The sequence below is a fragment of the Uranotaenia lowii genome, chromosome 2 (genome assembly GCF_029784155.1).
Source record: "Uranotaenia lowii strain MFRU-FL chromosome 2, ASM2978415v1, whole genome shotgun sequence".
In the NCBI taxonomy this organism is placed as follows: Eukaryota; Metazoa; Arthropoda; class Insecta; order Diptera; family Culicidae; genus Uranotaenia; species Uranotaenia lowii.
This window is the reverse complement of record NC_073692.1, coordinates 424,219,016-424,287,104: the sequence shown is the minus strand read 5'-3', so window position 1 is coordinate 424,287,104 and position 68,089 is coordinate 424,219,016. Positions and strand designations below refer to the sequence as shown.

Sequence of the window (68,089 nt, the reverse complement as noted above, 5' to 3'; positions counted from 1 at the left end):
CAGGTTCATTTGTCATTTTTGTCATTTTTGTCATTTTTGTCATTTTTGTCATTTTTGTCATTTTTGTCATTTTTGTCATTTTTGTCATTTTTGTCATTTTTGTCATTTTTGTCATTTTTGTCATTTTTGTCATTTTTGTCATTTTTGTCATTTTTGTCATTTTTTGTCATTTTTGTCATTTTTGTCATTTTTGTCATTTTTTGTCATTTTTGTCATTTTTGTCATTTTTGTCATTTTTGTCATTTTTGGCATTTTTGTCATTTTTGTATTTTTTTCATTTTGGCATTCATGTCATTTTTGTCATTTTTGTCATTTTTGTCATTTTTGTCATTTTTGTTCATTTTGTCATTTTTGTCATTTTTTGTCATTTTTGTCATTTTTGTCATTTTTGTCATTTTTGTCATTTTTGTCATTTTTGTCATTTTTGTCATTTTTGTCATTTTTGTCATTTTTGTCATTTTTGTCATTTTTGTCATTTTTGTCATTTTTGTCATTTTTGTCATTTTTTGTCATTTTTGTCATTTTTGTCATTTTTGTCATTTTTGTCATTTTTGTCATTTTTGTCATTTTTGGTCATTTTTGTCATTTGTCATTTTTGTCATTTTGTCATTTTTGTCATTTTTGTCATTTTTGTCATTTTTGTCATTTTTGTCATTTTTGTCATTTTTGTCATTTTTGTCATTTTTGTCATTTTTGTCATTTTTTGTCATTTTTGTCATTTTTGTCATTTTTGTCATTTTTGTCATTTTTGTCATTTTTGTCATTTTTGTCATTTTTGTCATTTTTGTCATTTTTGTCATTTTTGTCATTTTTTGTCATTTTTGTCATTTTTGTCATTTTTGTCATTTTTGTCATTTTGTCATTTTTGTCATTTTTGTCATTTTTGTCATTTTTGTCATTTTTTGTCATTTTTGTCATTTTTGTCATTTTTGTCATTTTTGTCATTTTTGTCATTTTTGTCATTTTTGTCATTTTTGTCATTTTTGTCATTTTTGTCATTTTTGTCATTTTTGTCATTTTGTCATTTTTGTCATTTTTGTCATTTTTGTCATTTTTGTCATTTTTGTCATTTTTGTCATTTTTGTCATTTTTGTCATTTTTGTCATTTTTGTCATTTTTGTCATTTTTGTCATTTTTGTCATTTTTGTCATTTTTGTCATTTTTGTCATTTTTGTCATTTTTGTCATTTTTGTCATTTTTGTCATTTTTGTCATTTTTGTCATTTTTGTCATTTTTGTCATTTTTGTCATTTTTGTCATTTTTGTCATTTTTGTCATTTTTGTCATTTTTGTCATTTTTGTCATTTTTGTCATTTTTGTCATTTTTGTCATTTTTGTCATTTTTGTCATTTTTGTCATTTTTGTCATTTTTGTCATTTTTTGTCATTTTTGTCATTTTTGTCATTTTTGTCATTTTTGTCATTTTTGTCATTTTTGTCATTTTTGTCATTTTTGTCATTTTTGTCATTTTTGTCATTTTTGTCATTTTTGTCATTTTTGTCATTTTTGTCATTTTTGTCATTTTTGTCATTTTTGTCATTTTTGTCATTTTTGTCATTTTTGTCATTTTTGTCATTTTTGTCATTTTTGTCATTTTTGTCATTTTTGTCATTTTTGTCATTTTTGTCATTTTTGTCATTTTTGTCATTTTTGTCATTTTTGTCATTTTTGTCATTTTTGTCATTTTTGTCATTTTTGTCATCATTTTTGTCATTTTTGTCATTTTTGTCATTTTTGTCATTTTTGTCATTTTTGTTTGTCATTTTTGTCATTTTTGTCATTTTTGTCATTTTGTCATTTTTGTCATTTTTGTCATTTTTGTCATTTTTGTCATTTTTGTCATTTTTGTCATTTTTGTCATTTTTGTCATTTTTGTCATTTTTGTCATTTTTGTCATTTTTGTCATTTTTGTCATTTTTGTCATTTTTGTCATTTTTGTCATTTTTTCATTTTGGCATTTATGTCATTTTTGTCATTTTTGTCATTTTTGTCATTTTGTCATTTTGTCATTTTTGTCATTTTTGTCATTTTTTGTTTTCTTTTGTCATTTTTGTCATTTTTGTCATTTTTGTCATTTTGTCATTTTTGTCATTTTTGTCATTTTTGTCATTTTTGTCATTTTTGTCATTTTTGTCATTTTTGTCATTTTTGTCATTTTTGTCATTTTTGTCATTTTTGTCATTTTTGTCATTTTTGTCATTTTTGTCATTTTTGTCATTTTTGTCATTTTTGTCATTTTTGTCATTTTTGTCATTTTTGTCATTTTTGTCATTTTTGTCATTTTTGTCATTTTTGTCATTTTTGTCATTTTTGTCATTTTTGTCATTTTTGTCATTTTTGTCATTTTGTCATTTTTGTCATTTTTGTCATTTTTGTCATTTTTGTCATTTTTGTCATTTTTGTCATTTTTGTCATTTTTGTCATTTTTGTCATTTTTGTCATTTTTGTCATTTTTGTCATTTTTGTCATTTTTGTCATTTTTGTCATTTTTGTCATTTTTGTCATTTTTGTCATTTTGGTCATTTTTGTCATTTTTTAAGTTGATTATTTCTTCAACCCGAAAGCATCGACTAATTACTTTCCCCTCTCGAGTTTGATCCAGTGACCTAGAGAATGGCAAATGGCAACTTGTGGTGCAGCTGTGTTGACATCGTGAACCACTTTTTCTGGGTCCGGATTAAATTCACGTTGCTGCACACAGTCACAACATGCATCTTTGCTCCAAAAGCTCAGCGAGCTCAGATGTCAGAACACGACACGATATTGACAAAAAGGCAACCACACCGTGGTCCCTCCACTTGAAAAGGAAAGGGAACAGCACGTCGTCGAAGGGGAGCCATCCAATGGGAGATTCCAAGCTAACAACACAAGAACCAAAACAACATCAACAACATCAGAGGGGGCCCAAAAGGCAAAGCTCTTAGAGCCAAAACTCGCCGGAGGGTGAGTGTGTGTGACAATTTGATATAAAAACATAAAGTACATGGATTGTTCATTAGTTTCAGTTTGTTATGCTGTTTTAATAATGGGGTGCACGTTTTGCAGTCAGCAACTAGCTCGCTAGCTAATGGCAGCCTTTGGACTGAACTCAACTAAACCCGAAAGCCATTCGAAGGAACGACGGAGCCTGTAGTGTGCAGTAGTAAAATGTGTGAACGTGAGAACTTCTCAGAGTCCACCGTGCTAAAAGCATCTCCTAGCAGCAGCTGAGTAGCAGCGTGTAGGAACTTTTATACTTTCATATTGGCCCTCGTTCCAACAACAACAACAGGAAGTGTATTTGTGGAGCATCGAATTGTTGGGCGGCCGAAAATGGAACCAACTATGAGTGGCCTAACATTTCAGGGTGCAGGAAGGGCCATAAATAAAAGCGTAAGTATCACCGGGCATGCAAAATGCCATCGAAAGTGTTTACTGGAAGGGATGAAATAGAAAAAAAAAATGTTATAGCTAGTTGCTTGCTGGTAGGGTAACGGACCAATTTTGGACCGCTTTGGGAAGTGGCTATGCTATTTTCTGAATTAAAAAAGTACATGTTACAATTTTTGACTGCTTTATCCGTTCATTACGAAGATCAAGGCTTTTTCTATCGAAACATATCGTAGTTTGTTGCAATATTACAAGATTTAAGCCTTAAAACTCGTTTTTTCGATCATTACTGTGGTCGGTATTTTGGACCACCCTCCTGACCTATTTTGGACCACCCTTAAACCAAATGATTTTTTTTTTTCAATAATTTTGCTTTATTTACGGCAGCTATTAATGCGCAATCATGCGAATAATTCTGTTAATATTTTTCTTTATTATTTTTGTAGTCAAGTTTGGATTGTTCACGTTAATTCATTCCTGAACTAACTTTCTTCAACTTCTCCCCGACCTCTGTTTAGGTACACTTGTTTATTGAATATTTCTTACTATAGCCTTTTTTAAAACTTCTAATGCTTTAAAACAATAATTTTCGAAAAGATTAGAGTAAATACAGACAAACTCCTCTGTTATATAGTGTGTTTCAAATGCTTTGAAAATTCCGACAGCACACTACAATCTCGACGAAATTTGTTCTGCAGTGTTGAATACTGGCCAGTTGGCTTATCTTTAGGATCAATTTTTAGAACGCAATCTCCTTCAGGCGACCCAATAATAAGTTAAGACAGTCTGACATCATCAACTCCGTGACATCAATTGATCTACTTTGACTTCCAAAACCTTTGTGGATTTGGTTTGGCTTCAGTTCTGTAGAACACATAGATTTAAAAAAAATGTGCGAGAATTATTCGATCTTTTTAACCATCGGAAAGCTATATTTTTTCGCGGAAAAATTCACAAAAGCTCAGTTTTATCTTTGAAACAACTTTTGAACAACTTTTTGAAAAAAAAAATTTTTCTTCTAAAATTGCATAACCACAGGGGCTAAAAACTAGATTTTTAGTACTTTTTCGCTTGTAATTTTTACACATCTTAATAATTTTTTGCTAGGTTTTGAAACATATTAATACCATCTCATAATTTTTGATAAAATTGTTCTACTATTAATTGAAATATTTCAACTGTTACAAAAATTAAACTCGTTACATATTTGCCAATTTGTTGTCGTTTTTCCCAACCCCTCCTTTAGACGGGGATTATGTTTCGTCTCTTCTACCAAACCAAGTTTTTTTTTCTCAAAAATCAACCCTGAATGATTGTTGCTTTTAGACCAATAGTGTCAATAATTTTTCATGAAGTATAAAAAATAATGACTTAATGAAAATTTTTGCATGTCCACAATTTTCATGTTATAAGCTTCCTTAAGCTGTAGTTTTTAGAAAACTGCTTATCAAACAGTTGCCATTAATGTGAATTGTTAGATTAACGTTGTTTAAAGCATAGTGCACAAAAAGTAAGATAAAACAATGATTGGCTGGGTTTTTTGCCGATTTAAGTGAACCCCGTCTAAAGGCGGGTTTGGGCTATAGCGAATTGATTAAATACAATTAAGCCAAAATTCCTAATGTTATTTATATTAAGCGTTTGAAATAGTGTGCAGAATTCTTTTCATATCGTCGTACAACGTCTTAATATTTAGGTGCATGAACATTAAACAGCGAGTATAATACCCAGGTTATGTTAAGTGGTCCAAAAAAGGTCCTTAAGGAATAAAGTAGGACCTATTTGTCGTAACCGGTGCTCTCGCTGCATCACATTCGCCTAATTCACAAACTATTTTCGATGCATTTCCGGAATGTACATCCGTTCTCTAAAGCAATCTAGTTAAAACTGAATTTCATAACCTTGTTCTTTTGGTCCAGATTTTGTTCCTCTCCGACAACTCATTCAATCTTTCTCTTTTTCTCTCTATTCTTACATTCTCGCTATTTATAGTTGTCATTTTTTTTTTCAGTCTCTCATAACTTTTTTTTTTTTACTGGTGTTCGTTCTTTTTTTTCTCCACTGATATTAATTGCCAATTTGTTTCTATTCTACAAGTCAGATTAATATTTCTTTTTCGTTTATTTTATATCTAATATTTATTTCTTCTATTCACTACATTCACCTTCACCTCTACTCTTCCTATTTGCTGTTATTGCTTCTCAAATTACCTTTTCAAGTTATGATTATTACGACAACATATCAGTCATATTTGAAATAAATATTTTTCAATGTTCACAATCAATTAATCCAGTGGTTTAATAATGAAAAAAATTTTTTTTTTTCGATGTTTCCACACAATCCATTTTATTCCATGGATTAGTTCTGTTACCATGCTCACATACAAGAAAAATCAATACATGTTATAAATAAGTTTTTTTTTTAAGTAGTTTCTCCGAAACTTACCACAAGAAACATTTAAATCGTATTATGTTTTGCTTAAAGAAGGGCTACCTCAATACACATGTACTTCATCTGTGTTTGAACTGAATAAATAAAATTTATAACCAAAAGCAGTAAACAATATACTGAATTTCAAATACGTTTATGAATTCTACCAACACGTATCGTTATTTCTTCTTTTATCGAAAATTTAAAGTTTTTTTTTGTTTAAGATTCAACACGTTAAACTTTAACAAATTCTTTTACTTTTCCTTATCTTTATTGTTATCTGAATTACAGTTAAAATTAAATAATACTCAATGCATATTTAGCGTGTAAATAAATTCACTATGTCGTTTATTTAGCTAATCGTGCATTTGCAAGAGTAACGTACATAACGCTAGTAACGTATTTACTTCCAAAAGAGTACGTGAAAAATTATTTTTCTTCTTTTTTTCAGTTCCAATCCATAGCCGAAAATAGCTGGTTCATTATTTCAGTCTTGCAGTTTTAATAGTTTGCCTTGCGAAAGCTGAAAAATACACTAACGATCAGATGTTATTGAATCCGGATAGCACAACCGAGAAGGGAAGTTATGGGCCCTATTTGAAATTCAAGATGCACTCAAGTCAGGCCACTACATCCGTTGCTGGGTACCAGAATGTCTGTTAAATCATATAAGCACCAACATCGCTTGGCTCCAACACATCAACATCGAGATGCAATACACTACGATAATTTATAGGAAACTTCCAGAAATCTCTATATTCAGTCGAAATCACCTAGCATAACTGATGGGCAACCGAAACAACGATTCCATTCCACTCACTATTGCAATATACTAGAACATATCGCAAGCTTTAAGTTTTGTGCTTTATTGCTGTTGATGAAACCATTGAGCAGAACAACCAATTTGAAAAACAAACGCCGAATAATGAAGGACATGATCAGCCGGTTTAGTATTCAAGAGAAGCTATAAATAACTACAAACTACTAGGTATCATTCTCGCAGCGAAATTATTATTCTAACAGGGCGATTACTATCACCCTTACAAGGCGAATACTAATATCCTCACAGACGCGCTACTATCATCCTCATATAAAGTTTTCTATTATTGTGACTGGAAGATATCTATCATTCTCATATGCCAATTAACATTTAGTTCTTTTTTTTAAGGTAATAACTCATCCTCACCGGAGAAATAACATCATCCTCAGAGGTATAAACAATAATCATCATGAAAGAAATACTGTCATCCTCACAGGACGATTACTATCATTCTAACGAGGCGATTACCAGGGGATTGAATATCATCTTCAAAGCAGAACTATTATCATCCTTACAAGAGAATCACTATCATCCACGTGAAATAACATAATCTTCACAAGGGAACTACAATCATCATCACCAGAAAAAAAATGTCTTCCTCACAGGCGATTACTATAATCTCACAGAGCAACTACTGTCATCCTCACGAGGGAATAACTATCATGATTTCTCACCGGAGGAATATTATAATTCTCACGAAGCATACTGACATCCTCACAAGACGATTCTTATCACCGTCACAGGTTATTTATTATCACGATTACTGTGGTGTCCCGAATGATCGTGTATCCTCACAGGGGCTACTATTATCACATTAAGGAGACTACTATTATCCCCTAAAAGTAACTATTTTCATCATCATAAGGAGGTTACTATCATCCACTCGAAAGAATAACATACTAACATCCTTGCAGGACGATAACTATCGTCACAGGGGAACTACTATCATGATAAGGAGATTACAATCCTCCTCTCAGAAGAACTACTAATATCCTCTCAGGGAAATTGCTATCATCAGCATAAAAAATGCTATCATCCTCTCAAAGGATTATTAAACATCCTCACAGGGGGATTACCATCATCATCATAAGGCAAATACCATCATCATCCCAAAGTAACTACCAACATCCTCACAGGATCAGGGTAACTTTCAACCAAATATTGCTATCATCATCATTAGCCAACTACAGTATAAAAACAGTGGACTTACTATCATCATCATAAAAAGATTTTTATCATCCTCTCAAGGGACAATTAACCATCCTCACAGTAGGATTCATATCATCATTAGGCGAATGCTATCATCCTCACGAATCGGGATTACTATCATCATCATTAGTTGTATACTATCATTCTCTCAAAGGAACTGCTAATCTCCTCACAGGGGAATTACTGCAACTTAAAAGGATGATCACTATCATCATTGTTCAGCAATTACTATCATCCTGTCAGAGGAACTACTTACATCCACACAGAAGGATTCAATTCAATATTTTTTAAAAAATTATATCATCCTCTCAAATGATCTTATAACATCCCCACAGGGGGATTACTATCATCATCATAAGGCAAACACTATCATCAAGGGAACTTCTAACATCCAGAAGGAGGATTACTATCATAAAAGATTTTTATCATCCTCTTAAAAGATCATTTATATCCTCACAGAGGGATTACTGTCATACTCAAGTGAGGTTTACTATCATCATTGGGACAATTCTATCGTCCTATTAATAGAACTACTTACATCCTCAAAGGGGAGATTGTTATCGTCATCATAAAGATTACTATCATCCTCTCAAGGGATCATTGGACATCTTCACAGGGGGATGACTATCATCCTCAAAGGGAGATTACCATCATAATCATTTGGAGAAGCTATCACGCTCTCAAGCAACTACTAACATCCTCCCAGGGGAATTACTATCATCTTCAAATGAAGATCACTATTACATCATTAGGAGAATACTTCCATACGCTTAAAGGAGCTATTAACATCCTCAAAGGGGGATTATTATCATTCTCAAAGGGAGATTACTATCATCCTCATAAAGAAACCACTAACATCCTCAAAGAGGGATTACTATCGTCATCATAACAAGATTTGAATCATCCTCTCAATGGATGATAAACATCCTCACAAGGGGATTGCTGTCATTATCTCAAAGAATCATTGATATTCTAATAGAAGGATTACTATGATCCTCAAAGGAGGTTAACTATCATCATTAGGTAAATTCTATCATCCTCTCAAAGGAGCTACTAACATCCTCATAGGGGGATTAATATCATCATCATTAGGCAAATGCCCTCATCTTTTCAAAGCGTGATTACTATCATCATTAGTAATATACTATCATCCTCTCAAAGCAACTACTAACATCACCAAAGGCGGATTACTATCATCTTCGAGGGAGATTACTTTCATCATTTTTTTCATAGGCAAATACTATCGTTCTCTCAAGGAACTTCTAACATCCTCACAGGGGGATTACTATCATCGTCATTAGCGAAATACTATCATCCACTCAAGGAACTACTAACCTCCTCACAAGAGAATTACTATCATTCTCAAAGGGAGATAACTTTTAACCATCATAGAAGGATTTTAATCATTCTCTCAAGGGATCACAAATATCCTCGCAGGAGAGATTGCTGTCATCATAATAAAAAAATTACCACCATCCTCTCAAAAGATCATTAATATCATAACAGAGGGATTGATATAATCCTCAAGTGAGGTTTAATATCATCATTAGGCAAATTCTATCATCCTCTCAAAGGAGCTACTAACACCCTCATATCGGCATTATAAAGATTACTATCATCCTCCCAAAGGATCATTCAACATCATCATAGGGGAATTACTATCATCCTCAAGTGGTGGTGACTATCACCAATAGGCAATTACTATTTTCTTCACAAAGAACTACTAAAAACATCACTGGGCATTACTATTGTGTGAAATAATCCTTGATGGAGATTACTATCATAATCATGCTCTCAGTACAACTACTAACATCCTCACAGGAGGATTACTTTCATCCTCAAAGGAAGATTACTATCATCGTCATTATATGTCATCATATGCTCAAGGAAATTCTAACATCCACACTGGGGGATTACAATCATCTTCAAATGAAGATTACTATTACATCATTAGAAGAATACTTTCATACTCATAAAGAAACTGCTAACATCCGCAAAGGAAGATTACTATCATCAACTATCATCCTCTTAAAAGATCATTAAACATATTCACAGAGAGATTACTGTCATCCTCAAGTGAGGTTTACTATCAACATTATTTAAATACAATCATCTTTCCAAATGAACTACTAACATCCTCACAATGGGATCGCTTTCAATTCTAAAGGATAATTACTGTCATCATCATTAGGCAGTAGTATCATCTCTCAAAGGAACTACTAACATCCTAACAGGAGGGGACATCACTATCAACCTCTCAGGAGAGGATTACTCTCGTCATCCATGGAGACGACTATATTCCTCTTAAATTATCATTAAACATTCTCAAAGAGGGAATACTGCAAATACTAGCATCCTCTCAGAGGAAATACTAACATCCTCACATTGGGATCATTTTAAGGCGGTTACTATCATCCTCTCAAGGGGACGAATATCATCACAAAAAAATATTGTCATCAGCACAAGACTATTACTATCACCGGGCGACTACTATCCTCGCAGGGGGATTAATATCATTCTTATTGAAGGAATACTACAATCCTCACAGGGGAGTTTTCATCGTCATTGCAAAAATAGTGTCATTCCACAAGTCTTTTACTACTATCCTATCAAGTATTCCTCTTAACAGGTATTACTATTATCCTCACAGGGATAACTATTCTCCTCACAGGGATTACTGTTATCCTCACAGGGATTACTATTATCCTCACAGGGATTACTATTATCCTCACAGGGATTACTATTATCCTCACAGGGATTACTATTATCCTCACAGGGATTACTATTATCCTCACAGGGATTACTATTATCCTCACAGGGATTACTATTATCCTCACAGGGATTACTATTATCCTCACAGGGATTACTATTATCCTCACAGGGATTACTATTATCCTCACAGGGATTACTATTATTCTCACAGGGATTACTATTATCCTCACAGGGATTACTATTATCCTCACAGGGATTACTATTATCCTCACAGGGATTACTATTATCCTCACAGGGATTACAATTATCCTCACAGGGAATGCTATTATCCTCACAGGGATGAATATTACCCTCGCGGGGATTTTTATTATCCTCACAGGGAAGAAAATAATCCTCACGGGGACTTTTATTATCCTCTCAGGGAATACTAGTATTCTCGAAGAGATTGATTTCATCCTCATAAGAATTACATTTATTCATTCTGTCGTTTAAAGGAATACAAGAACCACAAAAACTTTCAGTCCTCACCGAGCTTCTGGATGGGTTTCCGAAGCCTTCCCTTTTTAATAAAACTATTTTCAAAGAAACACCATATCACAACATTTTGTCAAAACAATTTCCGTACTTCTGCCATTCCAGTTATGCAGAAGATCCATTTCTCAATGGACTCTATAATTTACACAAATTTTCGCAACTACCCGTCATTCGCAAATGGCGTCCTTTTCAGCCATTTTTTTTTAAAATCAATCTAAAAAATCTTTGGCAAAATTGCTTTCAAATTTTCATTTACCTTCTTTCCCTTATTTGAGAGCTTAAACCGCGCCATTTTGTTTCTATTCTACAAGTCAGATTAATATTTCTTTTTCGTTTATTTTATATCTAATATTTATTTCTTCTATTCACTACACAAATTGGCAATTATTCTACTACAGCTTAATGAGAGAGCTGGAAGAGGAGAAAATGCTTAACGCATCCCTTAGGAGTGAGCTGAGGATGGCACGCGGTGGGAACAAAACGTCCCGAAATTTGTCTGGCTGGATCGAGGAGGATTTGGACGGAGAAGACAATAACTTTTTCGGCCAGCGGAATTCTACGATGAGAAGCGCAGACGAGTCGACTATGCTGACATCGATGACGCTAGCATCCCTTCAAATAGGCGAATGCAGACCGTTGGAGGGCGAGGATGAGATTGACAAGAAGTCGTTTGAGCAGTGGCGGAACATTTTCGAGTCGGCCTTGAAGATCGCCGGAATTGTTGACGAATCGACAAAAATCAGCATCTTTAAGATGAAAGCGGGTGCAAAATTGATTGACGTTCTGGAAAGTACGCCCAACGTCGAGAGCCCGGACGAAGAGACATCGCCTTACTCAAATGTAATGTGCCGCTTGCAGGAATACTATGGATCTCGAGACTATACACTCTTGCAACGCCAGAAACTGAGATCCATGCCCCAGGCATCAGGCGAATCCGACTTCAAATACATGAAACGTGTCGTGGCTGTGGCAAAACTGTGTGATTACAACGCCGATCAGTTGGTCGAGACAGTGGCCGACGTCGTTCAAGCTCATGCCGTGAACCAAAAAGCTCGTGAAGCCGCCCGGAAGGTCATGCGTAAAGGAGGCTCACTGCAAGATCTGATGAACAAGGTGCGTGCTGCAGAGATCGAGAAGCAGAACGAGGAAATATTTGCAAGGAACCACCAACCAAGTTCAATGGCAGAAATTGCCGCAGTGTCGTACTCACGCTCATCTCAAAACTTCAGAGGAAGGTTTGCATCAGCGCATCGAGGCAGAGGAAGTTATTCACGAGGCCGTGGATTTTCTGGCGGTACTGGGACCACCTTCGTTCGCACGGCTTGTTGGAGATGTACCGGACACTTCCACCGTCCTCATGAATGTCACGCAATTGACAAGGAGTGTCGTCGCTGCCATGTCATGGGCCACATTGAGCGTGCTTGCGGCGAAGCGATCGGCTCAAAGCGTCGAGCAAGTGATGATATTGAACAGGCAAATTGATAGGCACAATTTTCCCGTATGTTTGGATAACGTGCCGCTATTAAGCCTACCCCTATTCTGAAGGTTAACAATTATTTATAACTTTGTATTTTTTTTTTTTTTTTTTTTGAGTGAGAGTCAGTAAACTGAGAGGAACGACAAATTGGTTCCTTGCAAATATTTCCTCGTTCTGCTTCTCGATCTCTGCAGCACGCACCTTGTTCATCAGATCTTGCAGTGAGCCTCCTTTACGCATGACCTTCCGGGCGGCTTCACGAGCTTTTTGGTTCACGGCATGAGCTTGAACGACGTCGGCCACTGTCTCGACCAACTGATCGGCGTTGTAATCACACAGTTTTGCCACAGCCACGACACGTTTCATGTATTTGAAGTCGGATTCGCCTGATGCCTGGGGCATGGATCTCAGTTTCTGGCGTTGCAAGAGTGTATAGTCTCGAGATCCATAGTATTCCTGCAAGCGGCACATTACATTTGAGTAAGGCGATGTCTCTTCGTCCGGGCTCTCGACGTTGGGCGTACTTTCCAGAACGTCAATCAATTTTGCACCCGCTTTCATCTTAAAGATGCTGATTTTTGTCGATTCGTCAACAATTCCGGCGATCTTCAAGGCCGACTCGAAAATGTTCCGCCACTGCTCAAACGACTTCTTGTCAATCTCATCCTCGCCCTCCAACGGTCTGCATTCGCCTATTTGAAGGGATGCTAGCGTCATCGATGTCAGCATAGTCGACTCGTCTGCGCTTCTCATCGTAGAATTCCGCTGGCCGAAAAAGTTATTGTCTTCTCCGTCCAAATCCTCCTCGATCCAGCCAGACAAATTTCGGGACGTTTTGTTCCCACCGCGTGCCATCCTCAGCTCACTCCTAAGGGATGCGTTAAGCATTTTCTCCTCTTCCAGCTCTCTCATTAAGCGCTTCATGTCATTCGTCGAGTTTTCTCTAAAATAGTCAACAATGATACGAAACTAAACTTTAATACAGACCCACATATTTACAGGCTGCAGTACAAAATCGTTTGCATAAAAAAATCAACACTGTTGTTTGTTTTGACTACAGATCCACCGATGTTCCCACTACGATTATGCTTTCATGCTACTCACCCACTCGATCTCGAATTGTTCCTTTTAGCCATAATCAATCGAATTTAGAATAGGACTCAATACTCCAAACAACCGTTTGCAACGAATAGAGAAAAATAACTGTAAGCAGCAAAGGCACGCTGAAAACTTACTGCCAATTTGATACCAGTATCACACGCACACATTTTTTCCGACCATTCCGACCAGAGTGCCTACAGCTACGGGTGGAGGCATATCAAGAAAAAGTAGGCAAGAGGTACCGATTATATTTACACACCCGAAGCGAAGACTCACCCTGATTCAAACCGTTCGCTATAGGCTGGTGGTTGTGAAAGATCTTCCACACTATGTTCGCATGTCACACGCACCCATGTCTATACATATCTCTCAGAGCGTTCGCTATTGAATGGTGGTGGTGAGAAATCTACTCACCCTGATTCAAACCGTTCGCTATAGGCTGGTGTTTGTGAAAGATCTTCCACACCATGTTCGCATGTCACACGCACCTATGTCTATACATACCTCTCAGAGCGTTCGCTATTGAATGGTGGTGGTGAGAAATCTTCCACATCATATTCCCATGCATGTCTTCATCTCGTATAAAAACATACAGGTTTGTTCATCACCTGAATCTCGAGAAGTTAAGTGTTCACTCACACCACGTTCAATATATATAATTCTGAGTCGAAGCCAAACTACATACGCACACAACGTTCAATATTTATTATATTGAATGCAGTGCAATCAAAACCACAGTCGGTGGAAAATGAAATACGATTACACGCATACAACTAAGTATTCTGCTAGGGAGCTTGTCACTGGCAAACGTAAATGATTGCAATTTTGTCGATTTAAAATTGCTTTGAAATTTTGCTCGCAAGGAGCCATAAAGCAAATCTTTTGTGAAATTTCTTTTCTGTGGGTACAGAAACACCCTCTCAAGGGAATTAATTGATTCCTCACGGGGAATAAAAGCTTCGTTTCCTCACAAGGAAATATCATTGAAAGCCCTCGCAGGGGAATTAATTGATTCCTCACGGGGAATTATATGGTAACCTCTCGGGGTTAAAAACTTTGTTTCCTCACAGGGAAATATCATGACAAACCCTCACAGGGGAATTAATTGATTCCTCACGGGGAATTATATGTTAACCTCTCGGGGTTTTAACTTCCTCACAGGGAAATATCATGTCGAGCCCTCACAAGGGAATGCACTAATTCCTCACGGGGAATTGCTGCGATTTCTTCGCCAGGAAAATTTCGGACACTACCCTCCCAGGGGACTAAGGTCACTAAATCACTAAATCACACACAACATTAGTAGACTTATTCCGGATCCCTCTGATTTCTTAAAATTTTCTGATTCGTGCTTATCTTCTTAACACTGCCAACATAACCAGTGACTCTAGGTTCCAACTTACCGGACTGTGCCATTGTCGTGTCCCGGCCGTCGTGGCATAGCCATTTTGTATCTTTTTTGTTTAAATGAATTATGCTGCCGTCTGTCCTTGTCAAAGCTGTGGTCGTAACCGGTCGACTGGACACCAAAACTACATCCTCTAACCCGTTCACAATCATCCAACTAGCCTCGATACAACTCGTTTTTCTTACAACTTTCTTCAAACTGATTTTTCTGTTCGATTTCCAATCCAAGTGCTCGTGCGTAACTCACCCTCACTCTCATATATTCTTTTTCACTCTCTCCCGATTACAATTCCTACATTTTTGCTGTTGCTCCTCTCTATCACCTAAACACTGATAGAAATTATCAGGTTATTATTTCTATTTTTGACTGGAATCATATTTTTATACAAAGGATTTAGATTTACATTTATTCATTCATTCATTATATTTATATTACTATCTTTATTCACTACATTCACCCTCACCTCTACTCCTGAACATATCATTATTTGTTGTATTTGTCGTTACGAATCTATAACTTTGCTAAAATACTTAAGTATCGTTCTTCAATCAATTTTTTTAGTTCTTGGACTTAACTTGCTGATTTCGTATTGAGATGTATGTTTCAAACATATGTAATTATTTTGTATTTTTTGCTGTGTATTGCATTTATGACAAGTTCGTTATGACCAAAGGTAGTTCACATAGAGGGAAAAGCGATTGTTCTCAGTAAACTATGATAAATAGAATAACCACAAAAATAATTAAGAGTAGCAAAAACTGACTCATCTTCTTAAAGTCTAAGTCATACTAAAGTCAATTATTACACTAGTTCGGACATTTTGCGTTTTTTTATTTTGTTTCCAAAGTATATTTTTATCTATTTTTTTTATGTGATATTCTTAAATTCATAAGTTTCATATAAATCAGCACCTTCAATGGAAATTTTGTTGACTTTTCCATCTTTTGACCAACTTTTAGAAAAACAAAATTTAAAATTTCTTTAAATTTTTACCCTTGTCAATAATTAATTAACGTTCAGATTTTTCTCTTTTTTTTCTTAGCTTAGAATCAAGATCCATTGTTTAGATCACTCTTTTATAAATCTAATGTATAACAAATAAAAGCAACACAAAAATAAATATGTAAGCGGTTATATTGCTTTCAATTTGATTAAGTAAAAGTTTCCTCAAATCAACGAAAAAATATCTTTCTTTTTTTTTTTTTTTATACGCACCAAATAAACCAAAAACATATTTTTGTGTAGAAATATAAATTATCAGTGCACCTGGCACCCCTGGTGTAGTATAACGTATAGTAACGCATGGGATATAAACAAGATTGTCTGTCAAAGTTCGGCAAGATGGGATTTTTTTTAAGGCAATCAAACAAAATTATCGGAATTCTCTCTATACAATCGAAGTTTGAATCTTAAGAGGACGACGCGAACGGAAACAGTGCTTTAAATAGTATCATGCTAGAAATGCAATCATCGTTTAGCTTTAGTGGCAATGCTACAAAAATCTTTCATCAACTCGGTTCAATGAGTATAACTTTATCAGCCAATTTCGCTTTAAACAATCTTTTATTTTCATTTCAGGTGTCTTTATTTCAGAATTACCAAGAAGCTCGGTTAAGATTTCTATTTCGCTACCTATATTTGAAGATAAATCCCTATTTTCAAATTGCTATCGAACCCAGTAAATTCACACAACATCAAGGATACAGATGAACATAAGTCTTCGATTGTTTATTGTTGATGAGATTGTTAGTTTGTAAATTTAGAACTTCAAGCCAAGGACCTGAACTTAGACACATCTGAACTTATGGCTTTTTATGTCACAGGTTCAAAATTCAACTCCTTATTCAGTTCTTTTCACGAAATTTTTCAAGTTCTCTGTATTTTTTTTTTTTTTTTAACAATTGGACTAATACGTTCAGCAAACAAGATTTTGGTTCACTTGCAAATTTTATTCCATTGTGATTCTTCTCATCGCATTTCTTAGCTTTAAACTTGGTATTTTTAATCTCGAACTCTCATTTAAAACTCAACCTAGCCTCATGCTTCTTACGCATAGAATTTTCAGATTGAGGCGTACGATCTAGATTCGTAAACTTCCACGACTGTCACTCAGATACCTTTATCGCATTGAATTCAAAGAACACAAATGATTGAAGTCTTCGCTGAACAGATTCGAATATGAACGAGAAAGGCTCAAACATAAACGGTGATTTACCTAGCAATACCCATAAAATGCAATCATCACTTGGTCTTTAACATACATTGAAAGGCATCTTTAGCGGCGATGTTGCTTAAATCCCTCGTTGACAACTCTGTTCAATGAGTATCACGTTATTAGACAACTTCGCATCTTCTAACATTTGTTATCCATATTTCAGGTGTACTAATTGACTAAGTTCATATTGATCAATTTAGTCTATGTTTTATGATGAAACCCAACTATTCAATTGCTACTAAAGCCAGTTTCTGCAGATTATATCAAGGCTGCATATATGCATACATAAGTCTTTGATTGTTATTGATGAGAGTCAAGATACTATGGTTTGCAAATCAAGAATTTCAGACTAAGGACCTTAATCAAGGCACATCTGAGCTTCCAACGTGTTATGCCAGGTTCAAAATTCTACTCAGCTCCTTCCATAACTTTTTTTAAATAGCGTTCTGCATGTTAACATTTTTCAACAATTGCAGACTGATCATACTGATACATCTAGCCTGCAGGATTTTAATTCAGTTCCAAAATTTATTATTGAGCTTTCATTTCCTGATTCCTCAACATACGCTTCAGACTTCTTCAACAGATTATATTTTCGGGCGATTGAGGCACACGATCTAGATATGTGAACGTGAACTGACATTCATCTTTCTGACTTTCATTGAAATTTTCTGTTATTATTCAGATTTTTGAGAAAAATAATCAATCTAAAATTTAAGAAATCATACTACCTACGACTTAACCTTAAGATCCAAATGCACATAACATTTTAAATTTACAACCAGGTGGTCATGACTGATCCTTGGCTCAGACTACGACTATTGGTTACATTTTTCTAGACGATATTTTTCCATCTACCAAATTACGGAGTCATAATCAAAATTGGTTTCCGCCGATTGAATTCTAAATAGATATTAAAAAATATGTTCCTGACTTATATAAAAATCCATGACATATCCTACTTCAATTATAGATTTATATTGAATTGGCATATTCGAAATATGAAAATCATATCGAATTCAAAATTCTTCAGACTTCACACTTTTATAAAATCAGTGACTCATTCGAGATTCTGATTCTTATTACGATCGCAGGCTCGGATCACAGATATTTCAGCCAATACTCTTGTCCTTAATAACATGTTACACGTTAATCTTTTTTTTTTTTGGATTTAAAACTTCTTTTGTATTCTTAACGTATTTCATTATTTTGTATTTATATTGCATTTGAAACTCGAATTACGAAGCCCATTCATATCAACTTCTAATCACAGTATCAAGTACACTCCTGTCCATAGTTGGGTACGTCGACAGATCCGACTGACTGTAGCTATTCTAAGCCATTTGTACTTGAGTAAAATTTATTTCAATATCATCATTTTAGACAATCCGGTTTGCGTTTACTTGAGGAGCAAGACCATTCTACTACATTGTTCATCAAATTATGTTGGCCTTTCATCGACTATTTCAATTGATGTTGTTTAGCAAAAATATAATTTTTAAATAAGTTCATTAACAGTCTTGATTTCAAAACAAGTTCTATTTAGTTTTTTTTTTGTTTCTTAAAACTTGTCCCTTGCTGGACAGTACTTCGTAATAACGGTCAACTTTTCAGAGTTGGTTTTATGTTTTCCTTTTAATTTTAGAGCGCATTAAAAACCAAGTTATCATTGTATTTTTTATTGTAAATCCATTCGGATCGACTTCAAGAGCTTCTGATAATGATAAGTTTTATCAATTTGATCCATTTCTCCTTAGGGAATGTCCTTACTAGAATATTCATTAGAGTTCCTCACAGGGAATGACAATATCAATAATGAACTTTTTGATTCGTTTTTTTTAGGTCACTTCTGTTAAGAAATGAAATATTTTTATTGAAAATCAACCTAAAGCTTAATTCTTTTAGATTTTGGAATGATGTTTTATCAGTTTCGCTTATTCCATGGTAGTTCCTCACAGGGACACAAAGGTCGATATTATTGGAAACGTTTCTTACAAGAAACTTATTTGCGGCTAAATGTCTAATCAAGAATGAGACGGGCAGGTTCCTCTCATGGGGAAGTTCCTCTCAGGGAATGTCTTACCACTAGGTTTCCATAAAGGCAAGAAAATAATGGGAAAATCCAAGAGACTCAAATTTTTTAACATAAGTTCAATTTATCTTTTTCTGTTCTTGAAATAGTATGAAAATCCAAGAGACTCAAATTTTTTAACATAAGTTCAATTTATCTTTTTCTGTTCTTTAAGAATGGTTATTGAAATATTTCCGAATAAGTTTTTTAGATCTTATTTAAATAATGAATATTTAAATTAATTTTTTTAAGCACATATAAGCAATGTTATGTTCTGGAAATCGATTCATAACGCGTTTAGAGCTTTGATAATGTTTTATCAGTTTTGTTCATTTCATGGAAGTTCCTCTTAGGGAATGACATTGTAGAAAATATTCTCAGAAAGCTTCGTCAGCTGTATTGTCCAGGAATTAGTACTTCCCTTTTTTTTTTAAATGTCCACAAGGAGCAGCTCTACGCAGCATATGTCCTATCTGAAGTTCCTATCAAGGACGATTCTCTAGTTTCCTTTTAAAAAAATCTTTAAAAAAAAGTTCTTAACTGGAAAATACTTTGTTTTTAAGAACGTTTGGTAAGGATACAGGGTTCTTTTTCTTTATCTCAAGCCCCCTTCCAGGGATGTCTTATCACAAAGGTTCCTCATTGCAATATCACCATTCAGTAATATTGAAATATTCCTCCCAGGGAATGCCCTCACAGAGTAGTTCCTAACGGGGAAAGTCATCAAAGTACTCCTCTCAGCAAACGTCCATAAAGAGAGGTTCCTCACAGGGCATTTCTTACGGCGAAGTTTCTCTCGGGAATGTAATCTCAGGAATGTTCGTCAAAGGCATGATGATCACGGAACTGTTCCTCTTAGGGAATGCACATACAATGTCCTCGCGGGGATGTTTCTCATAGGAGACGTCATACTAAAGTTTGCGCATTCCTCTCAAGGAATGTCATTACGAAAATTCGCTCAATTCCTTTTTAAAAAAATTCTGAAAAACTTCTTAATAGGAAATTTCTTTTTGTTTAGAACGTTCGGCAAGGCTCTTCACAGGGTTTTTTTTTCGGGAGTTTACTTTCAGGAATGTCTTATCACGAAGGTTCCTCATGGCAATATCACCATGAGAAAGTTCACCTCAGTCATATTGAAGAAGTTCAATAGTAGTTCTTCACAGAGAAGGCCATCAAAGTATTCCTTTCAGGGAATGTCCATACAGGGAGGTTCCTCACGGGAATTTCTTCCGGCGAAGTTCCTCTCGGGGAATATAATCTCAAGAATGTTCGTCAGAGGCAAGATAAACACGGCAAAGTTCCTCTCAGGGAACGCACATAAAATGTCTTCGCGGGGATGTTTCTCACAGGAAACAACATACTGAAGTTTGCGCATTCCTCTCAAGGAATCAAAACGAAAAGTTCCTCACAGGGAACATCATAATACAAACTCCTCTCGGGGAATTGGGTCACTAGAAAGTTCTTTGATAAAAAATTCCTCCCAGGGAATGTCCTCACAGGGAAATGCCGGTAATCTACCACGGAAACTGTCCTCACAGGGACTTTCTCACCGAAAAGTTCCTCTCAGGGAACGCACATACAATGCCTTCGCGGCGATGTTTCTCACAGGAAACGTCATACTGAAGTTTGCGCATTCTTCTCAAGGAATCAAAACGAAAAGTTCCTCACAGGGAACATCAGAGAAGAACTCCTCTCGGGGAATTGGGTCTCTAGAAAGTTCTTTGACAAACAAAATTCCTCCCAGGGAATGTCCTCACAGGGAAATGCCGGTAATCTACCACGGAAACTGTCCTCACAGGGACTTTCTCACCGAAAAGTTCCTCTCGGGGAACGCACATACAATGCCTTCGCGGCGATGTTTCTCACAGGAAACGTCATACTGAAGTTTGCGCATTCCTCTCAAGGAATCAAAACGAAAAATTCCTCACAGGGAACATCAGAGAAGAACTCCTCTCGGGGAATTGGGTCTCTAGAAAGTTCTTTGACTAACAAAATTCCTCCCAGGGAATGTCCTCACAGGGAAATGCCGGTAATCTACAACGGAAACTGTCCTCACAGGAACTTTTTCACGAAAAGGTTTCTTTCGGGGAAAGCACATCCAGATTTCTCGCGGGGATGTTTCTCACAGGAACATCATACTGCAGTTTGACACATCCCTCTCAAGAAATGTCATTAATAAAATTCTTCACAGGGAACATCATCGAAGAATTTCCCTCGGGTCATGGCGTCATTAGAAGGTTCTTTGATAAAAAATTCCTCCCAGGGGATGTCCTCACAAGAAAACTCATGTTATCTCATACGGAAACTTTCCTCACAGGGAATTTTGTCATGGAAAATCTTATCTTCACACTATCCGCATAATTAACCTCCCAAAGGGGTTTAATCAAATTGTAAGGTATTCAGGACCTAATTTTATGCACACAATGCCTCCATTTTGTTTTATTCAAATATGTCCCCTCAAAAATTATGCTAGACTTCTTTCTGTTTTCTTAAAAAAAAAAACTCTCACCAAACGTATTCCGTACATTTTCATAGTTACCATTGCAGGAGTATCGACTGCGCCAAAATTTTGTCGTAACCGGTCGACTGGACACCAAAACTACATCCTCTAACCCGTTCACAATCATCCAACTAGCCTCGATACAACTCGTTTTTCTTACAACGCCTGAATTAGGCTATGGTTGTCAGGCGTGTTTCGCTGCAGTTTACGGTGAGTGAAGTGGTGAAGATGCGGAAGGTCTGTATTCTGAGACCGTCGGTTACGACAAAAATGGCGCGGTTTGAGCTCCCATGCTTTAAAAACGAAATAGGATAGATTCGGAATAAAAGTTTGAGTTAAAACAAAAAAATTAAGGAACTAGTCCGATTTGAAAAATGTAAAATGGCGGAACATGATGAACGCTTGCGAAAGTCGAATACGCCATCTTGAAACTTGGGAGGCTGAAATTGAATGTTTTAGTTGTGATTGTATGATGGGCTCTGAGAAGCCATTAGTGTTCCTTGTTTACTTGATAGATTCTTGTGAGGGTGTTGGGCTCCGAGTGTTTGTAGTCATGATGGAAGGCTCCGTGAGGCCATTGGGTTATCTTGTGAGGATTGGCAGCCCCACCCCTTTTGGTCCCTGTGAGGATCACAAGCCTGAGAAGCAAACATGTAGTTAAAATGAAAGGCTCTGTGAAGCCATTTGTTTTCCTTGTGAGGATTGGCTGCTCCGAGATCCCTTTGAGGATCAAAAGCTCGAAACTTGTTCCCTGTGAGGACCAAAACCTCTGAGAGGCAATCTTGTTCCCTGTGAGGACCTTGTTGTAGTCAAATTGAAAGGCTCTGTGAAGCCAATAGTTATCCTTGTGAGGATTGGCAGCTCCGAGAAGCTCATATGGATCCCTGTGAGGATCAAAAGCTCGAAACTTGTTCCCTGTGAGGACCAAAAGCTCCGAGAAGCAATCTTGTTCCCTGTGAGGACCTTGTAGTCAATTTGAAAGGCTCTGTGAGGCCATTAGTTATCCTTGTGAGATTGGCAGCTCCGAGAAGCAACTATGGATCCCTGTGAGGATCAGCTCGAAACTTGTTCCCTGTGAGGACCAAAAGCTCTGAGAAGCAATCTTTCCCTGTGAGGACCTTGTTGTATTAAAAATGGAAGGCTCTGTGAAGCCATTAGTTTTCCTTTTGAGGATGAGAAGCTCCAAGATTCTCCTATGGATCCCTGTGAGGACTAAAACCTTTGAGAAGCAACCTTTTTCCCTGTGAGGATGATAGGCACCAATGAGACGTTAATTATCTCTGTAAGGATGATGAAGCGCTTATAATTATGGTAAGCCCCTTGAGGTGAAGAGACCCCAAAAAAAAATTTGCAGTTATCCCCAAGAGAATAAGAAGCTAGAAGTTTTTGAGATTTGCGACAGAAGCTTTTGAGATTTGCGACAGAAGCTTTTGAGATTTGCGATAGAAGCTTTTGAGATTTGCGACAGAAGCGATCCACAGTCCCTGGGAGAATGGTGAAGATTCCTGCAGGATAAACACATCCTAGCTGATTTGAAATAGTCGTAGAATAGTCAGATGATGTCACATTAGGTCAGTTTTTTTATTCTGAAATGAAACTGAATAACAAGTTTGGAGATGCGAATCGTAAGTCTTGTATTGCGAAAATTTTATTTTAGATGGTACACATGATTAAGATTCTAGGCAAAGTTTTTTTAACCATAAAGATCAAAATGTTTTATCTGAATTTGAATCTTCATTTTCAATTAAAAATGACCGTGAAGTTAAATCTGTAACGCAATTCCTATTTTGAGAATTAAATTTCAATGTTATATCAAGTAACGAATGATTATACTGTTACTATCTGAAGTGATTGTTATGATTCCTATGATATGTATAAACCAGGTTGGCTGATAATCATAATCCCTTCAAAAGCTGAGAAGCAATCTTGTGGCCTGAGAGAATGTTAGGCTTAAATGGAATGTATATTATACATTATACATGAATCTGAAACTTTTTAATAACCCCATTGACATAAAGAAGCTCCGAGAAGCTATCAGCAAACCCCAAAAGGATAAAATGTTCTGAGAAGCTTTTGAGATTTACGACAGAAGTGATCCAAAGTCTCTGTGAGGAAGGTTTCTGCGGGATGAACAAACCTAACCGATTTAAAACAGTTCGTAGGAAAGCTATAACTATTTGCTTGATAGATGAAGGCAACTCTATAACAAGTTTGGAGATGCGAGAATGCGAAAGTTTGGAGATGCGGAAATCTTGATTACTAAATTTTAAGTTTTTATATGGTTGACATGATTAAGATCCTATTCTGAGTTCTAGAACACAAAGAATAAAATCTCTCAGCTGACTTTGAATCTTTAATTCGGACTTCAAAAATCGTGTAAATAAATATTTTACGCAAGCCCTTGCTAAAAATGAAATTTCATCTGACTATAAGGTCTGAAACAGCAATCTAAGCTGAACCTTGGAACCTATGTTTGAAATAAAAATAAAAAGAAAATACAAGTATTGCCCATCCGTTAAAGTCTATGAGTCATGTGTTATATCAAACAATGTTATGATCATTGATAATAACGACTAAAGGCGATTTCGATCCCTGTGGGGTTGGATCTGATTCCTATGAGATGTATAAATTCGGATGGTTGATAATAACTCATAGTAAGGATAAAATATACAGGGCCGATGATCCCTGTGAACAAAGATTTGGAAGACTCATTACATTTCTGTGAAAATATAAAAAATATGTGGCAAGGTGAAGTTATGAAGTGGAGACGTATATGAAAAAAATATTTTTTTCAGTGAAGATTTTAGGCTACGAGAAACCATTTGTAATTCTTGTGAGGATAAAATGCTTTTCGAAGCTTATTGATCCCTGTGACGATACAAACATAGCTCTGAAAAGCACCATTAGTTTCTGTGTGAATTACACTGATACGTAAATAATCCTTGGGAGGATGAATATTCCAAGTAATTTTAAAATTCCCCGTGAAGATAACAAGCTCCGTGAAGCATATTGCATTCAACTGTAATTAATCCCTGTGAGGATCGAAGAAAAGTAATCGTTCCCGAGATAATAAGCGCTCCGAGAAGCTGTTGATTTCAGCATGATTCCTATGAGGATGATTAAATCAATGTGAGGATAATTCTTACCCCTGTGAGGATGGTCGCAATCATGAGGAAGCTGGAATAAAATTATATTGAAATTGAGATCACTGCTACAAAGATATTAGCGAACATCTTATAAGACTTCACAGGACTTATTATTTTCTTTGAAGGATTACAATCCCCCATTTGGTAAATCGGAAATATGATTAATAGCACTTCTGAGATAATGAAGCTCTGCAATGCATTCAGAATTTGCGACTAAAAGCGATACAAGGTGATGGTGATGTGTTCTTACGGGATGATCAAACCCCTTCATAGATAAAATAATGCGTTTGATTAGACATATTTAATATTATTGATAACTTATGTGAATTGTATAAACACGACTATATGAGTATTGTATAAGATTACTCGAAAAGCATTTGTGCTTATCTTTATCAAGAAAATCTAGTATTTCAGACCAAGCAGAGGATGAAAATTTTGCCTGTAAATCAATTCTTTGATTCGGAAAAAGGACTTTATGAGAAACATAAGTTTTGAATTTCATAACTTCAAGTTTTGACTGGTGTAACATAATTAAGATTCTAGACTGAGTTTTTAGAACATCAAGACTTACCTGAGTTTTAATCTTCAATTTGCATTTAGAGAAGATTGTGAGATTCAATCTTTAACTAGGAGGTTTGAGACTGCAATCTTAGATTCAATCATAAAATCTATGCCTAAAATCCAAAAATGGACATGATGTCATGTAATGTATGAGTACGTTTATTTTAAAGACTAAAAGAACTCATTTTAGGAAAATTATACTTCCAACGGCAGTATAAACCTGGCAAGTGGATAATTCCTCATAATAAGTATAAAACCTCCACAATATTGTTGATGATCCCCGTAAGCTTTGGGAACGAATTCTAATGAATAAAAACATTAGAAAGACTGAAAGAATAGAAAATTATGTGGTAGACAAAAACGGGCAGAAAATGTTTGACCAACTTGCCTTAGTCGAGAAAAATGAGTTTAATTAACAAAATTTGACACTTCACATGTTAAACTTTCAATATCTATATATAAAAATAAATGTTACTTCTATGATCGATGACGAAATTTGAATATTTGGTAGTCTGGCTGGAGAAGTTTGAATTTGAAACTACATATGAACATATGTTAGATTAAACAGTACAATTTTCTACATCTAATGAAAAACACCTGAATTAGAAAAAGTTTACACAATTGTCCACCTTAATATTTGGATTTAGCATTCAATGATGTGGAAACTTGATTTTATTAAGGTGTGATTATGCTGAACAAGAGACATCGATGAAACAGTTTTACGTGGTATACGAAACACAAGTGTAAATGTTAAGAATACAATGCGAGTGTAACTATTCGGTTGTTATGAACAAAATGTAGGACTTATTCAAATGAGTTGATAAGTTTGAGAATTGAATTAGAAGACGTTCGACAGATGTTACAGGTTTGAGGACATAAAAGAATGTGATTTTTACGTTAACGTTCAGACTTAATGCTTTTTTGATGGTTACGAAATCCGACAGATGTGCTACAACTAAGTCTGCTAAATAATCGCCTTGAAAAACGAAAGGTAATCATTTGCTCAAAGATGAACACATCCAGGATGGCAGAAGTGATCCTATCGGTGTTGCCTCATTGGTCATTGATTAGTTCAGTTTCGAAATTGCAGATGACTACTGAGGATACATTTTTAGAGCTTGCTGGGAAACTAGGTAGTAGACAATAAAGCGTCTTGATAATGATTCCTGAAATTAAAAAAAATGTTTTGTACCTATAGTACTTAAAATATTATCTAATTCGGATATCAAATAAGAGTAGTAGTTAGTGAAAGATATAAATTAGATGAGTCAGCACGTTTTCTAAGTCTAATTGTAATGTCAACACTGTAATATGGTTTTTATTCTCTTTGTAAATTACGTTGTGGAAACTCGTTGTACATGCAAAGAATGTTAGCTGACCTGATTTCGAGAGTAGCGAGTTGGAACAAACAGATTGAGTCACACATCAATCAAAAAGATTCCCCGTTGATTTGAACGATCCATTTTTTGAGGCAGCATACAGCAATTTTGTCAGCAGCAGCAGTAATGTATGAAGACATGTTCAGTTTATTCCACGCCTTCGAAAAAATTCTATGTTTCGTCCAGAGAAGATTGGCAATCTTAAAAACGTTGCGAGAAGGTTCGAATGTCCTCTTATCAAACATCGATTGGAACTGAAGATGACACCTCACCATCTGGATAGCTGGTTTCGGAAGCCGCTGCATTTTGAAGTTTTGGCTGATGTCTTTAGCTCAAGGGACCAAGAATCTAGTAGTGATTTACCGGATGTCCAGCCGCTCGACTAATTGAATCGGGTTAAGTTAGATGAGTAACGAATTCCGATAAAATTGGGATGAAGGAGTTTAACTTGGTATACGGTGAATTCTAACGAGTTGATAAACAGACAAAATTAGTTTTCAGATGTAAATACGTTACAATCGTTATTTGCGTTACACATGGAAATACACGATCCGTTAGACTGTGCAACTAAATAAATAAAATTTAACCAGTCATTGGATTATTCAGTTTTTAGCTCTGTTCAATCCATAGTAGTGCGAATCATGAACGAAATTCTGAAAATTATTTTTAATAGATTTTCTTAACGAGCTGTAAAAAAAAAATGTCGAATGATATAGAAACTAAAGTGGCGAATAAAGTATGATACGTTTAGCTTAGTTTAGAGAATAACTATGTTAAAAAAAAAAAATTGTTATGAAATATAAAAATCTGTTGATTATAACTTCCCTATGTCTTAATGTGATACGTTTACCGGCTTTGATTTGGCTTTATTGAAAACGGTATTGGCTAGCCCATTACATATGTGTATTTTAGCTTACATAAGGAGTAGAGGAGGAGGTGAATGTAGTGAATAATAGTAATAAATGAATTATATTGAAAAAAATAGAAATGATGTTCAACATAGAATCTACTTGGTAATTTGTATCAGTGTACAGAATGGAGAAATGCTAGTTGCAAAAGAGAAATAGCAAGTTGCACGTTATTCGAGAGAGAAATAGTATACATACGAGTATATAAAATGGGAGAAAGAGAAAGAATGTTGAACGGAGTATAATGTTATGAAAAGATGTTTCCTTCTTCAGTTTGAACAAGATTGAATTAGGCTATGGTTGTCAGGCGTGTTTCGCTGCAGTTTACGGTGAGTGAAGTGGTGAAGATGCGGAAGGTCTGTATTCTGAGACCGTCGGTTACGACAAAAATGGCCGTAACCGACGGTCTCACTGCCTATCTTTCAAACCATTCCATTACGCTTTCCTCCAACTACCAAGGAACACATTCAACAACCGTGCTCTAATTCAATCTTTTTCAAACTGATTTTCTGATCTCGTTTTTACAGACTTGTACCTATTTGACACTCTTTCTCTCTTTTTCTCCTTCATTCAAATACTCATAATTTATAATCATTCATTTTCTTTCTCTCTTTCTCTCCACATGAGTACTCATCTTTTTATCACTGGTATTTTTTTTTGCACTGATATAAACTATCATTTCCTTTTTACCATACACATCAGATTTATTTGTCTATCCTATATATTCTTTTCATTTATTATTTATTACTTCTATTCACTACATTCACCTTCTCCTCTACTCCTTATATTGCACTCTACCACAAAGTTTGATCTGCAAAATCAGTGTCAATTATGTACAGGCCTACGTGTTGACCGGATATTCATCCACAGAACGTCCATCAAGTTTCCTCGAAGCCGCTTCCATGGATTTTTTTTTTTTTTACAATCTCCCTATCAACCATGGAATTGAAATCATGAGAGAATTCTTTGCATTTGGAATGGTAATGATTAAAATTCCACAACTGCTTCTAACATTTCAACAATTTGCAACAATTAGCATATTTTTACTGTTTCTGAGTACTGGTTTCTCTCATTTGAACTCAAACCTTCTAATTTTTCTAACGAATTGCCAAAAATTACCACACATTCAATCATTGGCTTCACAATTTGGGTGATCATTGACTAATTTTCTCTCTTCATTTTATTAAAATTTTTGTATCATTTTTTTTTTTTTTTTTTTTGGCAAAGTTGCTTTCTACATCGATATAGGTTATATCTCACAATGTATAGTATAGATACAATATTTTAGATATTGTCATACAATTTTACAATATATACAGCGCCAACTTCTGTTTGATTTAATTTTGTGCGCATAGCTGTGACTCTAAAGCATTAACAACTAAGTTGTAGGTTACAACTTTTATTTTTTAATTAGGTCCATACGTTTCATTTGCAACGGATCATAAGTCGTTTTACAAGTAATTTTTTTCTTGGACATCTGTAAAAGAATTTGTGCTTATGTTAGTTTTCTTCTATCGCTGAGTTTATGGTAATGAGAACGACTCAATTCGTCCTGAATCATGCAAAAATCGCAGTTTAGAAAGTTACTAAATATTGCATAATTTTATTCTATCGTTACTTCTGAATCTTACTATTACACGTTTCTTATTTTCTTCTCTCATTTGAACTGCAAATCCTAGTGCAACAACTAAAATAAAGTGTGTTCTAAGTTATTTGTTACTAGACATTTTTACTTTTTTTATGTAAATCGAATTTTTCGTGATTATTGCACAACGAAAAAAAAAATTCTAGAACCCCACCTAAATCTTATTATTTCACGGTTCTTATTTCCTCAACTCATATCGAAAAATATTCGATTTCCCACATATTTCCGTAAGCCATCCACCAAGAATACGAAAAAAGAGATCGATCTTGCTTAACTTCTTTTGAATCTACTAGAGAAATAAATTGTATTCATTGTTATTTTTGAATAATTTTAGTTTTTTCAAGTCATCTCTCTGAATGTTATACATGTGTAATTAACGAAAGTCGAAGAATACTATTTTCAGTCATAATATTCCATAACTCACTTTCATGATTGTCATTACCCATTTTGAAAAGTAGAAAACTAACCATCACCACCGCGTAAATATTAACGGTGCTTGAGTGTATTTAAACTATCGTGCATTCTCAAGTATAACATGCGTAACGTGTGTAACGTATTTACATAAATATTGGATCTGTCAAGTTCCGCGCAAGTTTCTAAAAAAATAGAATTTCCCCCTACAAATAATTTATTCCGTAATAGAACCCTCAGCTTCAGATGCAACAAACAGGTTAGTCTTTGGTTTGTCTAGTTGCTAGTGGAATCGCATGTTACCATTTTCGCGTACCATATTTTCAAAAACAAATCTCATTAAAGGAACTCAGTTGCAATAATTCTTTTAAAAGCACCACTTCATAAGCCTTCAACAACTCGCATGATGCCGCACACGAATAACAAACTACAACATATTGCAACGAATCGTCGTTTCCCAAAGTCTGCTGAACTCGCGACCCGAGTCATATGGAATTCATATGATAATGTGGAATCTACAACACCATGTGACTCCATTTATGTACAAGCTTCGAGTGTCCAGATTCTGCAATTGTAAGAAATGTGAAAAGGAAAATGTACTTTGCCATGCCATTGAATCTATCGGTAAAGTTCTGCTACTGGTGCTGGTTATAGGGAACCGAATTGCTATAACTTGATGGATTTTATAGTCAACTAAATAATACCTTTCATTCATAATCCGTTCATTGGTTTGATCTACCATTCTACAAATTCCGGAAACAAGGTCAGTTTTTTAAAACAAAACTATTTCAAATAATAGAAACAAATATTTAATTATGACCCGCTTCTCTTTCAGTTCATCGTAAATTAAGGCAATTATTATACTTGTCTCCCAATGAGCCATCTATGCATATAACAGCAAAAAATGAAAACCAACAGCCGGTCACCCTTTCTGAGTATTCCTGCATGCTACCTACATATTTAAAACTGTTTCATCTAAAGGACCTACATTTTCTTCGCTATCAAACTTGGCTCAGAGTTGCCAAGACCTCTGTTCTCTAGGTCATTTGCATCATGCAACTGAACGAATCAATTGTTGGACGAATAGTTTCAAGTCGTGTAGATTGGTCAAACCACGGTGTGGCCGTTACTAGCAACGGGCTTCCTTACATCCTCAACATTATTTTTGGAAGCTGCTACAATCGTTCCACTCAAAGTTTATAAGTAAACCCTCGCTGGAGCGACGGTTTGTTTCAACTCTAACTCAATTCTAGCGGAATAAACCGTGCTACATTAAGCATCAGAAAAGATTTCGGTCAATGTCATTGCTATTAAGTACCATGACCGAGCAGTACAATCTATTTCCATTGATTCTTGTAGAACTATTTGATACATGGCTTCAAAATGTTGCTGATTTGAATGGTTTGCTTTTGCCTTCAAATTTATATACACATCTCTAATAACAAAAAAAGACTCACTTCGATTTGGCAAAACTGGATTTTGTCAAACTGCACATTTGTCAACAACGATCTTATGAAATCATCGATAGAAGTATTATTTGTCTGCAGTCTGCGTATCAAGTTTGGTACAGCACATCATAAACGAGACATTCACCCAAAAGCTTTTGATAGAACGAATAAGGTCGGAGATGAACCTTTGGTATCGTGAATTTCGTTCATGATTCGCACTACTATGGATTGAACAGAGCTAAAAACTGAATAATCCAATGACTGGTTAAATTTTATTTATTTAGTTGCACAGTCTAACGGATCGTGTATTTCCATGTGTAACGCAAATAACGATTGTAACGTATTTACATCTGAAAACTAATTTTGTCTGTTTATCAACTCGTTAGAATTCACCGTATACCAAGTTAAACTCCTTCATCCCAATTTTATCGGAATTCGTTACTCATCTAACTTAACCCGATTCAATTAGTCGAGCGGCTGGACATCCGGTAAATCACTACTAGATTCTTGGTCCCTTGAGCTAAAGACATCAGCCAAAACTTCAAAATGCAGCGGCTTCCGAAACCAGCTATCCAGATGGTGAGGTGTCATCTTCAGTTCCAATCGATGTTTGATAAGAGGACATTCGAACCTTCTCGCAACGTTTTTAAGATTGCCAATCTTCTCTGGACGAAACATAGAATTTTTTCGAAGGCGTGGAATAAACTGAACATGTCTTCATACATTACTGCTGCTGCTGACAAAATTGCTGTATGCTGCCTCAAAAAATGGATCGTTCAAATCAACGGGGAATCTTTTTGATTGATGTGTGACTCAATCTGTTTGTTCCAACTCGCTACTCTCGAAATCAGGTCAGCTAACATTCTTTGCATGTACAACGAGTTTCCACAACGTAATTTACAAAGAGAATAAAAACCATATTACAGTGTTGACATTACAATTAGACTTAGAAAACGTGCTGACTCATCTAATTTATATCTTTCACTAACTACTACTCTTATTTGATATCCGAATTAGATAATATTTTAAGTACTATAGGTACAAAACATTTTTTTTAATTTCAGGAATCATTATCAAGACGCTTTATTGTCTACTACCTAGTTTCCCAGCAAGCTCTAAAAATGTATCCTCAGTAGTCATCTGCAATTTCGAAACTGAACTAATCAATGACCAATGAGGCAACACCGATAGGATCACTTCTGCCATCCTGGATGTGTTCATCTTTGAGCAAATGATTACCTTTCGTTTTTCAAGGCGATTATTTAGCAGACTTAGTTGTAGCACATCTGTCGGATTTCGTAACCATCAAAAAAGCATTAAGTCTGAACGTTAACGTAAAAATCACATTCTTTTATGTCCTCAAACCTGTAACATCTGTCGAACGTCTTCTAATTCAATTCTCAAACTTATCAACTCATTTGAATAAGTCCTACATTTTGTTCATAACAACCGAATAGTTACACTCGCATTGTATTCTTAACATTTACACTTGTGTTTCGTATACCACGTAAAACTGTTTCATCGATGTCTCTTGTTCAGCATAATCACACCTTAATAAAATCAAGTTTCCACATCATTGAATGCTAAATCCAAATATTAAGGTGGACAATTGTGTAAACTTTTTCTAATTCAGGTGTTTTTCATTAGATGTAGAAAATTGTACTGTTTAATCTAACATATGTTCATATGTAGTTTCAAATTCAAACTTCTCCAGCCAGACTACCAAATATTCAAATTTCGTCATCGATCATAGAAGTAACATTTATTTTTATATATAGATATTGAAAGTTTAACATGTGAAGTGTCAAATTTTGTTAATTAAACTCATTTTTCTCGACTAAGGCAAGTTGGTCAAACATTTTCTGCCCGTTTTTGTCTACCACATAATTTTCTATTCTTTCAGTCTTTCTAATGTTTTTATTCATTAGAATTCGTTCCCAAAGCTTACGGGGATCATCAACAATATTGTGGAGGTTTTATACTTATTATGAGGAATTATCCACTTGCCAGGTTTATACTGCCGTTGGAAGTATAATTTTCCTAAAATGAGTTCTTTTAGTCTTTAAAATAAACGTACTCATACATTACATGACATCATGTCCATTTTTGGATTTTAGGCATAGATTTTATGATTGAATCTAAGATTGCAGTCTCAAACCTCCTAGTTAAAGATTGAATCTCACAATCTTCTCTAAATGCAAATTGAAGATTAAAACTCAGGTAAGTCTTGATGTTCTAAAAACTCAGTCTAGAATCTTAATTATGTTACACCAGTCAAAACTTGAAGTTATGAAATTCAAAACTTATGTTTCTCATAAAGTCCTTTTTCCGAATCAAAGAATTGATTTACAGGCAAAATTTTCATCCTCTGCTTGGTCTGAAATACTAGATTTTCTTGATAAAGATAAGCACAAATGCTTTTCGAGTAATCTTATACAATACTCATATAGTCGTGTTTATACAATTCACATAAGTTATCAATAATATTAAATATGTCTAATCAAACGCATTATTTTATCTATGAAGGGGTTTGATCATCCCGTAAGAACACATCACCATCACCTTGTATCGCTTTTAGTCGCAAATTCTGAATGCATTGCAGAGCTTCATTATCTCAGAAGTGCTATTAATCATATTTCCGATTTACCAAATGGGGGATTGTAATCCTTCAAAGAAAATAATAAGTCCTGTGAAGTCTTATAAGATGTTCGCTAATATCTTTGTAGCAGTGATCTCAATTTCAATATAATTTTATTCCAGCTTCCTCATGATTGCGACCATCCTCACAGGGGTAAGAATTATCCTCACATTGATTTAATCATCCTCATAGGAATCATGCTGAAATCAACAGCTTCTCGGAGCGCTTATTATCTCGGGAACGATTACTTTTCTTCGATCCTCACAGGGATTAATTACAGTTGAATGCAATATGCTTCACGGAGCTTGTTATCTTCACGGGGAATTTTAAAATTACTTGGAATATTCATCCTCCCAAGGATTATTTACGTATCAGTGTAATTCACACAGAAACTAATGGTGCTTTTCAGAGCTATGTTTGTATCGTCACAGGGATCAATAAGCTTCGAAAAGCATTTTATCCTCACAAGAATTACAAATGGTTTCTCGTAGCCTAAAATCTTCACTGAAAAAAATATTTTTTTCATATACGTCTCCACTTCATAACTTCACCTTGCCACATATTTTTTATATTTTCACAGAAATGTAATGAGTCTTCCAAATCTTTGTTCACAGGGATCATCGGCCCTGTATATTTTATCCTTACTATGAGTTATTATCAACCATCCGAATTTATACATCTCATAGGAATCAGATCCAACCCCACAGGGATCGAAATCGCCTTTAGTCGTTATTATCAATGATCATAACATTGTTTGATATAACACATGACTCATAGACTTTAACGGATGGGCAATACTTGTATTTTCTTTTTATTTTTATTTCAAACATAGGTTCCAAGGTTCAGCTTAGATTGCTGTTTCAGACCTTATAGTCAGATGAAATTTCATTTTTAGCAAGGGCTTGCGTAAAATATTTATTTACACGATTTTTGAAGTCCGAATTAAAGATTCAAAGTCAGCTGAGAGATTTTATTCTTTGTGTTCTAGAACTCAGAATAGGATCTTAATCATGTCAACCATATAAAAACTTAAAATTTAGTAATCAAGATTTCCGCATCTCCAAACTTTCGCATTCTCGCATCTCCAAACTTGTTATAGAGTTGCCTTCATCTATCAAGCAAATAGTTATAGCTTTCCTACGAACTGTTTTAAATCGGTTAGGTTTGTTCATCCCGCAGAAACCTTCCTCACAGAGACTTTGGATCACTTCTGTCGTAAATCTCAAAAGCTTCTCAGAACATTTTATCCTTTTGGGGTTTGCTGATAGCTTCTCGGAGCTTCTTTATGTCAATGGGGTTATTAAAAAGTTTCAGATTCATGTATAATGTATAATATACATTCCATTTAAGCCTAACATTCTCTCAGGCCACAAGATTGCTTCTCAGCTTTTGAAGGGATTATGATTATCAGCCAACCTGGTTTATACATATCATAGGAATCATAACAATCACTTCAGATAGTAACAGTATAATCATTCGTTACTTGATATAACATTGAAATTTAATTCTCAAAATAGGAATTGCGTTACAGATTTAACTTCACGGTCATTTTTAATTGAAAATGAAGATTCAAATTCAGATAAAACATTTTGATCTTTATGGTTAAAAAAACTTTGCCTAGAATCTTAATCATGTGTACCATCTAAAATAAAATTTTCGCAATACAAGACTTACGATTCGCATCTCCAAACTTGTTATTCAGTTTCATTTCAGAATAAAAAAACTGACCTAATGTGACATCATCTGACTATTCTACGACTATTTCAAATCAGCTAGGATGTGTTTATCCTGCAGGAATCTTCACCATTCTCCCAGGGACTGTGGATCGCTTCTGTCGCAAATCTCAAAAGCTTCTATCGCAAATCTCAAAAGCTTCTGTCGCAAATCTCAAAAGCTTCTGTCGCAAATCTCAAAAACTTCTAGCTTCTTATTCTCTTGGGGATAACTGCAAATTTTTTTTTGGGGTCTCTTCACCTCAAGGGGCTTACCATAATTATAAGCGCTTCATCATCCTTACAGAGATAATTAACGTCTCATTGGTGCCTATCATCCTCACAGGGAAAAAGGTTGCTTCTCAAAGGTTTTAGTCCTCACAGGGATCCATAGGAGAATCTTGGAGCTTCTCATCCTCAAAAGGAAAACTAATGGCTTCACAGAGCCTTCCATTTTTAATACAACAAGGTCCTCACAGGGAAAGATTGCTTCTCAGAGCTTTTGGTCCTCACAGGGAACAAGTTTCGAGCTGATCCTCACAGGGATCCATAGTTGCTTCTCGGAGCTGCCAATCTCACAAGGATAACTAATGGCCTCACAGAGCCTTTCAAATTGACTACAAGGTCCTCACAGGGAACAAGATTGCTTCTCGGAGCTTTTGGTCCTCACAGGGAACAAGTTTCGAGCTTTTGATCCTCACAGGGATCCATATGAGCTTCTCGGAGCTGCCAATCCTCACAAGGATAACTATTGGCTTCACAGAGCCTTTCAATTTGACTACAACAAGGTCCTCACAGGGAACAAGATTGCCTCTCAGAGGTTTTGGTCCTCACAGGGAACAAGTTTCGAGCTTTTGATCCTCAAAGGGATCTCGGAGCAGCCAATCCTCACAAGGAAAACAAATGGCTTCACAGAGCCTTTCATTTTAACTACATGTTTGCTTCTCAGGCTTGTGATCCTCACAGGGACCAAAAGGGGTGGGGCTGCCAATCCTCACAAGATAACCCAATGGCCTCACGGAGCCTTCCATCATGACTACAAACACTCGGAGCCCAACACCCTCACAAGAATCTATCAAGTAAACAAGGAACACTAATGGCTTCTCAGAGCCCATCATACAATCACAACTAAAACATTCAATTTCAGCCTCCCAAGTTTCAAGATGGCGTATTCGACTTTCGCAAGCGTTCATCATGTTCCGCCATTTTACATTTTTCAAATCGGACTAGTTCCTTAATTTTTTTGTTTTAACTCAAACTTTTATTCCGAATCTATCCTATTTCGTTTTTAAAGCATGGGAGCTCAAACCGCGCCATTTTTGTCGTAACCGACGGTCTCAGAATACAGACCTTCCGCATCTTCACCACTTCACTCACCGTAAACTGCAGCGAAACACGCCTGACAACCATAGCCTAATTCAATCTTGTTCAAACTCTGAAGAAGGAAACATCTTTTCATAACATTATACTCCGTTCAACATTCTTTCTCTTTCTCCCATTTTATATACTCGTATGTATACTATTTCTCTCTCGAATAACGTGCAACTTGCTATTTCTCTTTTGCAACTAGCATTTCTCCATTCTGTACACTGATACAAATTACCAAGTAGATTCTATGTTGAACATCATTTCTATTTTTTTCAATATAATTCATTTATTACTATTAATGAAAATATTTGACATGGGTCAAATTGCTATTAAAACGAGTTTTTTGGTTCTTCGAGCTTGCTAACTAGTTTTTAAGCGTTTTTTTATAGCTCTGAACATGTTTGTAGTTGTTAAATTCATCACAGCTATGCAGAAAACTTCTTGAAAGTTGACTCTAAAAATGGCACGACTTCCTGAAATGGGCTTGATTCCGCCCAACTGTGAAAATTCAAAACTTTATTTTCAATTTTCTCTCCCTTATCATCTTATTCAAATAAAATGTTAGATATGATTACAATCATAAGAAGTAGGTTTAACTATATTTGTTCAAAATTTTTATAATTAATAGGATTTATCAGGGAAATATTGGAAAAAAGCTGAAAGGCGGTCCAAAATATGTACCCGGTCCAAAATAAGTCCGTTACCCTACCTATTAGGTAGTTACTAAGCCACTAGGTCATACGTGCTATTCGGTTGTTTTGCAGAAAAGATTGGTTGTTGAACATTGCATTTATGGGCATTGTGTATCGCGTTAACATTTTTCCTCCCTGATTTGTCAACATTAACGACAACATCGATAATATAATTCCATTAAATGATTCGAAACTTATTCAAAGAATGAGTCAGTAATTTGTTTTTTCAGCGGCATTTAAGATGACATTCTGTAAGAAAATGGCCTTAATTTTTTCTTAATTATTCTTGGTGTAAATTTTTTTAAAGAGATTATCCAATTTTTCATCGTTAGCCCTATTGTGGAAAAATTGCATCCATACTTTTACCGAATCAAAAAAAAACATCAGCAAAGATTTAATCATATCCTATATCCGTTTGTTACCAAAATTATAAAAAAAAAAGATCATAATCTTCAAGACGATAGAAAAAAAAATTGATGGCATTTGTATTCTACGAATGTATGCATTAGTTCATCTCAACACTCTTAAAAATAATAATGCAGGCTAATAAGTAAAATATCCAACTCATCTTATATACACCCATAGAAGAGGTTGCAAAAATCCAATGCCTATTTAGCAAATCTCTGTGCCGATAGTGCGCTGAAATGTGCACTGTGCCGAAGATGATATGTTTGAAAAACCGTAACTGGCATAAGGACTTGGCTCCCAACTAAAATTATGCATGACCACTACATTGAAGCGGAACAAGAAAAACATTTTATGGGATTTCCTTCCTATTGGATAATTCATCCCAGAAACAAGAAAATAAAAATATAACATACAGCGCCCGTAGGGAGAGTCGAACTCAAATCACCAACTAGATCATCTTGCCAGTCCGACATCCTAACCAGTGTACTATTTGAGCTTCATACAGGACGAGGGCTCATAGGCTTTCTGCCGCCGAACAATCACAAAAAAAACGCACGACGGTGGCTTCCCGGCGTTTGGCCGCCTTTCAAGGTAGTCCTTTGTCTTGCGATGGTAACGGGAAAGGGAACGGGAGTGAAGGCAAAGGGAAACCCATTGAATGAGAACTGTGCTTTGCTTACTGCCTGCTATTACATACACACGCTACATATACACAGCTGCTAAAGCCGGGCAGCTTGGCCGGTGTTGTTTGCCGGTGAATTGAAGGAATGTTTTTGTTGTTGCTTTTGCTACATTCACACGCACAGTGCTCGGTTCGCTGGCTGCCTGATGTTGGCCGGTATTTGTTTCCATCCTTCTTCGTCTTATGATGCGATAGGGAGGAACGCGCAAACGTTTTTATTTTGTTTCTTTCAGACATACGCAATTCGGTTGACTTGGGAGGTTAATGCTGGTGGGAGCAAATCGAATCAGCACCGGTCGCGTTATCTTCTTGTACCAATGATGCTATGTAATTGATTACACGCCATTGGCACAGAGGCTGAATTTTGGGTGTACATGCATGAAGGTACAGTCGAATATGGATAAGCGCGAGTCCAGGGGACCGAACTTTTTCCCCTTTCAAAAAGGTTTCTCACTTATCCAGGATTCTTTTATGCCGGATCCAGAACAATCCATTTTCTTTATAAAGGATTTATTATATATTTTCAAAATACCTTCTCAGGCAGAACATATTTTAATCGAAAATAAGTTGACTCTACGAAGTTCTCAGCGAGAGTATAGGAAGGTAAAGTTTATGGATCTAACTTTTTAAAACTTGTCTATTCCAAAAACTTTTCCTAGATTCTTGTTTTTAATTTTCAAGGTAAATTCATTTATGAAACAATACAAAAAAAACTGGAAGTAACTGTCATATACAGTATTTTGTTCTCGCTTTTTTTAAGGAGTGTGAAAAAGGAAATGTTTGAAACCATGATTGTTGTCAAATTATGAGTAAATGTACAACACCAATGATACCATGACGTCAATTTCGCTTGATATTTGATTATCAGTTTGTTATCAGCAATCAGTTCGGTACTTGAATTTCTGTTGTTCATTTCCATAATTTGCTCAGTAAAGTTAAGAAGAAAACTCTCGCTTATAGAGGTTTTCTGTTATAAAAATGTAGGACCTGACGAGATTTCTCGCTTATCCAGTTCTCGATTATCCAGGCTCCACTGAATTTTCACTCCATTTTTCCATGACCATCTGGAAGTAACTTAGCTTTGTTATCAGTTTTGGGTGGAACCGTTTTGATTTAGCAACTGACTCAAGTTTCTCACTGTACGATTGGTTTTCTCGGTAACGATTGAAAAATTTGATATGTTTCCGTATTCCCTTAAAAGGTCTTTAGTTTGTCAGAAAAGATTTTATTATAAAAGTTGTCTAAATTTCGATGCGAGCCAAATGCGCCCATTGTATTTTGATAAAATTTCAGTTTTGCTGAAAATATTTATTTATAAGTTTCGAGTGAAAATTCATGTGCTTTAATAATTCAGGAATTAAATAAAAACTGGGGTTGCATATTATGAAATCAGTTCATCCATAAGAAAAACTTTACTGAATGTTTTTTGAAATCTTCAATTTTTATGAGATATTGATAAGAGCTTAGATTAAGAATTTAATTTATATTTATCATACAATTACCCCATTTTACTTGTTTTTAGGAATATGAGCATTTTGAAAACATGATGGAGGCATACAAAAACACTCTCTAATTCCAATGTTTAATCATTTTCAAACCTTCATAAAGGCTTAAATTTGTTGTTTTATTTATATTAAATTGAAAAAGAAACAAAAACCCACCAAAGTTTTCGTTTTGATTTTTTATTACATCAAAAGGTATCAAAATATGATATAACTCATCTAAAACTATTCCTTTCTAGTGTGCATATTTTGTTCGTATTAAAGATCGACACAAAGAGAACAGGAACCTTTGCTCTATTTGTGTCGATCTTTAACACGAACAAAATATGCACACTAGAACACAAAATCACTTATTTGAAAAGGAAACATCCCAAGTAACTCTGATTGTTTTATAAGATTCTCCAGGCCTCTTATGAAACTAAAAGTTTGTCTTGTAGCCGGTTATAAAACCTGAAATGTTGCTTGGGATGTGTCTTTATACTGCATAAATTCTATATTCGTTTTTATTCATTAATGAACGACCCTTTTGCTTGTCTCGGAAAGAACCCCTGTGTTCGAATTTTCATCTCGTTTGGATTAATAATACCGAATATATTGCAACAACAATCAACAATCAACCTGTTAATGTAAACGACCTCTTTTTCTGTCGATTGTCATTAAATTTGTTATCAAATATAGACCGACCGTTCTTTAAAACTCCCGTGAATGAATGCTCGTCTCGATCGGATGCAAAGAAACAAAATTATTGTTAAAACATTAAAAAGTTAACATGGATGACCCCTTTTAACATTTGACAGTATGAACGACCCCCTTTCTGTCGTCTGTTACAAAATTTAAAGTCAGGATTCGATTTATCGTCCTGTAAAACTCTCGTGTATAAATTTTTGTCTTAATCCGATACCCAATAACGTAGTTATTGCAAAAATATAAAGTAATCAGTATGGATCACACCTTTTGCCGATTCTTTACATTTTACACCTGACATCAATTGCTTGTGCTTTAAAAATGAGATGCATTATCACGATAATATCGCGAAAAGAGTGAACAATAAGTATGGACTACCCCATTTTCCTACCTCCAATCCAAAATATGACATCTTAAATTGACTGTCGACAAAATCTCAGTCTCAATCTGATGAATAATCATGACAATATCGAAAAAGCAGTGAAGAATTATTCTGGACACCCTTTCGCCGACTCCTTACCCAAAGTTTGACTCCTCAAATCAATTGACAGTCCCTTAAAACTCCATTTTGCACATTTTAATTTCAATCCAATGTTTATTAGCGTCAATATCGAAAAATAAACTGTGATCAGCTGATATGGACGACCCCTTTCTTCAAACAACCTTCAAACATAAGGGAGGGATATGATACACTTTCTTCAGTCGATAACCCACTGAGGATGCTAGCAAGTAGCTAGTGAAATACTAGTATTTGGGTCTTTCAAATACTGTAGCTGAATTCAAAGGAATCTTCGACTACTTTGAAATAATCAAACAACCCCTTTTGCAAGCCCATTTCATGAAATTTAATAATTGAAATCGATGGCTCGTCTCTGAAAACTTCCGTGAACCAATTTCCAAATATTTCCGCAATTCGATGTATAATAACGTCATTATTGCAAAAACAGTGAATAGTTGATATGGTCGACCCCTTTGGCCGACCCCTGGCCATGAATTTGATAAATAAAATCGATTGCTCGTTCCTCAGAACAGCATGTTTTTCATCCACAAATCAGTAATGATATTCTGGCAAAAGTTTTAACGAAAAGAAATTCCATTTTTTTTTTCATTACTGATTTCCAGAAAATGATTTTGCTGATTATTACAGCAACTGGAAGTTGGATTAAACCAAGCAAGTTTTTTTTCTGATTTACAGAAAACCGCAATTTCGTGTATCTCTATGCTTGTTTCAGGATAAGAATAAGATAAACTTTAGCTTTAGTATATTCGATAGGTTATAATACATTTATTTTAATCTTAATTTACAAGATCGTTGAAAACGCAATTGAAAAAAACGTTAATTGTAACTTGTAGTTTATGAACTATTTGGTTTGCATTTTATGAAAGGCAATTTGTGATTTCAACAAATATATTTTCTAACTTTTGTTATCACTCTCACATTTACACACATTTTTTTTTTCATGTGCCATGAATTTGAGAAATAAAAAAAAAAATTTTCTGTTTGGAACGTTTAATTTCAATGCGAAACTATGATGAAATTTTTTAAAGAGATTATCCAATTTTTCATCGTTAGCCCTATTGTGGAAAAATTGCATCCATACTTTTACCGAATCAAAAAAAAACATCAGCAAAGATTTAATCATATCCTATATCCGTTTGTTACCAAAATTATAAAAAAAAAAGATCATAATCTTCAAGACGATAGAAAAAAAAATTGATGGCATTTGTATTCTACGAATGTATGCATTAGTTCATCTCAACACTCTTAAAAATAATAATGCAGGCTAATAAGTAAAATATCCAACTCATCTTATATACACCCATAGAAGAGGTTGCAAAAATCCAATGCCTATTTAGCAAATCTCTGTGCCGATAGTGCGCTGAAATGTGCACTGTGCCGAAGATGATATGTTTGAAAAACCGTAACTGGCATAAGGACTTGGCTCCCAACTAAAATTATGCATGACCACTACATTGAAGCGGAACAAGAAAAACATTTTATGGGATTTCCTTCCTATTGGATAATTCATCCCAGAAACAAGAAAATAAAAATATAACATACAGCGCCCGTAGGGAGAGTCGAACTCAAATCACCAACTAGATCATCTTGCCAGTCCGACATCCTAACCAGTGTACTATTTGAGCTTCATACAGGACGAGGGCTCATAGGCTTTCTGCCGCCGAACAATCACAAAAAAAACGCACGACGGTGGCTTCCCGGCGTTTGGCCGCCTTTCAAGGTAGTCCTTTGTCTTGCGATGGTAACGGGAAAGGGAACGGGAGTGAAGGCAAAGGGAAACCCATTGAATGAGAACTGTGCTTTGCTTACTGCCTGCTATTACATACACACGCTACATATACACAGCTGCTAAAGCCGGGCAGCTTGGCCGGTGTTGTTTGCCGGTGAATTGAAGGAATGTTTTTGTTGTTGCTTTTGCTACATTCACACGCACAGTGCTCGGTTCGCTGGCTGCCTGATGTTGGCCGGTATTTGTTTCCATCCTTCTTCGTCTTATGATGCGATAGGGAGGAACGCGCAAACGTTTTTATTTTGTTTCTTTCAGACATACGCAATTCGGTTGACTTGGGAGGTTAATGCTGGTGGGAGCAAATCGAATCAGCACCGGTCGCGTTATCTTCTTGTACCAATGATGCTATGTAATTGATTACACGCCATTGGCACAGAGGCTGAATTTTGGGTGTACATGCATGAAGGTACAGTCGAATATGGATAAGCGCGAGTCCAGGGGACCGAACTTTTTCCCCTTTCAAAAAGGTTTCTCACTTATCCAGGATTCTTTTATGCCGGATCCAGAACAATCCATTTTCTTTATAAAGGATTTATTATATATTTTCAAAATACCTTCTCAGGCAGAACATATTTTAATCGAAAATAAGTTGACTCTACGAAGTTCTCAGCGAGAGTATAGGAAGGTAAAGTTTATGGATCTAACTTTTTAAAACTTGTCTATTCCAAAAACTTTTCCTAGATTCTTGTTTTTAATTTTCAAGGTAAATTCATTTATGAAACAATACAAAAAAAACTGGAAGTAACTGTCATATACAGTATTTTGTTCTCGCTTTTTTTAAGGAGTGTGAAAAAGGAAATGTTTGAAACCATGATTGTTGTCAAATTATGAGTAAATGTACAACACCAATGATACCATGACGTCAATTTCGCTTGATATTTGATTATCAGTTTGTTATCAGCAATCAGTTCGGTACTTGAATTTCTGTTGTTCATTTCCATAATTTGCTCAGTAAAGTTAAGAAGAAAACTCTCGCTTATAGAGGTTTTCTGTTATCAAAATGTAGGACCTGACGAGATTTCTCGCTTATCCAGTTCTCGATTATCCAGGCTCCACTGAATTTTCACTCCATTTTTCCATGACCATCTGGAAGTAACTTAGCTTTGTTATCAGTTTTGGGTGGAACCGTTTTGATTTAGCAACTGACTCAAGTTTCTCACTGTACGATTGGTTTTCTCGGTAACGATTGAAAAATTTGATATGTTTCCGTATTCCCTTAAAAGGTCTTTAGTTTGTCAGAAAAGATTTTATTATAAAAGTTGTCTAAATTTCGATGCGAGCCAAATGCGCCCATTGTATTTTGATAAAATTTCAGTTTTGCTGAAAATATTTATTTATAAGTTTCGAGTGAAAATTCATGTGCTTTAATAATTCAGGAATTAAATAAAAACTGGGGTTGCATATTATGAAATCAGTTCATCCATAAGAAAAACTTTACTGAATGTTTTTTGAAATCTTCAATTTTTATGAGATATTGATAAGAGCTTAGATTAAGAATTTAATTTATATTTATCATACAATTACCCCATTTTACTTGTTTTTAGGAATATGAGCATTTTGAAAACATGATGGAGGCATACAAAAACACTCTCTAATTCCAATGTTTAATCATTTTCAAACCTTCATAAAGGCTTAAATTTGTTGTTTTATTTATATTAAATTGAAAAAGAAACAAAAACCCACCAAAGTTTTCGTTTTGATTTTTTATTACATCAAAAGGTATCAAAATATGATATAACTCATCTAAAACTATTCCTTTCTAGTGTGCATATTTTGTTCGTATTAAAGATCGACACAAAGAGAACAGGAACCTTTGCTCTATTTGTGTCGATCTTTAACACGAACAAAATATGCACACTAGTGTGCAACTCAGATCGCTACGCAAGATCATCCACCAGGATACCGTTCGCTGCTGGACTGACTGCCGTTCCACCGGCCGACTGTTGCAGGGAAATATTTATGCCTACCCTGAGAGAATATGCTCTTGTATACATTCGTCCATAGGCGTCCCACACAACTAGAACACAAAATCACTTATTTGAAAAGGAAACATCCCAAGTAACTCTGATTGTTTTATAAGATTCTCCAGGCCTCTTATGAAACTAAAAGTTTGTCTTGTAGCCGGTTATAAAACCTGAAATGTTGCTTGGGATGTGTCTTTATACTGCATAAATTCTATATTCGTTTTTATTCATTAATGAACGACCCTTTTGCTTGTCTCGGAAAGAACCCCTGTGTTCGAATTTTCATCTCGTTTGGATTAATAATACCGAATATATTGCAACAACAATCAACAATCAACCTGTTAATGTAAACGACCTCTTTTTCTGTCGATTGTCATTAAATTTGTTATCAAATATAGACCGACCGTTCTTTAAAACTCCCGTGAATGAATGCTCGTCTCGATCGGATGCAAAGAAACAAAATTATTGTTAAAACATTAAAAAGTTAACATGGATGACCCCTTTTAACATTTGACAGTATGAACGACCCCCTTTCTGTCGTCTGTTACAAAATTTAAAGTCAGGATTCGATTTATCGTCCTGTAAAACTCTCGTGTATAAATTTTTGTCTTAATCCGATACCCAATAACGTAGTTATTGCAAAAATATAAAGTAATCAGTATGGATCACACCTTTTGCCGATTCTTTACATTTTACACCTGACATCAATTGCTTGTGCTTTAAAAATGAGATGCATTATCACGATAATATCGCGAAAAGAGTGAACAATAAGTATGGACTACCCCATTTTCCTACCTCCAATCCAAAATATGACATCTTAAATTGACTGTCGACAAAATCTCAGTCTCAATCTGATGAATAATCATGACAATATCGAAAAAGCAGTGAAGAATTATTCTGGACACCCTTTCGCCGACTCCTTACCCAAAGTTTGACTCCTCAAATCAATTGACAGTCCCTTAAAACTCCATTTTGCACATTTTAATTTCAATCCAATGTTTATTAGCGTCAATATCGAAAAATAAACTGTGATCAGCTGATATGGACGACCCCTTTCTTCAAACAACCTTCAAACATAAGGGAGGGATATGATACACTTTCTTCAGTCGATAACCCACTGAGGATGCTAGCAAGTAGCTAGTGAAATACTAGTATTTGGGTCTTTCAAATACTGTAGCTGAATTCAAAGGAATCTTCGACTACTTTGAAATAATCAAACAACCCCTTTTGCAAGCCCATTTCATGAAATTTAATAATTGAAATCGATGGCTCGTCTCTGAAAACTTCCGTGAACCAATTTCCAAATATTTCCGCAATTCGATGTATAATAACGTCATTATTGCAAAAACAGTGAATAGTTGATATGGTCGACCCCTTTGGCCGACCCCTGGCCATGAATTTGATAAATAAAATCGATTGCTCGTTCCTCAGAACAGCATGTTTTTCATCCACAAATCAGTAATGATATTCTGGCAAAAGTTTTAACGAAAAGAAATTCCATTTTTTTTTTCATTACTGATTTCCAGAAAATGATTTTGCTGATTATTACAGCAACTGGAAGTTGGATTAAACCAAGCAAGTTTTTTTTCTGATTTACAGAAAACCGCAATTTCGTGTATCTCTATGCTTGTTTCAGGATAAGAATAAGATAAACTTTAGCTTTAGTATATTCGATAGGTTATAATACATTTATTTTAATCTTAATTTACAAGATCGTTGAAAACGCAATTGAAAAAAACGTTAATTGTAACTTGTAGTTTATGAACTATTTGGTTTGCATTTTATGAAAGGCAATTTGTGATTTCAACAAATATATTTTCTAACTTTTGTTATCACTCTCACATTTACACACATTTTTTTTTTCATGTGCCATGAATTTGAGAAATAAAAAAAAAAATTTTCTGTTTGGAACGTTTAATTTCAATGCGAAACTATGATGAATGAAATCTCCAACGTTCAACGCATTTTTTAGTGATGCAGCAACATGACGATTGATGGATCGTTTCAAGAGAACATCAGTTTGTTTTTTATTTATATGTTTCTTTGTTTTTTATTGTACGGAATTTTCATCCTCTCGGATGATTCATTAAAATAGTTAATGAATAATCATTTAATATTAAAATAATAATGTGTTCCCCGTGAACCTTCTTTTACATAAAAAGGGTAAGAATGTAGGCATTTAAAGTACTGGACAAAATAAAGTACGCACTTGCTAACGAAATTTTCAAATGACTATATCTTTTTCACATAAAGAATATCAATTCAAAATATTGTTATGAACTGTTGTATTTTTGATACACTAACTACAGGTGAAAATTTTCTTTCAAATATTAAAAGCATTATTTACACTTACACTTAACACTTACACTATATACTTAATTTACACGCTGTTTTTGCATAGGTAAAATAGAGTACGCACACTAAATAACTTTAACAGATCGCTATTTCTTTGCTTAGAAAATTATTCCGGTTTCTTATAAGTTAATAAAGATTCAATTTCTTGTAAAGTCCGTTGAAATTAAGGGTTTTATTATTCGCTTATTCTTTCTGGGGTACGATTAAATCCGATAAGATTTCTCTACTGATAAGTGCTCCTGTCTCATTTTAAACGTATTTCCATGTTTAAGCTGATTGTCCTCTTTCGGAACAAAACTAACATATTTACTTTTTATCATTTCAGTTTTCGCGTAACGGCACGATTCCAGATCCAACCAAAGCAAAGTAGAAACGTGGTAGGACTTAGTGAAGTGCTATGCAGGAAAAAAGATCGCATTTGGAGGCAGTCTTCTTTGTATATTTATCCATTTATCGCGTCAATCCTTATCAAACATTGAGTGATTTGCAGCTTCAACAGATTATCAGCCTCCTCGAGTACTAGAGATTCAATTTTTCATTTTTTCCCCATGTTTTTCTTTGAAAAATAAAATCAAGACTTTTCAACGAAAAGTTTTTAAAATTAAGTCAGGCCTGTTTATAAGTCAGTTAGCTTCTGTCAATGAGCTTCTGTATTGGACGCTATCTCAAAATTTGCACGTGTTAACGTTTCAAAACTACCCAACACCAATTGTTTTGTAAGACCCTTTAAGCTTCTTATGAAACCTAATCATGGTCTAGAAGCCTGCTATTAAACTTGAAATATTACTTGGGCAGGCAGCTTCACTGAAAATTTCATCGGTTTCCATCAATGCACTCAAAAGTTATTCACAAAACAAAGTGTCGCATTTTTTTCCGAACGAACACTTTTTACAAACACCAACAAACTATTGTTTTCGAACGATAAAATATAAACGATTAAAATCTTGGCAGAATCAGCTCTGGTTCAGGTTCAGTTTTTCATCTCTCTATCAATAGTTCCAATGAAATCCAGATCTGATAGTAGCCAGTTGATATATCCCTGATCTTTTTGCTTGATCAAGTCTTTTGTTAAAATAAATAAAATTTTAGAATTAAGCGAGCTTTTTTGAAAAACTTAAAATTACGGAAGTGTTTAATGTTTAGCCTTGTTTAAAATGCCTTGTTTAAATTTTTTTTTACTTTCTATTAATAACTAAAACACCTTGACCACATATGCACCTACAAGATAGGCCTTCGAAGCCGAAAAACACTCCAACAATGCTTCAAGAATGATCCAATCCAATCCAATCCAATCCCAGAAGATGGCTTGTGCAGAGAAGATCACATCGAGTCGTCGTCGAGGATGCTGTGCATCAGGTTCGCAGGAATGTGTAATTGTTTTTGACATCTACAAATTATTTTAATTGCTTGCTCCGAGTCTAATCCTTCTCGATTTTCTCCCGAGTCAGTGTCAGTCGTAAACAACAGCGCTCATATTGGATGCGATCTGCGTTTTTGCTCGGATTGTTGTGGTTTTTTTCTTCTGTTGCTCTTTTTCGATAGGATGTGTGAGGGATCGTGAACGCGCAAACCTGTCAGGTTGGCATCGAAAGGTTTCGGCTATTTCTTTCAACCGATTTTTGCATTCGTGCCCGCGAGAAGAATTGTTTGCACTGCTGTCAAGCGACTGGCATGTGATTAAGGAGTTCAACGCCGCGGCCGGCCGCCTCGTTTTTCGTCATGCTGCTGCTGGCCAGCTTTCGTGTTGGCAGTCAAAGCTGCATTTACGTTAAACATGCGTAAAATTTGGATTAAATCGGGTGCCAAAGATTCAATTTACAAATTATAACTATCGGGAAAGTGAAGATGCTCTTGTTAAAGTGTAAAACTTTGCACTCATTTCAGACTTTCGCTCTTTCGGAAGTTAAACAAATAATCACTTTTGACAGCCTGAAATTTCCAACAGATGGAAGAAAATCTGTTGAAAGATTTCTTCTGGTAAAATTTGTAGATAGAATCGGTATTCGATGGCTAAACACGTTTGATCTAAATTCCACAAAACCAGACTTGAAGGATGCTGGCCGTAACGATTTAAGCCACACGATTACCAATCGTGATCGGTATCGTCCATTCGGTTGATTCAACTGGTTTAATTGGCAGGTCCTAAAATGGGCACCGATCGGATCGATTCGAGATTTAATTTATGAACCATCCGAATCGAAACTGTCGCTAGTATGTAGTATTGTTTTCGCGAGCTGCCTCCACTGTTCCTCAAAACCCACCATCGCGATCCAGTCCAAGGAGTCCACTTCTCAGAAAAGTACCCCCAGCGATTAATCAGAAATTATAGATAATTAAGTTTTATTTTATTATTCTCGACCGCTGCCATTGAATTCACACTCCGCAATGGGAAAATTGCCAATAAAAGAAGCTTTTGATCCAAACCGATAGCTACCAGGAGCTGGAGGGCTTCTGTATTCATGTCCTAGCTAGATGTTACTTTGTTCGAGTATTCCACCGACTTCCTTCACTCCCTCTGGAAGTAAGACGGAGCAATTAAAAGTTCTGGTCCAATTTGAATCACGATTTTCATTATCCGAGTGACTTGTTTTCCGTTTGGCACAGATTTGTATCGCCTTGATGCTGGTAGGATACTGTTGATTGTTGCTGACGATTAGAATTGACTTATTGTGTGGCGGTAGCAAATTTAATTGAAATGAAGCAACTGTGAAATCAAATGGGCGATTGTTTCAAACTAGAATCAATAAGCAAGAATTCGATGGGAGCTAGGGTATTTGTAGAATAATTGAAGGCTAAATGACTAGAAATATATTCCAAATATGAATTGTGGACTTTTCTAATTCTTGTTCTAATTTTGGAATAAGTTTGAGAACAAATACAAAGACTAATTCACTTAAGTCATGCTCTTATTCTGATATAAATTGAGCTTTTCGGGTCTTAATTCTACTTTATTCTTCAATTAATTGTTCAAGATTGAGTTATATGTAAATCCAGTTCCTGTTCATATATTTGGTTCTAGTTCTAGTTCAAGTTCAAGTACTAGTTCTAGTTCTAGTTCTAGTTCTAGTTCTAGTTCTAGTTCTAGTTCTTGTTCTAGTTCTAGTTCTAGTTCTAGTTCTAGTTCTAGTTCTTGTTCTAGTTTTAGTTCTAGTTCTAGTTCTAGTTCTAGAGCTAGTTCGAGTTCTAGTTCTAGTTCTAGTTATAGTTCTAGTTCTAGTTCTGGTTCTTGTTCTATTTCTAGTTCTAGTTCTAGTTTCAGTTCTAGTTCTAGTTCTGAATCTAGTTCTAGTTCGAGTTCTAGTTCTAGATCTAGTTCTAGTTCTAGTTCTAGTTCTAGTTCTAGTTCTAGTTCTAGTTCTGGTTCTTGTTCTATTTCTAGTTCTAGTTCTAGTTTTAGAACTAGTTCTAGTTCTAGATCTAGTTCTAGTTCAAGTTCTAGTTCTAGCACTAGTTCTAATTTTAGAACTAGTTCTAGTTCTAGTTCATGTTCTAGTTCTAGTTCTAGTTCTAGTTCTAGTTCTAGATATAGTTCTAGTTCTAGTTCTAGTTCTAGTTCTAGTTCTAGTTCTAGTTCTAGTTCTAGTTCTAGTTCTAGTTCTAGTTCTAGTTCTAGTTCTAGTTCTAGTTCTAGTTCTAGTTCTAGTTCTAGTTCTAGTTCTAGTTCTAGTTCTAGTTCTAGTTCTATTTATATTTCTATTTCTAGTTCTAGTTCTAGTTCTATTTCTAGTTCTAGTTCTAGTTCTAGTTCTAGTTCTAGTTCTAGTTCTATTTCTATTTCTATTTCTAGTTCTAGTTCTAGTTCTAGTTCTAGTTCTAGTTCTAGTTCTAGCACTAGTTCTAGTTCTAGTTATAGTTCTAGTTCTAGTTCTAGCTCTAGTTCTAGTTCTAGTTATAGTTCTTGTTCAAGTTCTTGTTCAAGTTCTAGTTCATGTTCTAGTTCTAGTTCTAGTTCTAGTTCTAGTTCTAGTTCTAGTTCTAGTTCTAGTTCTAGTTCTAGTTCTAGTTCCAGTTCTAGTTCTAGTTCTAGTTCTAGTTCTAGTTCTAGTTCTAGCTCTAGTTCTAGTTCTAGTTCTAGTTCTAGTTCTAGTTCTAGTTCTAGTTCTAGTTCTAGTTCTAGTTCTAGTTCTAGTTCTAGTTCTAGTTCTAGTTCTAGTTCTAGTTCTAGTTCTAGTTCTAGTTCTAGTTCTAGTTCTAGTTCTAGTTCTAGTTCTAGTTCTAGTTCTAGTTCTAGTTCTAGTTCTAGTTCTATTTCTATTTCTATTTCTAGTTCTAGTTCTAGTTCTAGTTCTAGTTCTAGTTCTAGTTCTAGTTCTAGTTATAGTTCTATTTCTATTTCTATTTCTAGTTCTAGTTCTAGTTCTAGTTCTAGTTCTAGTTCTAGCACTAGTTCTAGTTCTAGATATAGTTCTAGTTCTAGTTCTAGTTCTAGCTCTAGTTCTAGTTCTAGTTATAGTTCTTGTTCAAGTTCTTGTTCAAGTTCTAGTTCATGTTCTAGTTCTAGTTCTAGTTCTAGTTCTAGTTCTAGTTCTAGTTCTAGTTCTAGTTCTAGTTCTAGTTCTAGTTCTAGTTCTAGTTCTAGTTCTAGTTCTAGTTCTAGTTCTAGTTCTAGTTCTAGTTCTAGTTCTAGTTCTAGTTCTAGTTCTAGTTCTAGTTCTAGTTCTAGTTCTAGTTCTAGTTCTAGTTCTAGTTCTAGTTCTAGTTCTAGTTCTAGTTCTAGTTCTAGTTCTAGTTCTAGTTCTAGTTCTAGTTCTAGTTCTAGTTCTAGTTCTAGTTCTAGTTCTAGTTCTAGTTCTAGTTCTAGTTCTAGTTCTAGTTCTAGTTCTAGTTCTAGTTCTAGTTCTAGTTCTAGTTCTAGTTCTAGTTCTAGTTCTAGTTCTAGTTCTAGTTCTAGTTCTAGTTCTAGTTCTAGTTCTAGTTCTAGTTCTAGTTCTAGTTCTAGTTCTAGTTCTAGTTCTAGTTCTAGTTCTAGTTCTAGTTCTAGTTCTAGTTCTATTTCTAGTTCTAGTTCTAGTTTTAGTTCTAGTTCTAGTTCTAGATCTAGTTCTAGTTCTAGTTCTAGTTCGAATTCTGGTTCTAGTTCTAGTTCTAGTTCGAATTCTAGTTCTAGTTCGAATTCTAGTTCTAGTTCTAGTTCTAGTTCTTGTTCTAGTTCTATTTCTATTTCTATTTCTATTTCTATTTCTATTTCTATTTCTATTTCTATTTCTATTTCTAGTTCTAGTTCTAGTTCTATTTCTAGTTCTAGTTTTAGTTCGAATTCTAGTTCTAGTTCTAGTTTTAGTTCCAGTTCTAGTTTTAGTTCTAGTTCTAGTTCTAGTTCTAGTTCTAGTTCTAGTTCTAGTTCTAGTTCTAGTTCTAGTTCTAGTTCTAGTTCTAGTTCTAGTTCCAGTTCTAGTTCTAGTTCTATTTCTAGATCTAGTTTTAGTTTTAGTTCTAGTTCTAGTTCTAGTTCCAGTTCAAGTTCTAGTGCTAGTTCTAGCACTAGTTCTAGTTCTAGTGCTAGTTCTAGCACTAGTTCTAAATCTAGTTCTAGTTGTTGTTCTAGTTGTTGTTCTAGTTCTAGTTCTTGTTCGAGTTCTAGTTCTAGTTCTAGTTCTAGTTCTAGTTCTAGTTCTAGTTCTAGCTCTAGTTCTAGTTCTAGTTCTAGTTCTAGTTCTAGTTCTAGTTCTAGTTCTAGTTCTAGTTCTAGTTCCAGTTCTAGTTCTGGTGCTAGTTCTAGCACTAGTTCTAGCACTAGTTCTAAATCTAGTTCTAGTTGTTGTTCTAGTTCTAGTTCTAGTTCTTGTTCGAGTTCTAGTTCTAGTTCTAGTTCTAGTTCTAGTTCTAGTTCTAGTTCTAGTTCTAGTTCTAGTTCTAGTTCTAGTTATAGTTCTAGTTCTAGTTCTAGTTCCAGTTCTAGTTCTAGTTCTAGTTCTAGTTCTAGTTCTAGTTCTAGTTCTAGTTCTAGTTCTAGTTCTAGTTCTAGTTCTAGTTCTAGTTCTAGTTCTAGTTCTAGTTCTAGTTCTAGTTCTAGTTCTAGTTCTAGTTCTAGTTCTAGTTCTAGTTCTAGTTCTAGTTCTAGTTCTAGTTCTAGTTCTAGTTCTAGTTCTAGTTCTAGTTCTAGTTCTAGTTCTAGTTCTAGTTCTAGTTCTAGTTCTAGTTCTAGTTCTAGTTCTAGTTCTAGTTCTAGTTCTAGTTCTAGTTCTAGTTCTAGTTCTAGTTCTAGTTCTAGTTCTAGTTCTAGTTGATGTTCTAGTTCTAGTTCTAGTTCGAATTCTAGTTCTTGTTCAAATTCTAGTTCTAGTTCTAGTTATGGCTATAGTTCTAGTTTTTGTTATAGTTCTAGATCTAGTTCGTAATCTAGTTCTAAATCTAGTTCCAGCTAGATTTCTTGTTCTAGTTCTTATACTCGTTGTATCATTGGAAATAAACAGGTTTTTTATGCTCAAGTATTTGAGAACAATTTAAAAAACAATTTTTGATGAATTTTAGTTGTTCATATTTTTACAAGCAAAACACATATTCGCTCATTATATTCATATCAAGTGAACAAAAATTATTAAATTCATCCAATTTTGAAATTTTCTAGATTATTTTCGATCAACTGAACAAAAAGTATTGTATTGAATCGCATCACGAAACTTTTAGCATATTTTTATTATTTCTGATGCAGCTCAAAAATTCACAGCCCATCAGACTTTCGTCCATTGTATTCAGAAGAAATGTTTCGTCAACAGTTAATTAAATAATTTGTTGTCCCTACCCCGGGGTTGATGATCAGCATAAACACAGTTAATGACAAGAGAATACATAAATCTTGACCTATTTTATGGGCATTCATTTTGAATCGTAGGCATAAAACATCGGCATCGTTCTTTCCCATAATAGAGCTTTAGCGAGCAAGAACCTAATCGCAGCATTTCACTCTCGCACAGTAAAATCTGACTTCTTGAATCATTAAGGCTTGGAGGGAAAACAAAAAATAAAGCTCTGACGGTCTCATTTATATGTTACCCATAAACCACTGACGTTCACTCACTTGTTCACATTCATATATGGGACGATGAGATGGGCACAATAAAAACCAAAACTCCCTGGGTCGGTCTATGCCTTACTATATCTATGATTATGTTAAAAGCCGAACGAAACAGCCATTTGGTTTGGTTTTTAAGCATCATAGAAAACTTTTCCAGAACGCCATCACTCGGTAATGAGCAGGAAAATTGTTCTACACGGTCTAGGAAACTTTCTCTACGCGTGAGTGTATATAAAACTGCACGACGACGTAGACAGTTGGAAGCCATCTGAAAATGTTTTTTTTTTACGTTTTCAACAAAGTGGCTAAATAATGCTTTAAGATGATTATGTATACGGTATACCTCATAGAAATAAAAAATAAATTTACTTATTTAATGAAGACACCCTCACCAATCTTAACCAATTCTATTCTATTTTAATTAGTTTAAAGAGGATTTAACCTTCGTGGTCATACGCCCTCTGAACAATATTTACCATTCAGAAACAGAATCAAAATCATTTTTGCTCATTGAACCATGCGAGAAGAACAATTAGATATAATTTCTCTTGATTGACAATACAATGACAGCTTGGGTTGGTTTATGTCTAGCTGGCATTATACTTATCAAATTTTTAGACCCCCTAGGTTTTCCGATACGCAACGAGCACAATTTGTGGCGTCTTAAAATTTGATTTTGGAAATTTGTTTGTTTTTAACTGAACAGCTGTTAGATTTTCGGCAGTATTCCTAATTTTTCAAGGAATTATAGACGTGATATGAAAAAACAACATAATTATCTTTATCAATCAGGTGAAAGTGTGCAGATATTTTGAATGTTTTCGAATTCTTTGATAAAATATTCAAACAACAATCTTATAAAGCTTAGTAAAAAATAAAATTCCATTTTATTAAGTTTGTTTTCATACCACCCACTTTAAGTATCTACTCATGGGATGCATGTTGATATAGTGAGTAATTTACGGCTGGTAAATAACATGAAATTATCACATTAAAATATGTAAGCTGCCATTCCGAAACCCATATTTAAACTTCTGATCTCCCCCAACTCGTATTCGTACAGTCAATGCCGGAGCTACATATTCATTGCGTGTGGCTAGCGTAATTTTCTAGTTTGTACCGATAATAATTAATTGGACAGCATTGCAGCAGAACTGTGTATACGTGAGGTCTTTTCAAACTTCTAAAAAGAGAGGTTTGATCGAATATTCTTGTTTCCCCAGTGGAATCAACGCTTTTCAAAACTTATTGACGCTTGAATGAAGTCCGTCAATTGAGCGTTTCTAAAGTTAAGGTAAGGCTTTGACGTGAGCTGTCACAGCAATTAGACGAATTGAGTTCTGATGATTGAGGTAGCGTGGTATATCTGAGTTACATATATCATTATGAAGCTATAAATTGATTTTTTGCCTCGATTTAGAAATTCAAAATTAGTCAAAATATTATTCATATTATTAATAAATTTGGGGAATACTTTAAAATCTCGGTCGTACGGTCGGTCGGTTCCAAGTTTCTTAAACCCTGAAGCATAAAAACTTCCTTTTTGATCAAAACGAACGACATAATTTTTGCAGATTTTAATTAAATTTAGAGACTAGAGTTTTGATTTGAAATTTTGTTTAGAAATATGCAAAAACGTGTTCGGAGAATGAAACTTTTCTTTGTTTTTTCATGAATAATTTGTTCTAATGCAATGTAAATAAAATTGCAATACCTATATGTTGCCTTCTTGTAAATTATCGAGCTACAATTTTGCCGAAGTCATAAAGCGGTTAGAGTAAGCTTGCCAGATTGCCCGGTTTTATCCGGGTTTGCCCGGATATTTGATGTAAAATTTCGAGAAAGTCCGGTCCGGCCCGGTTGCCCGGATATCGTGAAAAAAGTCCGGATATTGCCCGGGTTTTTCACAGTTTTCACATAGAAACCAAAAAAAAAAGTCAAAGTTTTTGAGTAAGTTTCAGCAAAATCGATTAACGGTATGGAAATTTTCAACGGTTGTTTCAAATAATTTCGCTGATTTACTTTTATAAACCTTTAAATACTTAAGTGTTCCAAAAAGTTTTTAAAAGTCTGCAATTACATTAATAAAATATTAATTTCATTTTTTTTGCATTTTTTCTTTGTTTTTATGTATAAAAACACCTGAATTTTGCCCGGTTTTTGCCCGGTTTTTGGATTTGAAAAATTTAAATCCATGCCCGGATTTTGCCAGGTTTTTTTGAAAAAATGCCCGGAATTGCTAGGCCCGGATGGGAATGGAAAAAATTCTGGCAACCTTAGGTTAGAGTAGCGAGAAAAAAGTTATAACGCCCAAAACGGGGCATTCAAATTTTTTTTATAAAAATAAACTAGCAATACTGATAGATTTCCGTCCACTGTTCAGAATATTATTTTTGCAAAAATGTAATTGGTTTAGAGTAAGGTTGCCAGAATTTTTTTCACTACCATCCGGGCCTAGCAATTCCGGGCATTTTTTTCAAAAAAACCTGGCAAAATCCGGGCATGGATTTCAATTTTTCAAATCCAAAAACCGGGCAAAAACCAGGTAAAACTTAGGTGTTATTATATATAAAAGCAAAGAAATAATGCAAAAAAAATCGAAATTAATATTTTATTAATGTAATTGCAGACTTCGAACAACTTTTTGGAACACTTAAATATTTAAAGGTTTATAAAAGTAAATCAGCGAAATTATTTGAAACAACCGTTGAAAATTTCCATTCCGATAATCGATTTTGCTGAAACGTACTTAAAAACTTTAATTATTTTTGGTTCCTTTGTGAAAATTGTTAAAAAATCCGGGCAATATCCGGACTTTTTTCACGATATCCGGGCAACCAGGCCGGACCGGACTTTCTCAAAATTTTGCATCAAATATCCGGGCAAACCCGGATAAAACCGGGCAATCTGGCAAGCTTAGTTTAGAGTCTTAAAATATTCTGATGAAATGATTTACATCAGATTCAATATTCTGCAAAAAAAGGGGCTAGCAAAAATTGAGAGTTACCAGATGCCATGATTTTGCAAAAATTAAACATAAATCATGTAGAACTGTCTTTTTCCTTCACATTTTGATTAAGAACGAATGTGAACTTACAATTATTTGTAAAATTCACATTTTGAATAAATTTAAAGCTTGTTGGGCTTGAACTAATTCATGCCTCTTTTCTAACGAGTAAACCTTGACTTGGCGCTTGATTTCTATTCTAATGATCAATGTTTTCTGTTTCCTTTTCACGTAGAATAGGAACTTTAGATAAAATACCAAAAACTCACTCATTAGTTTTCATATAGCAAAGCTTGTGGGCATTCTTCTATAACACAAATAGGAGTTTTCAAGGTCATTTACAGTTTTTTTCTACAAATTTCTCTGCTGAAACACATCTTCTTTGATTGTTCAGTTTTGTAACACGAAATGAAGACTTTTTTAAAAACACACAAATTTAATAGGATTTTTGAATTCTTGTAATTTGTATTCCCACTTTGCCACAACGTTCACTTAAAAAATTTAAGAAACTTATAGATCGATCTCAACTTTTTGTTCCTAAAATGGAAATGCTTTGAAATAGTTAAATCTGTATATATAAAAAGTAATTTCCGTTTGTTTGTTTGTATGTTTGTCTTCAATAGGCTCAGCTGCCTTAAGAGCTAGAGAGCTGAAATTTGGCATGGGTGTTCATTAGGACCAGGAATGATGAAAAATGTTTTTAGATTTTCGGATGATCCCTTTTGAAGGGGGTCGTCCATACAACAACGGTTTTATTCCCACGAACCGAAAGTCATGGCACCCATTTTTTGAACCGACTTTCGTTTCCGTTTGTTTCGTTGGCGGGAATATTTTCACCATCACCATGGGCAGGCTATTTGAAACGACCATCCAGAGCTCACATGTAGGGGAGGAGCGGGCTATATGCGCCTATTAAGCAGAACACTGATTTTCTCAAATATCACGTCGAATATGTGTACAAAAACTATATACACCTGTGCAGGCATCTGATTTCTATACAATGGAGTAATTTTTATGTTAAAATTTTCTTCTGTTTCCAAGAAAACGATTTTATTGTAAATGTTGTCTAAAATGCCGAACCTCAAACCGTGCGGGCTAAATGCGCCTATTTATGTTTTGAACAAAATTTCTGTATTTTGGGCAACACTTCCGTATAATTTTATTGAAACTGCTAGAAAGTAATAATTTCCGTACGACAAAGCTGACGTTTTATAAAAATCTATGTATATTATAATTTTATGGAAAAAAACAAAAGTAAGGGTTGCCATACTATGGAGGCAGTTCATCCATGAGAAAAACTTTATCAAATCTGTCTTTAGATCTTCAATTCTTCCTTAAGATGTTATTCAGAGCTTAGATTTGAAGGTTCAGTGATAAAAATCATTTATTTATTCTATTTAACCTGTTATTTTAGGATGGAGGCATTTTACAAACATGATGGGGGCATACAAAAACACTCTATTATTCCCATATATAATCATTATTTAACCTCCACAAAAGCTGAAATATGTTGAATTTCTTAAGTTCATTTGAGTAAGAAACAAAAACCATCCTAAATTTTGTTATAAACTTCTTTACGTATAATTTTTAAAAGTCGAAATATTACATCAAAATGTATCAAAACATTGTATGATTTTTTAATTTTTTTTAAGTTTATAAATTCATAAAATTCTTTCTTGCCTTATGTTCTAAGCGTAGCACCCTCAAAATGCATTGGTCAGATAAGCTGTCTAGTCAGCCATTTCGCCAAACAGCCGTAGGGTCATTTAACCCGATAGGCCCATTTAGGAAACCTTTCCCCTACTGGATGCAAATCGAAGCTTGCTGAGCATTGAAAATTTCAAAGTGAAAATTTTGGCGGGTGTTTTTTGTACCTTCTACTGTTCAAAGCACATGCTACCGGTACGAGATATTTGGATACAATTATAAGCCTACATTTTGATTGAAGAATACAACTAGCCTGTTAGGAATATATTGACTAGAACAGTAGTGGCTTTCAAAGTGCTCTTTATCGCTGCTGGGGGGCTTTGAAGGTCAACCATTTTTATATTTTTGGAATTCCTCATAGAGAAAGAAAAGTTTTTTAGATTCAGAGTTTATGCAGTTGAAAACATGCAAAGTGAGTTTTCAACATGCTCAACCAAATCATCCATATTGAAAAGTGGGATAATCTTCAACAGATATTTTCATTAGATAAGGGATGGAAAAAAGCAGGTAAATCTTTGAAGATAAAACTATTAGGCCAAATCTATTCAAGCTTCCTAAGTAATGATGTTTGTCAATTAATATTTATAGTTTTCAATATCTTAGTCATCTTGCCGTTTTTATACATTGGATTGGGTTTAAAATTGGCACATAGGGGTTATTTGGGACAAATAATTGATTTCACTTATCCTAATTAAAGTCAGGGATCATCCTAAGGGGTCGTCCATATTAACTATTCAATGTTTTTGCGATGTTGTCGTTATTCTACATCTATTTAGATGAAAATTGGTACACGAGCAATCGATTTCAGGTATTGAATTCAGCGTAAGGGGCCGGCAATGGGGTCGTCTATATTAACCTTACAATATTTTTTAAATATCGTATCGGATTGGGATGAAAATTTGCACACGGTAGTTTTCAGAGACGGACAATCGACTTCAGATATCAAAGATTGTATACGAGGCCACCAAAAGGAATTTAACTTTTTGGCAACAATTGCGTTGTTATGCGACGATCGACTCGATATTTTTACTCTGGGTTTTTTTTAGCAAATGAAGTAGCAGATGACAGAAGAGGTGTTCGTTCAGTATTTTTGCAATTATAACTTAACAATTAATTCGGAAATGCATCTGGAAAATATTTGGCTATTGACTTTCATACAAATCGTTCATAACATATTCCAAGTTGAATGCGAAACGGAGTTCGTATGGGGACAGCTAGTTAATTATAAAATAAACATAATTGAAAAGAACATACACATTTCGAATGCATTTTGATAAATATTTAAACAGTCCACTAAATTCTCCTCATTTTTATGAAAAATTTGTCACACATTTTTGAACACCCAGAACTTGGGACAAAAATAATATAAATTGAATTGTCTTGTCAAAAGTAACAATGAAAACCTAGAGTAGAATTCTATCATTTGTAATATTAACTTTTAATACTTTTATTTTTTACTTTTTAAGTTTCGAAAATATTCCAAGGCGAAATTAAAATAGCCTTAATTTGCCCAATTTTTTCAGAAATATAAAGAATTCATATCGTGCTTAAATTATCAAAAATCTGAATTTTAGATGAAAACATCCCTACTACGATGGAAAAAGTTTTTCAGTATTTAGCTGAAATAGTTTACTAAATTATCCTCTTGCTGGAGTTTCCCAAGCTCGACATAAAATGAAAACCTGGCACTCAAAACATTTTTCAAGTGTATTTTTTCGAAATATATTACCCAATTGCTTATAAATCACTCGAATGAACCATAAAAAAACAAAAAATATTCTTTTATAAGAAACTAAATAAGGCATTCCAGTTTTTTTTGACTGTGTTTTTGAACAGTAAAACCTTGAGATCTTGAAACTGATAAATAATTTTGTATCAAAGCTACAAATTTTTATTCAAAATTAAAATTGATAATAAATTTAAAGCTTCGCCCAAAAGCTTTTGATTTTTTAATTATTGTTTAATTTTATTTTTTTTATCTGGGTCTTCAATTGAAATCATTTGAATTTTTGAATTTCATGCAAAACAGAGTTTCAAATAGTTTTTTTTTTTTTGAAAGTATAAATGTTTATAGTAAAATGAGCACAGACCAGGTGCCGAATGTACAATTAAATATAATTTTCATATTTTACGGCTCGCTTAAACATTGTTTTAAAATTTTATTAAAGAATTTTGTGAACTTATCAATGTTTAAAAAATGTGCAATGTATTGAATGTTACTTGCTTGACAATGTTGTTTCCAGATAAAGATAAGTTTTAATATTCTGAGGCAAGTCTGGTCTAAACCTTGTGTTGGGGTAATAATATTTTTTGGACAAGCACCCTATTTTAAAGAACATTAATATTTTTATAACTCAGTGTCCAGCCTGAGCCCAATTGCATAAAAAATGCAAATCAAAGATTCACCTTTGAATCTCGTTTCATATGCTGGAATAAGATTGTTTTGCATCACGCGATTGTTAATTTCAAAATTTCATACATTCAAACATTGTTTTTTTTATTTCAATTAGAAGATTTTTTGTAGTATTTTTTTCCCCTAAGTGTATGCAGCATCTTTATTCTTTTTCTTTGAAAAACATTTTTGACAGACAAAGTTCAAAATTTCATTCGAAAAAAAAACAAAAATTATTGCAATAGTGCTTTATGCGTAATGACATCAGAAGTTCATCAAAAACTTTTAATTTTCTAACGTTTTCATGTAATTTTTGATTAAAAACATTTTTTTGTACAATTTACCCCCTGTTCTTAGTAAAGTAAAAACCGCATGTTTTAGTAAATTTAAAAATAACTGGTCAAAGCAATATTTTTTCTGACTAGATCATTTTGATGTCACATCAACCTTAATACTTTTGATGTACATGCGGTATTATCAGAGGACATTAAGTATTGCAAAATGTTGCATGATGCCCCAGTTGACGATATCCTGAGATCAAATTATTCTTACCGTTTGGATGCTACTCATGTGGTAGGATTAATGTGTGATAATGTGTAATAAAATATCATTGAATTTTTGTTTTATTATTTTAATTTACTATGAAAAGAAACGAAAAAACACTTGAAAAATGTTGGAAAAATGACCGACTACACAAATTCCACAATTTTTTGGATAAATTTTGAAGTGGTATTGATTTCGTATTTTGGATTGTCATTTTTGTCATTTTTGTCATTTTTGTCATTTTTGTCATTTTTGTCATTTTTGTCATTTTTGTCATTTTTGTCATTTTTGTCATTTTTGTCATTTTTGTCATTTTTGTCATTTTTGTCATTTTTGTCATTTTTGTCATTTTTGTCATTTTTGTCATTTTTGTCATTTTTGTCATTTTTGTCATTTTTGTCATTTTTGTCATTTTTGTCATTTTTGTCATTTTTGTCATTTTTGTCATTTTTGTCATTTTTGTCATTTTTGTCATTTTTGTCATTTTTGTCATTTTTGTCATTTTTGTCATTTTTTCCTTTTTTGTCATTTTTGTCATTTTTGTCATTTTTGTCATTTTTGTCATTTTTGTCATTTTTGTCATTTTTGTCATTTTTGTCATTTTTGTCATTTTTGTCATTTTTGTCATTTTTGTCATTTTTGTCATTTTTGTCATTTTTGTCATTTTTGTCATTTTTGTCATTTTTGTCATTTTTGTCATTTTTGTCATTTTTGTCATTTTTGTCATTTTTGTCATTTTTGTCATTTTTGTCATTTTTGTCATTTTTGTCATTTTTGTCATTTTTGTCATTTTTGTCATTTTTGTCATTTTTGTCATTTTTGTCATTTTTGTCATTTTTGTCTTTTTTGTCATTTTTGGAATACCACAGAAAGCATAGAATTAATTTCATGTGCTTAGGTTTTTAAGAGTCGCTTAATTATTACTTACTTTTTATTAGAAATTTCCTTACAAATCGTCAAATTTAACAAACAAATGGTAATTCACCTGCAGCTATTTCCTAGAATATGTTTGGATGCCACATATTAACCAATCAACATTCATCTGCTAAATCCCTTTGATACAATTGAATTAGCGCTAAAACAGTTCATTCGCTGAAATCCATCTCCTGTCTGATTGAGCACATTCGAAATGGCATCAAGCGCTTAGAATGCTGTCATTTCCCAGTTGATCCCTGGTTGCGAATGGTCCTTGTGGAGCAACGATTTCTCGGTAAAGGATATCTATCGGGAGGGTCGGCAAATATAGTACATACATATGGTTATGTTTGAAAACATTCCAATCAATCGTATGAACAGAAACTCATTTGCCCTTGTGTGTTACTCTGGTTGTGCTATAGCGAATAATTCCGAAATGGAATTAATATTGAGCAGTTTTCGAGCACCATTTCTGACACTAGAGTTTTCCGAGTATTACTCACAATCGAATGCAATGTGCTTTGAGTTAATACTTCACAAACGTGATCCTTTCACTGCCAACGGTGATTTATTGGGTGTGAACCAAGGCTTCAAAATGCGTTTCTGATGCATTATTTTCAATAGAGTAGGCTGGTTATGAATTAAACAGACTTGGGTACTTATCCATGAGCTCAATCAAATTCATACCAGAGTGAGGTTTCGATGTTTTAAATACGTTTTTACCTCGCAGGTTTTCTTAATCACAAGCCTTCATAATTAGGTAGCGCTTATGGTATTCGAAACATGGTGGGCAATATGCATAAATCGAACTGAATTTTATCGCAAACGTTTAACAGAATCGCTGAATGTGAAGGACGTTCGGTGTTCGATTCAACAGTCTGCTGTAAAGAGTAAGAAACAGATAAATCTCGACGCCGCTGGATAACAGCAACACCTTGCCTGGTCAGAGCAATCTACCCGAACACCTGCCTTCAAATCTGCTCCAAATCAAAATCGCACCATGCCAGACTTGGACGACGGCACAATGTTTGCAAAATATTAAAAGCCTTGTGGAGGCGCAATATGTCCGTATGTATTTGAAACAGGAAAGCTCTGCATCATCGCGCGCTCCCCGTCTGAAGGCCCCCAAGGCAACAGCATCCTATACATATCGCCCAGTTTTACGGCTCGGAACAAGATAAACTCTTTTTAACGAGCCGCCACCACCCAGGTTTGAGATTGGTTTGCTGTTTTTTTCATACTTACTCACAGCCTCCACAATCCATCGCCAGAAGCCACAAGCGGACGGCAGCAAGCTCAAGTTCCTTCCAGTCACCATGGCTGAGATAGCCTATCGGATGAAAGAATTTATTGGGAAAGTAATGTTTTTCTAACGTTTCAATTACCATTGCAACAACAAAATCACCAGCAAACCAACTAAGGTGGTGGTAGCACGAAGCTAATCAAACCGCACAGCAGATAGATATTTTATCTCTGCCCATATTAAGTTCCCTAAGTCCGATAGGGATTGTTGTGTGAAGGATGTGCGAGAAACAAATCACTTTTTGTATACGACGGATTATACAGGGGTGCCAATAAAAATTGGTATTTGCTTTCTATTTAAATGCTCCAGCTTCTGAATATATTATGTGACTTATGTAGTTCAAATGAATATTTAATATACGTACATATAAAAAAGAGGGTAATATTTCTAGCTTACCGATTATTGACCTTATCAATTTTTCGATGAAACGAATATTCCATCGAATATTTGAGAAAATAACAAAAACGATTACAGTACTCGCTCGTTTATTGAATCCTTTTATACGGTAATAGGACGATTACCGATTTACAACTAGTTTTTCCACAAAAAAATATTTTTTTTTAAAATTATTTCACCAATAGAACGCTTTCCTGTATCTAAAAAAATAAATCTGAAAGGTAAATATTTTCATTGGATGTCGTTAGACCTTAAGGCCTTCATGAAATTGAAGAACAACTACTTAAAACGTATAAAAAACAAACGAATGATAGTTAACTAAATAAATGGAACAAGTTACAAAAAGTGTTTTTTTTTTGGCATGATGCTTGCCAAGTTTGATGGTAATGTTGAGTGCTGAAAAAAGCGAAATTGCAACGGGAAGCTGATAGCTGAATTTAAAACATCCAAATTGAAGAAAAGTAAATAAAAAGTATTCATGTAAGATGCATTGAAGGTAAGTTTTTGATAATATAAGTAAAGACCCGTAGAATTGAGTTGAAATTCTTAGGTATGATTCTGATAGAATTAAGCGGGACAATTTGAGTAAACAAAAAGGAGGGAAATGTAAAAAATCTAGAATATGTTCACGAAAGCGAGACGATTAACAACTCAACATTTGATTTTTTTTAGGATTTATTTTTGACACTTTACCAACAACATTTGATGCTTTTTTTAAAATTAAACAGCGAAGAAAAAAATTAAAAATGGACGCCAAGTTTAAAATGATAAGACGAAGTTTACAGGGTCTGCTAGTGTTTTATATAATTTGGAAAAAAAAATTTATGTTGGAAAAAGTGTAAATGTTGACAACTGTTACAAAATTATTAATTAAATTATATGGATTGATTAATACTGTATAATTGTGCAGAAAAAGATTTTATTATATATTCAAAGGGGTTGTTTTAAAAAGTGAACAATAACAGTGGCAAATGAGTAAATTCACGTCACAAAAAAGGACATTTTTAAATTTGCGAAAAAACTCTAATATTGTTAAACTATCAAAAATAATTTCTTCTTTGAAAATGATGAAAGGATTCTGAAACTCTAAATTTTAAAAAAAATCGGTTGGAATCCAGTTGAGTTACAACAGCACGAATGAGTGAATTCACGTCACATATTTCTATGTTTTGTAAAATTTTAAAAGGGAAATATGCTCTGGAAGTTGTTTCCAGTTGTTTCCTCCAGATGGTCGGTTTTTTTTACAAATTGAACATATTTCGGTTGATTTTCTAATTTGTTCTTTATTCTCAAATAAAAAATCAAAAATATTGAAAAATAATTGTTGTATGAATCTTCAAATAAAGACTGTGAGAAACAATAATTTTAACGTTTGATTCTTCAATATGATGCTATTCATGTGAAAGTCAAAATAAGAAAACAGTTAGGAAAAGATACTGAAAATTTTTGATTGTACAAGTCGGAATAATAAAATATCACTTTGTACATAAAATTTGAAGGCTCTAAAAAATTTTTCAAAAAACTTGAAATTTCGTTACGTCAATTCAGTGAACTACCCTGTATTTTTTCAACTGAATGAATTCACGTCACAACTACACAACTTTGTTCGTTGTTGTTTAATCGAGAAGCTATGGACATTAGGCCGCTTCATGCTTTGTATGGAAATTTCAAATTCTTTAATTTTAACACTTTGCATAACTTTTTTTTGGTTGTTTTTGTTGCCAGAAATAGCAATAAAATTTTTGGAAGTGATCCATCCAGTCCTGAATTAGCGCAACAAGTTTGAATTTTGTACGGAAATTTGCATCAACCAAATCATCTCATATTTTACACTGATGCGTGTTGACCCAAAAAGCATGGAAAAAAATATGGGGGCAAAAAGTCATTTTTTGCAGCGGTATAATTGACATCAAATTTTGGGTTATTGTTTTCTCTACAACTTATTTAAAGACACTAATACCAATACCCTATTTCCACAGAGAGCACAGGAAATCAAAGTGGTAAAGGGTGATACGATCAAAATTTAGCCAATATCAACTTGACGTATTTCTTTCCAATTGAATTTTCAATTTTGAAGGTGTGTGTGTGTGTAGAATGTTGCTCCTATTTTGATTTTGGTATTCACTCTTCAGTTGTCAAAATGCCGTCCAAGGAAGAAGAGCAGCGTATCAAAATTTTGCTCGCGCATCGCGAAAATCCGAGCTACTCGCACGCAAAGCTGGCAAAATCGTCAAAAGTTGCCAAATCAACTGTACAAATGTAATTAAAGTGTTTGGAGAACGTTTGTCGACAGCCAGGAAGTCTGGATCGGGGGGAAATCGGAAACCAGAAGCCGCTGAGACGACAAAGAGAGTTGCCGGTAGTTTCAAGCGAAACCCTAACCTCTCTCTCCGAGATGCCGCAAATAAGCTGGGTGTATCGTCTCCAACCGTGCATCGAGCCAAAAACGAGCCGGACTATCGACTTACAAGAAGGTAGTGACTCCAAATCGCGATGATAAACAAAATACGACGGCCAAAGCGCGATCCCGGAGGCTGTACACGATGATGCTTACGAAGTTTGACTGCGTGGTAATGGACGACGAAACCTAGGTCAAAGCCGACTACAAGCAGCTTCCGAGACAGGAGTTTTTTACGGCTAAAGATAGAAAGGTAGCAGATAGTTTCAAGCACATGAAACTATCAAAGTTCGCGAAGAAATAACTGGTTTGGCAAGCCATCTGTACCTGTGGCTTGAAAAGCAGCATTTTCATAGCTTCCGGGACTGTCAACCAAGAAATTTACGTGAAAGAGTGTTTGAATAAACGTCTGCTGCCTTTCCTGAAGAAACACGGTTGTTCCGTACTGTTTTGGCCGGATTTGGCATCTTGCCATTACGGTAAAAAGGCCATGGAGTGGTACGCCGCCAAAAACGTGCAGGTGATTCCCAAGGACAAGAACCCTCCCAACATGCCAGAGCTCCGCCCAATTGAGAAATACTGGGCCATTGTCAAGCGGAACCTGAAGAAGACCAAAAAAACTGTTAAGGACGAGCAGCAGTTCAAGGCAAACTGGCTTTCTGCGGCAAAGAAGGTGGACTAGGTGGCTGTACAAAATCTGATGGCAGGAGTTAAGCATAAGGCCCGGCAATTCGGATTTGGAGAAGCGGAAGCCTA

General features: G+C 34.7%; 3 protein-coding genes and 1 long non-coding RNA gene across 4 annotated transcripts; 2 read left to right on the top strand and 2 right to left on the bottom strand.

Moving 5' to 3' along the window:
* Positions 1-10,449: 10,449 nt before the first annotated feature.
* LOC129743484 (cGMP-specific 3',5'-cyclic phosphodiesterase-like) lies at positions 10,450-11,365 on the bottom strand. Its single transcript, XM_055735518.1, has 2 exons — positions 11,330-11,365; positions 10,450-10,911 (listed from the first exon to the last, which is right to left on the bottom strand). The coding sequence occupies exons 1-2, from the start codon at positions 11,363-11,365 to the stop codon at positions 10,450-10,452; spliced, it is 498 nt and encodes a 165-aa protein (XP_055591493.1).
* Positions 11,366-12,607: 1,242 nt separating this feature from the next.
* LOC129743483 (uncharacterized) lies at positions 12,608-13,728 on the bottom strand. The gene is made up of 3 exons (XM_055735517.1): positions 13,655-13,728; positions 12,682-13,493; positions 12,608-12,612 (listed from the first exon to the last, which is right to left on the bottom strand). The coding sequence occupies exons 1-3, from the start codon at positions 13,684-13,686 to the stop codon at positions 12,608-12,610; spliced, it is 849 nt and encodes a 282-aa protein (XP_055591492.1). The 5' UTR covers positions 13,687-13,728.
* Positions 13,729-30,059: 16,331 nt separating this feature from the next.
* LOC129744448 (uncharacterized) lies at positions 30,060-31,029 on the top strand. The gene is made up of 3 exons (XR_008736915.1): positions 30,060-30,154; positions 30,241-30,658; positions 30,731-31,029. It is a non-coding gene; the product is annotated as an uncharacterized LOC129744448 (long non-coding RNA).
* A 17,896-nt stretch (positions 31,030-48,925) lies between these two features.
* On the top strand, positions 48,926-53,794 carry LOC129743482 (uncharacterized protein DDB_G0271670-like; the record flags this gene model as incomplete). Its single annotated transcript, XM_055735516.1, has 5 exons — positions 48,926-49,013; positions 49,200-49,235; positions 49,702-49,756; positions 51,529-52,643; positions 53,226-53,794. Coding segments are annotated over exons 1-5 (1,863 nt in total), but the record flags the coding sequence as incomplete, so codon positions are not given.
* Between the last annotated feature and the right edge of the window lie 14,295 nt (positions 53,795-68,089).

Bases quoted from the DNA above. Each gene is read 5' to 3' on its own strand.
- LOC129743484 (XM_055735518.1), bottom strand. From the start codon at position 11,365: ATGGCGCGGTTTAAGCTCTCAAATAAGGGAAAGAAG. The intron at 10,912-11,329 runs GTAAATGAAAAT...CTTCCCTGTGAG, and splicing joins TCTCAAATAAGGGAAAGAAG to GATAATAAAAATCCCCGCGA.
- LOC129743483 (XM_055735517.1), bottom strand. From the start codon at position 13,686: ATGGCTAAAAGGAACAATTCGAGATCGAGTGG. The intron at 13,494-13,654 runs GTGAGTAGCATG...TGACTATTTTAG, and splicing joins AACAATTCGAGATCGAGTGG to AGAAAACTCGACGAATGACA.